The sequence below is a fragment of the Capsicum annuum genome, chromosome 3 (assembly GCF_002878395.1).
Source record: "Capsicum annuum cultivar UCD-10X-F1 chromosome 3, UCD10Xv1.1, whole genome shotgun sequence".
Lineage (NCBI taxonomy): Eukaryota > Viridiplantae > Streptophyta > Magnoliopsida > Solanales > Solanaceae > Capsicum > Capsicum annuum.
Window position 1 is genome coordinate 187,498,949 of NC_061113.1, and position 72,089 is coordinate 187,571,037.

The following is a 72,089-nucleotide window of genomic DNA, read 5'->3' on the forward strand; positions in this document are numbered from 1 at the left end:
TGTCCTTATGGAGTTCCACCGGTTCCCTCTAGTCCATCTCAGACTACTCAGGATAAAGTGACAAACCCTAAGTTTCGTTAGTCCATTTAGATATTGGCATAGTTGGTAGCTACACAGTCTGGGTATGGTATTCTTGCTACTCCATTTTCTAAGGCTGCAAGGGTTGGCCAGTTTATGAGTTTGAGTCCTTTGACCTTTATTGGTATTAAGATGGATGAGAATTCTCAAGGTTTTTTATGTGAGATGGAAAAGATATTCAGAATTATGCATGCCACTAATATTGAAGGCATAGTGTTTGCAGCCTATCAATTAAAGAATGTGGCATACCAATGGTACGAAGAATGGGATAAGTTGAGGGGCAACGGCGATAAGTCAGCTCTTTGGGAAGATTTCTCTAATGCTTTCCTAGACTGTTTCTTTCCTCAAGAGTTTAGGGAAGCAAGGGCGAAAGAGTTTTTAAATTTAAAGCAAGGTAAGATGTCTGTCAAGAAGCATACCTTGAAGTTTCACCAGTTTAAATTCAAAGAAAGTTAAGATGTCTGTCAAGGAGTATGCTCCAAAGATGGTTTATAATATGTGGGATAAAATGAAGATGTTTACTTTGGGTTGTCTATAGATTTGATGTAGGAGAGTAAAACTTCCTTGTTGATCAAGGACATGGATATTTACAAGTTGGGTGCTTACATGCAGTAGGTAGATAAAAAGAAGAAAAAGCAGGCTAAAATAGGGTAGAGAAAGGGAAAGAAATTTAGGTTCTCTGAGTAGGGTGGTGGCCAATAGCATACTGTCAAGGATGGGGGAAAGTTTCCTAAGAAGAAGTGGGGTAATTCTGGGTATTACTCGATGGCTAGTGCTTCCTACCCCAAGTCATCAAATGATAGGCATTTCCAAAGTGGTAAAAACTTCAGGGAATAGGGTGCCCAATCTCAAGCTAGTGGGTCATAGTCAACTCTATTATATTCTCCCTGCAGGTTCTATGGTATATTTCATTGGGGTTATTATGAGGAGGGAAGGGATAAGTGTTTTAGCTATGGTCAGCCAGGGTACATGATTAGAAACTATCTAGTGGCCAAGGTTGCTTTGGGGAAGAACAAGGTTCCATTTGCTTCATTATTTGCTCTAACATTGAAGGGTGCACCATCTGGTTTCGACACTGGTCAGAACTATCTTTTTTCCCTACTACCCAATAGGAGTCTGAGACATCGCCTTATATTGTGACTTGTACGTTGAAACCTTTTTTCCATGATGTGTATTGTTTACTTGATTTGGGGTCCACTCTCTCTTATGTGACCTTATTTGTGGCTGTACATTTTGATTTTGGTCCTGAGCTTATTTCAAACCTTTTCTCTATTTCTACCTAGATAGGGGACTCTGTAATTATTAGAAGAGTCTATAGGGGGGTATCTATTTATAGTAAAGAAACTATGCTAGATCTATTTGAATTAGATATGGTAGATTTTGATGTTATAATGGGGATGGATTGGTTACACTTAGGCTATGCATCTCTAGACTGTCGGACCTACATAGTCGTCTTTAAATTCCCTAATGAGCCAGGTATTGAGTTGGAGGGTGGTTCCCTAGCTCCTAAGGAGAAGTTCATATCTTATATTAGAGCTCAGAGGCTAATCTCCAAGGGGTGTCTCTACTATCTAGTTCGGGTTAAAGAATCTAACTCAGAGGGTCCTTCTTTGCATTTTGTCCCAATGGTAAATGAATTTCCTGAGGTTTTCCCTGATGACCTTCCTAGTGGTCCTCCAGATAGGGAGATTAAGTTTGGGATTGATCTTGTCATGGACACTCATCCAATTTTGATTCCCCCATATAGAATAGCTCCTAGTGAGTTGAAGGAGATTAAGAAGTAACTCAAGGATCTCTTATACAAGGGTTTTATCCATCCTAGTGTGTCCCCTTGGGATGCATCGGTGTTATTCGTGCGTAAGAAGGATGGTTCCCTTCAAATGTGCATTGATTAGCGACAGTTGAATAAGTTGATGATTAAGAATAAGTATCCTCTTCTAAGGATAGATGACTTGTTTGATCAATTGCAGGGTGCTAAGTTCTTCTCCAAAATTGACCTTCGGTCCAGGTATCATCAACTTAAGATTAAGGAGGTCGATATCCCTAAGACTGTCTTCCATACCTGGTATGGGCACTTTGAGTTTTTAGTTATGTCTTTTGGGTTGACCAATTCCCCTGTGGCATTTATGGATTTGATGAATAGGTCTTCCATTAGTTTCTAGATTTATTTGTCATTATTTTCATTGATGACATTCTAGTGTATTCTATAAGTAAGGTGGATCATGCCAATCACCTCCATATTATATTGCATACCTTAAAGGAGCTGCAATTGTATGCCAAGTTCTCAAAGTGATAGTTTTGGTCAAACGTTATCATTTTTCTGGGTCATATCATTTTTAGTGAAGGGATCATGGTGGATCCAAAGAAGGTTTCAGTGGTGAAAAAGTGGCCTAGACCCACGACAACTGACATTTGAAGCTTCTTGGGTTTAGTTGGCTACTATAGAAGGTTTGTGGAGAGTTTTTTAACTATTGCTTCCCCATTAACTAAGTTGACTTAGAAGAAACAAAAGATCTTGTGGCCAGATGTATGTGAGGGTAGTTTTGAAAAGTTGAAGTATAAGTTAACTTTGGCTTCGGTTTTGACTTTTCTTGAAGGCACTGATGGGTTTATGGTTTACAATGATGCATCCCGTGTAGGACTTGGCTGTGTCCTAATGCAGTATGGGAATGTAATAGCTTATGCTTCCAGATAGTTGAAGGTTCATAAGAGGAACTATCTAACTCATGATTTGAAGTTATTAGTGGTGGTATTCGCATTGAAAATATGGCATCACTATATATATGGGGTGCATATGGACATCTTTTCTGATTATAAGAGTCTACAGTATGTGTTTACTCAAAAAGAGCTTAACCTCAAGCAAAGGATATGGCTTAAGCTTCTCAAGGATTTTGATATGAGTCTTCACTACCATCCAGGTAAAGCTAATGCAGTTGTTAATGATCTTAGTAGGTTATCCATGGAAAGTCTAGCTATGTTGATAAGGAGAAATGGGAGTTGGTGAAGGACATTCACTATTTGGCTAACCTTGGAGTTCGACTGTTGGACTTCGAGAATGGTGGTGTGTTTGTACAAGAAGTGGTGCGGTCATCTCTTGGTGCTGAGATCAAGGAGAAGTAGATGTTAGATCATATCTTAATAAGTATAAAAAGTGATATAAGTAGGTACAAGGTGATGGATTTAGAGATTAGTGATGATGGTACTTTGCGCTACCAAGGGAGATTATGTGTTCCTGATATAGATAGGTTGTGAGAGAGGATTTTGGCCAAGACGTATGAGTCGCGCTATATGTTCTATCCAAGTTTGATGAAAATGTATCATAACCATAATGAGATGCATTGGTGGAATGATATGAAGAGGCATGTGGCTAATTTTGTGGCCAATTGCATGGTGTGCCAACAAGTGAAGGTTGAGAGAACAGGAGGCCTGGAGGATTATATCAAGAAATTAAACTACCTGAATAGAAGTGGGAATTGATCAAAATGGAATTCTTTACCGGTCTTCCTCGATCTTAGAATCAATTTCATTCGGTTTGGGCCATTGTAGATAGGATGTCAAAGTCGGCTCACTTCTTTCCAGTAAGGACTAACTTCTCAATTAAAGATTACGCAAGGTTGTACATCCAAGATATTGCGAAGTTGCATGCAATACCTATTTCTATCATTTTAGATTGTGGTACGCAGTTTTCATCTTACTTTTGGTGGTTATTTTAGAAAGGGTTGGGGACCAAGGTGAGTCTGAGTACTGTATTTCATTTGAAGATGGATGAGAAAGTAGAGAGAAGAATTCAGACATTGGAGGAAATACTTTGGACTTGCATTATTTATTATGGTGGTAGTTGGGTTGAGCACTTACTTCTTATGGAGTTTGCTTACAATAATAGCTACCACTCTAGCATTAGGATGGCTTTATTTGATGTGTTCTATGGTAGGAGGTATAGGTCTCCAATTGGGTGGTCTGAGGTCGATGAGGCAAATATGCTTGGCCTAAATTGTGTTCACCAAGCTATGGAGAAGGTGAAAGTGATTTGCGGTAGGATTAAGGCTGACTAAAGTTGCCAAAAGTCCTATGCAGATGTGAGGTGAAGGGACCTGAAGTTTAAGGTAGGAGATAGGATGTTCCTGAAGGTGTCTCCCATGAAGGGAGTGATGCGGTTTGGGTAAATGGGGAAGCTCAATCACTGATATGTGGCTCCTTATATGATTTTGAGAAGGGTTGGTAATATTGCCTATGAGTTGGAATTACTTCTAGTTTGAGCTCTATACACCTAATATTCCACGTTTCTATGTTAAGAAAGTGTATTGGTGATCCATCACAAGTTCTACAGATCAAGGATATTGGTATCTCGGATTCCCTATCTTATGAGGCAATCCCAATTGAAATTTTGGATTATCAGGCCCATCGATTGTGTACCAAGGATGGACCTCGGTAAAAATTTTATGGAGGAACCATAAGGTGGAAGAGGCTACTAGGAAAATAGAAGAGGACATAAAATCTAAGTATCTGCATTTGTTCCCTATTCTAGAAATTCATGCTTAAGGTATGTATTCTTCGTAACATCGTTGACTTCTAACTTAGTAAAAGAAAAGATTAATTTCCTTACATCTTTATTGTTTGTCTTAAAAGTAAGAGTAGAGACATCTAGGGGTATAAATCATGCTTATACTGCCTTGTTCCATCATTTGGGGATGAATTATATAAGTGAGGGAGAATTGAAATACCCTGGATTTTGTTCATTGCAAATTTCCTGAGTTTTGAGCCTACTATTGATCATATGACTCATAATACTAGTCGTATGATGGGGGCAAGGGTTAGGTGCCCAACTCATAAGGTGTCCAGTGTTGAAAGGTTGATTTTATAGTATGGATACGACTTTGTGGGTATGGTTTGTATGGTTCGTGATAGCTCATAGGGTTGGCCCTTCACCCTAATAGTTTTCTAGATCATTCTTTCTTCAAGAGCTGAGGGAAACAAAGATGGAGGAGTTTTTGAATCTCAAGCAAGGTAAAATTTTTGTCAAGGAATATGCCTTGAAGTTTCATCAGCTGTCAAGGTATGCTTCTGATTTGGTGGATGACATGTTGGAGAGGATGCGAAAGTTCACTTCTGAGCTATCTTGAGATCTAATCCTTGATAGAAAAACTATTTTGATGATCAGGGGTATGGATATTTTAAGGTTGGTTGGCCACATATAGCAGGTGGAGGATGAAAAGATGAAACAAGCAAAGTTTGGGGAAAGGTAGGGTAAGAGGAGCAGGTTCTCTAAGCAGAGATGCTCAGCATCAGGGTTGTCGAGATAGAGGTAAATGGCTAAAGAAGAAGTGGAGGAGTTCTGATTCCTTCTCTACTATTAGTGCTCTTTAGCTGAGGTAGTTGGGTGACAGGCGTCCGCAAGGTGGTGATATTTTTTGGGTACTAGGTACTAATGTTAGGCAAATGGGGGTCATTCGGTTTCTTCTTGCCCTTCTTATTGGTTCTGTGGTCATCCTCGTCAAGGCTATTATGATGAAGGCAGGGATAAGTTTTTTAAATATGGCCAGCCAAGCCATATGCTCAGAAATTATTTAGTTGGAAAGGGTGCATCGGGAGCAATCAAAGCTCCAATTGCTTCATCTTCTGCTGCTGTACCTAGTGGTGCAGCTTAAGTGTTTGCTCCTACTTCTGGTACCGGCATAGGACAAAATAGGTTGTATTCTCTAGCATCTCGATAGGAATATAAGACATCACCTGATGACATTATTGGTATATTACCACTCTTTTCTCGTGACATCTATTTTCGACTTGATCTGGGGTCCACTCTTTCCTATGTGACCCCATATATGGCTGCGTGTTTTGGTTTTGATCCTGAGGTTACTCGATTATTGCTAAAAGAGTCTATAGGAGAGTGTGGTATTTGTTGATAGCAAGCAAATCTTGGTAGATCTGTTTGAACTGGATATGGTGGAGTTTGAAGTTATTTTAGGGATGGATTGGTTACACTCTTGCTACACGTCCTTAGATTGTTGGACCCATAAGATTGTTTTTTAGTTTCCTGGTGAACCGATTATAGAGTGGGAGGGTGGTTCCTTAGATCCTAGGGGGAGATTTATTTCTAATCTTAGAGCTCGAAGGTTAATCTTTAAATATTGTACATACCACTTGGTCCAGGTTAAAGATTCTAACTTAGAAGGTCCTTATTTATATTAAGTTCCAGTGGTAAATGAGTTTCCTGAGGTCTTTTCGGATGATCTTCTGGGTGTTTCTTCGAATAAGGAAATAGAGTTTGGTATTGATTTGGTTCTGGACACTCATCCAATATCTATTCCTCTTTATAGAATGGCTTTGGCAAAGTTGAAGGAACAAGGAGCAACTTAAGGATCTTCTGGATAAGGGATTTATTCATCCTAGTGTATCCCTATGGAGTGCACCAATGTTGTTTGTATGTAAAAAAAATGGTTCCCCTAGGATGTTTATTGACTATCGGCAGTTAAATAAGGTGACGGTCAAGAACAAGTATCCTCTTCTAAGGATAGATGACTTGTTTGATCAGTTGCAAGTTTCCAAATTCTTCCCTAAGATAGATCTTCGTTCTGGGTCTCATCAGCTTAAGATTAGGGAGGAGGATATCTCTAAAATGGCTTTTCATTCTCAGTATGGGTACTTTGAATTCTTGGTGATGTTATTTAGTTTAACTAATGCCCCAACAACATTTATGGACTTAATGAATAGGGTTTTTAGGAAGTTCTTGGGTCTCTTTGTCATTGTGTTTATTAATGACATTCTGGTTTACTCTAAGAGTGAGGTGGATCATGCTAATCACCTATGTGTGGTATTGCAGACCTTAAAGAAACAAGAGTTGTATGCTAAGTTCTCTAAGTTTGAGTTTTGATTGAACAGTGTTTCTTTTCTTGGTCATATTATTTCTAGAAAAAGAATTATGGTGGACCCTCAAAAGGTGCTTGTGGTCAAAAGGTTTCCTAGACCCACGACTCCAATCGGCATTCGGAGCTTTTTTGGTTTGGCTGGGTATTATCGGTGGTTTATGGAAAGCTTTTTTATGATAGTTGCTCCTTTGACTAAGTTGACTCAAAAAAGGTGAAGTTTTCTTGGTCAGATGCTTGTGAGAGGTGTTTCGAAAAGTTGAAGGATAAGCTAATTTTGGCTCTGATTTTGACATTGCCTGAGGGCAAGGAGGGGTTTATGGTTTATTGTGATACATCTAGGATGGGACTTGGTTGTGTATTGATGCAGCATGGGAAGGTGATTGCCTTGCTTCTAGGAAATTGAAGGTGCATGAGAGGAATTAACCTACTCATGATTTGGAGTTGTTGCCTATGGTTTTTGCTTTGAAAAATGGTGGCATTATTTTTATGGATACACGTAGACATCTTTTCTGATTATAAGAGTCTACAAAATGTATTCACTTAGAAGGAGCTAAATCTCAGGCAAAGGAGATGGTTAGAGCTTCTCAAGGACTATGATATGAGTTTTTATTATCACCCAGGTAAGTCTAATGTGTTTGTTGATGCTCTTAGCAGGTTATCTATGGGGATTTCGGCTCATATGGAGAATGGAAAGTGGAAATTAGTGAAAAAATTCACCTTTTGGCTAATCTTAGAGTTCGTCTTTTGGACTCCGAGGATGGTGATATGATAGAACAGGAAGTGGTTCAGTAGTCTTTCGGTGTAGAGATTATGGAGAATCAAATGCTAGATCCCATCTTAAGTAAAATCAAGAGTAATTTGGGTATACAGACGGTAATGGTGTTAGAGATCTATGTTGATAGTACTTTAAGGTACCAAGGTAGGTTGTGTGTTCCTGATGTCAACGGTTTGCGGCAAAGGATCCTGGCTGAGGTGCATGAATCGCGCTATGTTGTATATTTTGGCTCGATAAAAATGTATCATGATCTCAATGAGATGTATTGGTAGAATGGTATAAAAACAGATGTGGCTAATTTTGTGGCCAAATACATAGTGTGTCAATAAGTTAAAATTGAGCACATGAGACCTGGTGGGTTGTATCAAGAAATTGATTTCCTAGTGTGGAAAAGGGAGGTAATCAAAATGTATTTTGTTATCGGCCTTCCTCGGTCACGAAACCAATTTGATTCAATTTTGGTCATCATGGATAGGATTAGAAAGTCCCCTCAATTCTTGTCGGTGTGGACTAACTTTTTGGCTGAGGACTATGCACGGTTGTATCTTTAGGAGACTATGAAGCTGCATGGGGTACCTTTTTTTATTATCTCTGAATATGGTATGCAATTTTCATCTCATTTCTGGCAGTCTTTTCAGAAGGGATTAGGTACTAAGGTGAGTCTGAGTACTGATTTTCATCCTCAGACGGATGGGCAAGCGAAAATGACCATTCAGACATTGGAGGATATGCTTCAAGAATGTGTGATTGATTATGGTAGCAGTTGGGTTGAGCATCTACCTTTGGTAGAGTGTAAGACCCCGTAAGATCCTAGCCCAATTCAGCTCACTATTGCATGTTAGAGGGGTCCAAGACTTAGAATATTTCACTAAGTGTTAGGACTTTGTCATTTCTAAAGATTCTAAACTTTGATGATTTTATTTTTGACATTCCCGGCCTTAGAACGTCAATTTTAAAGTTCCTTCATGATCAGGGGTGTCAAAGGTACGTCTCGGGTAAGTTTCAAATTTTTAAATGATTGTAAGGTCATGTTTGGATGTCCCAAACAGTAGCAACCCGTGATATAGCATACAATGTACGCTCCATTTTGGTTCTCCACAGCCCATGGCGCACACTCCATTCTGGTGCTCCAGATCCCGCAGCGCACGCTCCATAGCATACTCCCTTATTTTCCAGCTTTTGTTTCCGCTTATTTAAGGATAATTGGGTCATTTTTCCTCACCCTAAACTGTCCAAAACAAAAAATTAAAGTCCCCAAATCAAACCAATTAAGGTATGTGGGGTTATGAACAAGGGTATTTTTTCACCCTTGTTCCCAAATTGTATGATTTTAAGATTCTATTTACTTGTTTTGAAGTAGGGTTCATACCCAAGTTTCTATGTTCTTGAAGCATGTGATTTTCATGAGATTTAAAGCTTTAAGTATATCAAGAAGTGCTTATATTTATGTTTTAGTTTATGAAATTTATATTATGAATGAGATTACACTATCTTGACTTGATATTGTTGAGTATTTTAAGATTTATATTGATCATGAAGTTTTGTTGTGGATTGCCATGAGTTTAAAGCATGGGTTTTAAGGCTTAAGTTTAAGTTTTGAGATTTCAAGAAGATCATGCTCTTAAGTTTTATTTGATAAGTTTATACCAAGAATGAGTTTGAGATTTCAAGAAGACTATGATGTAAAGTTTCTTTGATGGTTTTATACCAAGCTTTAAAGAAAGATTGATCTTTTGATCCTAAGCTAATATATGGATCCACATTTGTTGTTTTGGTTACAGTTTTAAGTAAAGAGAAGCATAACTGGTTTTCATTATAAACCTTTGTGCTATTGTAAGGTGGATTTCCTAAAGAGAGAGCATATAAGTAATACGGGAGTAGTATTAGTACCGAGTTGGAATGCGTCTAAGGAAACATCCCCAAAACTATGAGCCAACATAGGTTCAGATTATTCCTAATATGGATGAAGTTACAGATAGTGATAACTTTATATTAGGTCCTATTCCAATGGTAAGTGTAGGACGGATCTCCCCAACGTGAGCTTTTCCCTACGGGGGACAAGACGTTGGAGACCATGATAGCTCACATGGTGTATGTTGGTTAGAAGAACCACCCAATAAAAAGAGTAAAAGTACAACTTTTAGAACTAAGTGTTATGGCTCACAAAGTTTATCATTATGCTTTACTACTCGTGTTTATGATTTTACATCTTTCCTTTATTCAAGCCCAAGGTGAGTCATTTACACTTAGCATGCATTCTTTAGAAGTTTATGAGTATATTGAGTTATTGTTTTAATTATGAATTCACCCCCACATACTCAGTACATTCCAGAAATACTAATCTGCATATATGTCTACGTGCTACATTGTCTCATAATGTAGGTACAAGTTATAGCGCACACATCATAATCAGACAGTTTGCAGCTTCTAGTCAGCAGGTGATGATTTTTTTAGATTTGAGGGCTCAAGTCAATTATTATTCGAGTAGTATCTTGTTTTGTTTATTCAGTTATATTGATTTGGGATAGTTGGGGGTCATGTCCCGTCTACCTATAGTCAATACATGTAGAGGCTTCATAGACAGTTAGTAGAGTTAATGTATTTGATTTTAGTTTTGTTTGTATAACTATAGTTGTAATCATTTTAATATTTTTGTTTTGAAGATGTTCATCTATAAATTTTTTTCTTTCTCTTATTACTTCAAGTTTTATGTATTTTATTCAATTGCTCACAAATTATGCCAGTACAAGGTTTAGCTTGGGATCACTTGTGGTCCTAGATATCGTGTGACGTCCAGAGGGTAGTCTCGGGGTGTTACATAGAGATTGCTTACAAAAATATTGATCATTCTAGTATTGTTATGGCCCCTTTTGAGGCATTCTATGGTAGGAGGTATAGATCTCCTATTAGTTGGCTCGAGCTTAGTTAAGGCAAATATGTTTGATTCGAATTGGTCTATCAGGACATGGAAAAGGTAAAGGTGATTTAGGATAGGCTTAAGCCTGCCCAAAGTTACCAAAAGTCCTATACGGATATAAGGCGTAGAGACTTAGAGTTTGAGGTTGAAGATAGTGTGTTCCTAAAGGTATCTCCTATGAAAGGAGTAATGTTGTTTGGTAAAAAAAAAAGAAGCTCAGTTCCTAGTATGTTGGTCCTTATATGGTTATGCAAAGGGTTGGTAATGGGGCTTATGAATTAGAGTTGACTTCTTGTTTGAGCTTCGTTCATCCGGTATTTCATGTTTCTATGTTAAGGAAGTGCATTGTTGATCCTTCTTTAATTGTTCCTTTGGAGGGGTTGGATATCTCGAAATTTCTATCTTATGAAGAGGTTCTGGTTGAGATCTTGGGTAGGCAGGTTTGTTGGTTGCGGACCAAGGATGTGGCTTCAGTTAAGGTTCTTTGGCGGAACCATAAGGTGAAAGAAACTACATGGGAAGTGGAGGAAGACATGAATTTCAAGTATCCCTACCGATTTTCTACTCCTGGGATTCGTGCGGAAGGTATGTGTTCTTTAATACATCTTTATATTCTGAGTTTCTTAAAAGAAAGATTAATATCTTTGCATTATTGTTTTCAAACTTTGTTGAAAATTAGGTATATATTTGATAATTTAAATGACTCATGCATATGGTTACCCCTACCTTGTCAATCATTCTAGGATGAATGTTTATAATGGATGAGACTGAAACACCCTTATTTCTGGACGTTAGCAAATTTCCTTGATTTTTGGTTCTGGGTAAGATATGACTTAAGGGAACGAGTCGTATGCTTGGGTATGGGTGGTATGGTTAATTCGTAAGCTGACCAGTATTGGTTGGTGGGATGGATTTAGTTACTGTAATGGGTACAATTTGGGTGGTACGAGTCATACCAGTGCATACCGATTGTTTTGTTACTTCACTTGACCTTACACTTGGTGACTTAAGTTGTATCTGAATACGAGTGGCTCACCATGATCCATAAGCCAGGGTACGAGTCGTACCATGAACTTAAATGGTGGCCAATGTTCAAACCTCCTGAAATTCTATTCTACTAGGGGTACGATTTATGGGTACTAGTCATAAACTTGGATACGACTTGAGTTTGGGTGTGTCGTACCTTGGACAACGTTGGGTCCAAGGGGAAGCCTTAGGTATGAGAGGGGGTACCACTAATACAGGATGGGTACGACTTGGTGTAAGGCATATTCTCTTCTCTTATTGTTAGTTCCAACTAAAGGCATGGATTTTATACAATGTTTTCATGATATGAATGTTGTATGATTTTGGGTTTTCAAATATGATTTGGGGTTTTTGGTAGTAAATGTTTGGTTATGGTTTTCCCATATTTTAATTATGCTTTTATATACATTAATTATAGTTTTGAATAATTGGTTACATGGGAACGGTTGTTTGGTAATTGGCTTTGTCTTTGGAAATACTATGCCCCCAAGGTGTTTGATAAAATTCCTATAATAATGTTTTCACCATAATATTGGGTTTTCAATAGAACTTGTGCAGGGTTTAAACTTGGTAATGGAACCCCAAATAATATGACTAGTTAACTGGTTTTGGAATGATTTGACTTAATAAACATACTTGTGGGGTACAAGGGAATACCCAAGCTAATATGGTAATAGATACTTGTGGGGTACATGGGAGTCCCATAAGTTAATTGGATAATAGAGTCTAAGGATACATGGGAAACTCTTGACCACTAAAAGGTTTGGTTAAAGACAATACTTGTAAGTTATAGTCGGTATGACGATACCACTACTAATAGCTTGGTTAATAATAATGGAATAATGGTTTGGTTGGAAATTGGTTTTAATTGTGCAATAATGGTGGGGTGTGAAAGCTAACAATAAAGGTAGGAGTCCAATGGATGAACACCAGAAACTCCTATTTTTCGACATGAGGGGTAGGTCATGGCGACCTTATATGATACTTATGAGGTACACGAGAATCCCTAGGTATACTGCGCATATGTATCATAAAGAGTGAAGGTTACATGGGAATCTTTGACTCTTATGGTATCTCTGGTTCTTGTAACTATATGTATCGAGGCCCATTTAGGGGGTTACACTGGACCCATATAGCCGTTGGGTTATTTTAGGAAGGTTAAGCTTCACATACCAGATTAAAGGTTTTAAATACATGCTAAACCCAGTTTTCTTTTCCCAACATAGTTATATATATGTATAGGTTGTGTGCATATTGATGGTTTTACTTGGTTTTCTTAAATGGCATTATTTTATCCTTATCCTGAGTTCATGCTAGCATTCACCCGCTAACCCATCTTCAGGTAGATGTATCCCCACGTGATACAGGAATCGACCGTTCTACACCTCTTGCATAGCACTCGGACATTTGGGGGTTGACTTTGGATTGAAGAGGTGAGTTTTTATTTTTCTGAAGGCTCCATTTCATGGATGTTATTTTATACTTTGGATTATTTATGGATATTGGTTTTAGCTATGGTTGGGGTCATGTCCCAACTGGATATTTGCGTTCTTTTGGTTAGAGGTTTTTGTGGAACTACAATGGGTTGAAATAAGCGAGACTGGTATTAGTGTATGCCTTAGCATTAGTATTGGTATGGGGGCTGATACTGGTTGATGATATTGTTGGTTGTTCCATCCTTTTTTATTTTGGGATTATATATTTAATTATTTATGGAACTTATTTGGTTGTAATCGGATTTATGGTTTCTGCTTGGTTTGGTATAGTTGGACGGTTGGTATGAGACGGTTGGACTCGATTGGATCGGTCGTGGTCGTGATCCTATCCCAGAGTCTTCATATGAGATGCTACATTATCTTGTTATATGCTTGAAATTCGGCCAACTCAGGGTAGGCGGCTAGAGGTTGGGTTGGGTAGCAGGGGTAGCCTCTGGTCCCGGTCAGACTTGAGAAGCCCATTACGACAAGGCCCCAAGTCGGGTCATGTATTTAAGCAAAGGCTAGGGTTTTATTCAAGCAGTCAATTAAGTCTCTAAGGGGTGGTTTCTCACCGTCTTCTCCGTTATCTAACTCATGTTACTCCTCCCTCATTGTTAGTTCCAACTAAAAGCATGTTTTATGAATGGTTTTAATGGAATAATTGTTATAATATTTTGGGTTTAGAAATATGTGTTGGGGTTTTTGGTTATAAAGGGTTGGTTAAGGTTTTCCCATGGTTTACTTATGGTTTTTCATGTTATAATTATGGTTTGAACATGTGGTTACATGGGAATTGTCAATTGGTACTTGGTTTTGGTTTTGAAAATTTTATGCCCTCAACATGTTTGTTAAAATGCCTATGAGAATGTTTTTATCACATAGTTAGACTATTGTTGAAATCTTTGCATTGCATAAATGGTAATTCAGACCTAATTTGGTTTAAATTGTTTTAAAAAGATTGGAAAGGCCTTGGTGGCCTTGGTATTGGTTTAATTAAAAACTTTGTAGTCAAATTGGTTTAATGGTTTTGGAATGGCATAAATGGTTAGACTTTCAAGCTCTAGTGTTAGTATGAACATACCGACGATTAATGCCTAATAAATAAGACTCCTTGGAAATTGGTTGGTTATGTGTGAATGGTTTTAATATGGGCTTAAAGAGGGTGTACTAGCAATGTCGTGGAAGGTGGCGGTCCTAGGGGGACCAAAATTGGAAACTCACGTTTACCGATGTGAGGTAGGTTTTGGTGACTGTGTGCATTATGTCACATATATATTTTGGGAGATATACTAGTCATCTCTGGTTTTTCTTCAGTTCATGTGGCTAACACATATTGGGGCCCTTTCTGCAAAGGGAGCTGAACCCATATAGCCCATGGGTGGTTTTAGGATGACCAAGCTACACATCCCAGGTTAACGATTTTAAATACATGCTAAACTTGATTCTCTTTCCCGTCATAATATATATGTGTGTGTGTATGGATGTGATTGCAATCGGTTATTTACTTGGTTTTAAATATTGACATTATTTTATCCTTACTCCTGAGTACATGCTAGCGTTCACCCGCTCACCCATCTTCGGGCGCTGTATCCCCACACGATGCAGAAACTGACCATAATCATCCTACTCAGTGATTGGATTCGGGGAAAGCTTGTGTTGGATTAAAGTGGTGAGCTTCCATACTCCGAAAGGTTCCATTTCATATTGTGGATTTCTCTACATACTTTTGTCATTTCATAGACTTTGGTTTTGTCTATGGTCGGGGGCATTTTCCGATCGGATATTTTTTACTTTTGGATAAAGAGTTTGTATGACTATTATAGGTTGGGATGGCAGTGTCGGTATGGGTATCAACCGTAGTATTGGGGCTGACACCATTGGACTGTATTTGAATTATGATTGTTCTATTTGGTACGTTATATATATTTGGAATTCATCTGGCTTAGGGTATGGGACAGTTATGGTTAGGTCTTGGGGTGGTCTCCGATCTCGGTCGGGCTTGAGACACCCGACACGACTAGGCCCTTATTTGGGTCATGTTATATCTCCTACCGGATACCTGTCCTATATATATTCCTTCTTACAAAATGGCTCTAGCTGAGTTAAAATAACTTAAGGAGTAGTTAAAGGATCTTTTTGATAAGGGTCTCATCCATTCTAATGTTTCTCTATGGGGTGCCCCTGTGCTCTTCGCGCGTAAGAAGGAGGGTTTTCTTCTAATATGTATAAATTATCAGCAACTAAATAAGGTGATAATGAAGAATATGTACCCTCTTCCTAGGATTGATGATTTATTTGACCAGCTTTAGGGTTCTAGGTGTTTTTCTAAGATTGATTTTCAATTGAGTGATCATCAGTTGAAGATTAGTGAGGTGGATATCCCTAAGAGTACCTTTTGAACCCGATATGGTCATTATGAGTTTCTTGTGATGTCATTCGACATAACTAATGCTCTGGTTGCATTTATGGACTTGATGAACTCAGTATTCTGGCAATTATTAGAGTTATTCATGATTATGTTTATTGATGATATCCTGGTATATTCTAAGAGAGACAAGGACCATGCCAATCACCTCTGTATAGTGTTGCAGACTCTTAAGGATCAGCAGTTGTATGCAATGTTCTTAAAGTGTGAGTTTTTGTTGTTGAGTTTTTGTTGTTGTAACCTTTTTGGGTCATGTTGTGTCTAGTCAGGGGATCGTAGTAGGTAATGCCCCAAAAACGAGTCCCGAAACGCCACACTGTGCTCCAAACTACAAATAGCCCCGAGCTAACCCTAAAAGCCTTCTACTCATTCTGATGATGCAATTAAAAGTATATAAGCATGTGGTATGAGAAAAAAATACTGAAATACTGTCTGAACTGAATTGGGTGTATCTGCATATAATGTCTAGAAATACTTAACTAAGAAAATCCAAAGAACTAACACTGAAAATCTTAAATGTATCTAATAGCCGGACAAGCCTCTAATACTACTACTAAAGAGTCACTGGGACAGACCCCCAATTGACTCAAACTGTCTGACATAACTGAATAAAATATTCTAGAAAGATAGAAATATGAATAATTGGGTCCCCAAACTATGAGGACTCACCACTGTCGAGATGTAGATAGAGATGTTCACAGGCAATCACGCTGCTTGGAACTGAGCACCTAAACCTACATTATGAGACAATGTAGCACATGACATATATGTGGATTATTACCTTTGGAATGTACTGAGCATGTGGGGGTGAATGCATAAGTAGAAATAATATCTCAATGCTATCCAAATTCATAAAATAAGTATGCTAAATGTAGATGACTCATATAAGTTGAAATATCTGAAAGCTGAAAATCATGAATCATGAATGACAAAACATATTACATAAATCTAGTGAGTCATAACATTTAGTTCTGAATGTTGTACTTTTACTCTTTCTGCTAGTGAAATAAGTAGGACTGAAGTTAAGCCTGTTTTCAAATCATGCATGCTAAGTGAAAAAGGACTGTATCTGTAAACTAAAACTAAAATCTCATAACTAATGACTTATGTAAAACAATATCTGAATAAAATCGTGAGCCTTTACACTTAGTTTCTAGAAGCTATTCTGTTTTAGGACTTAGGCTTTGGGGGAATTACTTTTAAAAACTATTTTGTAAGGGAGAATCTTCTAACTGACATACACTATGTGAGCTATCATAGTGTCCAATGTCTAATTCCCTTATGGGAAAACCTCACTTAGGGGAGAGGTGTCATACTCTTGCCAAGGAGTATAACCTAATCTAAGTGGTGTCATACTTTTGCCAAGGAGTATAACCTAATCTAAGTGATCACATCTGTACTGTCATTCATATAGAAATAGGAATAATCTGAATCATCTGTACCTACGTTGGCTCGTAGTTCTGGGGCATGTAAACATACTCAACTCGGTGCTAAATACTACTCTCTTTAAATTTGTATGCTCATTCTATAAGAAACCCACTTTAACAGCTAGCATAAGGGTTTATAATGAAAATGAGTTATGCATCTGTCTGGTTTAACTAGTAATCAAAACTACTCTATTTTGTATAAACTGTAATAAAATAGTAAAGTGGACTCCATAACTTAACTGAAGGTCAAAAGATCAAATCATTTCTAAAAATCTGAATGTAAGCTAGTCATAGGATGCTTAAAAATATCATCTTCTTGAAATATCAATACTTATACTTAGGGCTTAAAACCCATGTTTCAAACTCATGTAAAACTATAATAAAGTCATGCTCAATAATCAAAATCTGGAAATTCTTGCATAATTCTGGTCAAGATAATAAATTTAATTATCAATGTATATAAAATCACTTCACATGTATAAACATGCAAAATTAGAGAGGCAATTCAACATCTAATCACTTGAAACATCAACATCTTCAAATAATGATAGTTGGGTATGAACCCTAAACTGTAAATCATATAAATTCATGTAAATTCAACTTTGAAAACTAGTTTTTGGGCACAAGGATGAAAGAGGATCCTTGTTCATAACCCCACATACCTTGCTTGATAAATTAAACGTAAAAGCTTGAACCTTTGACTCTCTAACGGTGTTCTTGATTCTTTGAGCTAGATTTTTGTTCTTGGAGAAGAAAAAGATGAATAATGATACATCTTTTCTATTTAAGGCTAAAATTATGTGTTTTGGGAAAATTTGGGCGAGGGTAAATGACTCTAATAGCCCACATAACCTATCATTTAACACACAAAAACTGGACACCGACATGATCAGCGATGCATCACGTCATTCACTGTGATGCGATTAGTGACGCATCGCATCGTCTTCATCAATGCAGCCACTATGTGGCACGGCGATATCGCATCAAGGTTCGGTTTCGGCCAACCAAACATGCCTTAATCCTTCTTTAAGAATTCTAAAACTCACCTCAAAGGTACTATGGACTACTCTGATCATGAAATAACTTAGAAATTGATATTTTAAGGTCATAAAAGTCAATATTAAAGTCATCAAAGTTTAGAGGCTAAAAATGAGACTAAGTCTTCAACACTTAGTTAAAATTTTAGGTCCTAAGTCTCTAATGAGCCTCTTTTGAGCTGAATTAAACTAGAAAGAATATGGGGTATTATAATCCACAAAAAGTTGAGGTGGCAAAAAAGTGGCCTAGACCCATGACTCAACCTGATATTCAAAGAGTCTAAGGTTTAGCCGGGTATTATAGGAACTTTGTGGAAAGTTTTTCATCTATTGTGGATCCGTTGACTAAGTTGAATCTGAAAAAGGTGATGTTTTTGTGGTCTTATGCTTGTGAGGGTATCTTTGAGAAACTAAAGGATAATTTAACTTCTTCTCCGATCATAATCCTTCCCGTGGGTACTGATGGGTTTTTTGTTTACTATAATGTGTTGTGCGTGGGACTAGGCTGTGTCTTGATATAGCATGGTAAGGTTGTGGGCTATACTTCTAGGTAGCTAAAAGTTCATGAAAGGAACTACTTAGCCAATGCTTTAGAATTGGCAGTTGTTATGTTTGCTTTGAAGATTTGGCATCATTATATATATGTGGTTCATATTGATATCTATTCAGAACATAGGAGCTTGCAGTATGTGTTCTATCAGAAGTAGCTGAATCTCAGACAAAGGATACAGCTTAAGTTTCTCAAAGACTATGACATGAGTCTTTATTACCATTCAGGTAAAGCTAATGTGGTTGTTGATGCTCTAAGTAGGTTGTTCATGGTTAGCTTCTCTTATGTAGATGTAAAGACTCATGGATTGGTAAAGGACATTCACCGTTTGGCTAATCTTAAAGTTTGTTTTTCTGATTCTAAGGACTGAGGTATGATTGAACAAGAGGTAAAGTCATCTTTAGGTGATAAGGTGAATGAGAAATAGGTTTTTGACCCCATCTTGATGTAGATTAAGGCTGATGTGGGTCAGCAGTAGGTCATGGACTTTGAGATTGGTGGAGATTGTATATTGAGGTACTAAGATATATTATATGTTTTTGATACTGATGGGTTGCGGGAAAGAGTTTTGAATGAGGCTCATAAGTCAAGGTACACAGTTCATTTGAGGCTCGACAAAAATGTATCATGACCTGAAAAAGATTTATTAGTAGAACAATATGAAGAGGGATATGGCTAACTTCGTGGCTAAGTGTATCATATGACAACAAGTAAAAGTTGAGCACTTGAGGCCTGATGGCATATGCCAAGAGGTTTAGTTGCCTATGTAGAAGTGGGAGATGATCAACATGGATTTTATTACCGGTCTTCTGCGGTCTCAAAATTATCATGATTCGATTTGGGTCATCGTACATAGAATGACTAAGTCAGTGCACATTTTTCCTGTGAGGACTACTTATACTGGAGAGGATTATGCAAGGTTGTCCATTTAGGAGATCGCAAGTTTCATGGTGATCCCTTTTTTATTACTTTAGATCGAGGTACGTAGTTTTATTTTTGGTTTTGGTCTTCATTTCAACAAGTCTTAGGCACATAGACGAACCTTTGCATTGCATTCCACCCTCAGATGGATAGGCAAGCAGAAATAACTATTGAGACTTTGGAAGATATGCTAAGGGCCTGCATGATTAATTTTAGTGGTAGTTGAGTAGATCATTTACCTCTCATCGAGGTTGCTTATAACAATAGTTATCATTTAGGTATTCAGATGGCTTATTTTGAGGCTCTTTATGATTGGAGGTGTAGATCTCTTATTGGATGGCTTGAGGTTGGTGAGACTAGTTTTTATGATCTAGACTTGGTTTACAGAGCCATGGAGAAGGTGAAGTTGATTCGACATAGACTTAAGACCGCTCAGAGTTTTCAAAAGTCCTTTGTAGATGTGGGGTGAAGAGAGTTGGAGCTTGAAGTTTATGATTTGGTGTTTTTGAAGGTATCTCCTACAAAAGGAGTGATGAGATTTGGGAAAAAAGTGAAAGCTCAGTCCTCGGTATGTGGGTCCATACTTGATTTTGAGGAGAGTGGGTAATGTATCTTATGAGTTGGATTTGTCTTCGAGTTTGGGTTTCGTTCATTTGGTTTTTCATGTTTCAATGTTGAAAAAGTGTGTCGGTGATCTTTCTTTGGTTTTGCCTATTGAGAGTGTTGGTATTTCGCATTCCCTATCTTATAAGGAAGTCTTGGTGGAGATTTTGGATAGACAAGTCCTTCATTTGAGGACTAAGGATGTGTCTTTGATAAAGGTTCTACGGAGGAACCAAAAGGTTGAAGAAGCTACTTGGGAAGCTGAAGAGCACATAAAGTCCAGATATCTATTCTTGTTTTTTGGATTAGACAATCACACTTAAGGTATGTGTTTTCCTTATCATCTTTGATTTTTGACTTTGTTAAAAAAATTGTGGTTGTATTTTGGTCTTAGAATTGTGCTAAGGGGTGCTTCACTTATCATTCAGGGATAAATAATCCTAGGGGAGAGGGGTAATGTAACACCCCAAATATTTGCATGTGAAAATTTCTTGAGTTTAGAGCTCACTGCTCAGTCTATGGCTTACCTAACAATTTCTAAGATCTCCTTATGGGTTATAGTGCTCGAGTCATAGGGTGAACAGTGAGGGTTGTCTGTGTTTCTGTTGTGACTGTGGCTGGGGTGTCACGAGTCATAGGGTACTTTCGATAGTCAAACCAGTATGGGTGTGCAATTGCACTGTTGTGGTTATGACTAGGATCCTACGAGTCGTAAGGTCCATGTACGAGTCATATAGTACAACCAATAGGGTCAACAGTGGGATACCTTGGGACACTACCTAGATTATGAGCCTAAGGGACGACTAGTAGTCAGTTGTTACGAGTCATAGGTGACTCATAATGGCTGGACGGTAGATTTTTAGTATTTCATTATGGGTACTTTGGATATTTGTTTATTTCCCCAATTGTGACCCACGGCCTTAAAACCCTATTGGGACCTTATTATCAATCCAAAACATAAATAAATACACTCTTAAACTCTCTCAAATACCTAAGTCAAGAATAAGCTACGGTTTCTCAAGGTTGATCATTTAGAGCTTCCAAGTGGAGATTTCTCCCTATAATTGTAATACTTTCAGGTATGTACCTCTCCCCTTAAACTTGTTTTATTTAAAGCATGCATTTAAATAGTTGTTTATGTGGATTTGAATATGGGTTTTGAAATGGGTTAAAGGTTTTGGAATGAATATTACGTGAATTGATTATGCTTTATCAATGGTTTTTGAACTAATTAGGTGCATGGGTAAGGGAATTGGAAAAAGAGGGTCAAGGCATTCCCATAATTTGATAATTTTGGTTTGGAATTTGGTTTTGTAAATTGTGTTCCCTCAAGCCACTTGTGTAATTGGCTTCGAATATGGTTTGTCAGATGGTTTCACTTATCACCCATATTATTGCATTGCATAAAAGGTTAAATGGATAAAAAGGGTTTTGAAGGCCTTGTTGTCCATGTTTTGATTTTAAACTAGATTTAATCAACAAAAGGGGTTGTGGCAACCCCATGTGATTTAATAAACAAAGGGGGTTGTGGTATTCCTCCTGGTTGATGGAGTTGGTGTGGCATAATTATAAGCTTGCAAGCATAGTGGTATGATGATAACTATGGTTGATGTATTAAAGCATAATTCCTTGTTAAATGGATGAGTTATGTGAAACTTGTTTTAATTGGGCTTAAAGGTGGTTATGTAGCTTATCGTGGAAGATGGAAGTCCCGGGGGGAGGATACTGGAAACCATATTTGTTGGCATGGGGGTCTTTATGACTGTGTGCACTCTTCACAATTATATCTATATATATATTTTGGATTGTCTAGGGTCGAGGTATTCCCTGGCTCATCCTTCGATTTTCCTGGTCCGTGCTTCTAACACGCACTGGGACCCTTTCAATAGGGGGAGCTAAACCCATATAGCCCATGGGTGCCCTTAGGACGGTTAGAGCTACACAGTCCAGGTTAATAATTTTAAATCTCATGTTAAACCTTATATGCATGTATGGGAATATGTACATTGAGTTTGGACGGGATTTTGAGTTTGCATTATTTTATCCCTAACCTAAGTTACATTCTAGCGTTCACCCCACTAACCATCTTCAAATACTGTATACCCACGCGATGTAGGGAACAGAGACACTTTTGATTTTTTATCCAGTAAGTAGGTGATTTTTGGATCAATCGCTAGTCAGCTTGAAGTGGTGAAATACCATACTTTGGAATACCCTCATTTCATGTTCTTGCTCCATTTTGTTTTGGACTATTCCATTTGGGCTTTTTTTGGCTATGGTCGGGGTTATATCCTAACTTAGGTTGTTCTTAGATTTTTGAGGCTTTGTGGATTACTATGGATTGGGATAGATGTTAAAGTTCATAGATTTCTTAGTGAGTTAGTTGAGCTACCTATGTTGTTATATGTTCGGAACTCAGCTTTATCTTGCTATATATTCTAGATATCCACTACTATTTATATTGTGTTCTATTTGGCTAGGTAAAAGGGGGTCTCGGTTCCTCGGTAGACTTGTGATATCCGTCATAGCCTGGCCCTAGCTTGGGTCATGACAAGGGTGCAAATTAGAAAAAAGTGGGAGAGATGGTAGGCAGTAGACTAAGAAGAAGAATTGGGGAAATTCTTATTCCACAGCTAGTACTCCTTATCCTAGGCCTTCGAGTGATCATCGTTTTCAGGCTAGCAGTGGTCTTAAGGCACAGGGTGCCTCATCTTATATTAGTGGTGCTCAGGGAGCCCCACCTTATCCTCCTTGCGAATTTTTAGGCAACTTGACCATGGATATATGAGGTGGGAATAAATTGGAGCTATAATTATGGTCAACTTAGTCATATGCAGCGATATTAACCTTCGACCAGGGTTGCCAATAGAGCTAATAAGGTTTTGGTTGTCACTTCATCAGCTCCTACACCTAAGGGCACCACTTCAAGTACTGGCACTGGCCGAAATCATCTCAATGCTCTTACTACTCGTCGGGAATTTGAGGCATTCCCCGATGTTGTCACTAGTATGTTATAACTCTTCTGTCACGATGTTCATTATTTGTTTGATATGGTTCTACCCTATCTTATGTGACCGGTTATTTAGTTGTACACTTTGGTTTTGGTCTTGAAAATATTTTCAACCCCTTTTCTGTGTCTACTCTGATAGGTGATTCTATTATTCCTAGAAAAATCTATACGGGTCTATTTTCCTAATTAACCAATGATTGAATAGGAGGGGAGGTCCTTAGTACCCAAAGGGAGGTTTATTTTCTATCTTAGAGCTCATAAGTTGATTTCCAAGGGGGTTCTATGTCATCTGGTTCGGGGTAAGGCTTCTAACTTTGAGTGTGCCTCTTTGCAATCCATCCATGTGGTTAATGAATTTCCCAAAGTATTTCCCGATGATCTTCCTATAATTCCTCCCAATAGGGAAATAGATTTTGGGATTGATCTTATATCGGATACCCATCCCATTTTCATTCCTCCGTATAGGATGGCTCTGGTTGAACTAAAGGAATGAATGAAGTAGTTGAAGGATCTTCTTGGTAAGGGTTTCATCTGTCCTAGTATTTATCTGTGGGGTGCTCCTATGCTTTTTGTGCAAAAAAAAAAAAATGGGCCTCTTTATATGTGTATAGACTATTGTTAGTTGAATAAGGTTATAGTTAAAAATAAGTATCCTCTCCCTCAGATTGATGAACTTTTTGATCAGGTTCAGGGTGCTAGATGTTTCTATAAGATTGATCTATATTCGGGATATTCCCAACCCTACTTTTCAGACCCAGTTTGGCCATTATGAGTTTTTGGTTATGTTATTTGGATTCACTAATGCTCCAACTGCTTTCATGGATCTTATGAATTAAATGTTCTGGCAGTTTTTAGACTTCTTTGTTGTAGTCTTCATTGATGACATCATGGTGTACTCTATGAGTGAGGAGGATCATGCCAATCACCTTTCAATTGTATTGTAGACTCTTAAAGACCAGAAATAGTATGCAAAATTTTTGAACTGTGAGTTTTGGCTAAGTTATGTGATCTTTCTTGGGCATGTTGTTTCTAGTTCGGGGATGAAGGTGGATCCACATAAAGTTGAGGCGGTTAAGAATTGGCCTAGACCCACAACTCCAATCAATATTAGGAGCTTTTTGGACTTGGCTGGGTATTATAGGAGGTTTGTTGAGAGTTTCTCATCTATTGTTGCTCCACTGACAAGGTTGATGCAGAAAAATGTTATGTTTTTGTAGTCTAATGCTTGTGAGTGTATTTTTGAGAAGTTGAAGGATAAATTGTCTTCTACACCTGTTTTGACCCTCCCCGAGGGTACTGACACATTTGTTGTGTATTGTGATGAATATCGTGTGGGACTAGATTGTGTTTTGATGCATTATTGTAAAGTTGTAGCCTATGCTTCCCGATAGCGTAAGGTTCATGAGAGGAATTATTCAATTCATGATCTAGAGTGGGCGATTGTGGTCTTTGCATTGAAAATCTGGCTTCATTATTTGTATGGCATGCATGTGTATATTTATTCGGACCATAAGAGTTTGTAGTATGTATTTATGCATAAGGAATTGAATCTCGGGAAGAGGTGGTGACTTGAATTGCTTAGGGATTACGACATAAGATTGCACTAGAATCCAAGTAAAGCTAATATTGTTGTTGATGCTCTTAGCAGGTTTTCTTTGAGGAGCATATCTCATGTTGAAGAGGAGAAAAGGGGGTTGGTGAAGGATATTCACAGGTTTACTAAGTTGGTAGTTTATCTTTTGGACACTGAGGATGGAGGAGTGATTGTTCAAGAAGTGGTTAAGTCATCTCTTGGGGTAGAGGTAAATAAGAAGAAAGCTTTGGATCCTATACTTATGCAGATTAAGGATAATGTGGGTCAGCAAAAGCTTATGGCTCTCGAGATTGAGGGAGATAGTATCCTAAGGTACAAGGAAGGTCATGTGTTACTGATATTGATGGGATACAGGAAAGAATCTTGATTAAGGCTTATTAGACTAGATATATAGTTCATTCGGGTTCAATAAAGATGTACCATAACTTGAAAAAAAATTATTAGTGGGATAATATAAAGAGCATTTGTAACAACCCGATTTTCTAGAACCAGAACATCACACAGTGCTCATGATCCTAAAGGACCACAAGACAACCCTTTACAGATATCTGTACCTGAACACTGCATAATATAGATAATAAATGCAGAAATTGGCCATAAGGTTCAAAACATCTAAAAATACTCAAAAATTGAAAACTGAATACTGATATATCTGTCCAAAAAGCCTCTAAACTGTCTGAGCTGTGGATTTGATGGGACATTCCCCCAACGAACTCCATCTACTAAAAATAAACAAAATCTGATACAAAAATGATAAAAGGATCATCCTCAAATGAAGAGGACTCACTGCTACGTCTACTGCTGCTGACTGGGACTGAACTGCTAAGGATACTCTAGATCTTGTGCCTCTGAACCTATGGTGTCAAATAAAACACCATAGCACAAATGAATCAGTACGGGAATGTATCGAATATGAAAATGAGGTAAGGCTAGATGCAAGGGTTCATGCATGAACAATTACTTAACTGAATAATCATGAGAGTACTGAACAAAAACACATATATGAATGCACAAATCATAATCACAATCATCACAATTCTAAATAATAAAACTCGGGTACCATTTTGCTATCATCTAAACTCACTACTAATGCTGAGATACTAAATCACTGAATTATCTAATATTGATAACTGCATACTGAAGTTGAAATCAGACTTATCTGGTGAGTGGTCTCAAAATTTAAGAATACTGGAACTGATTAACTGAATATACCCACATCAATGACTGAATTCTGAGCTCACTGCTCTCGATTGACTCAATCAGAGATCAACCTCTCTAACGGATGATTCTGAATCTATTATTAATGATAAAAAAAAATGATCATGTCCGAACCTGAACACAAGAATACTCAACCGAATCTTAGACTGAGATCACGCATATCTATCGAGTGATCTCTGGATCTGATAATGAGATTACTCCACTGATTCTGAAACTGAGATCAAGCCTATATATCGGGTGATCTCTAGATATAATACTGAATAACTGTAAATGAGACCCAGCCTATCTAACGGGTGGTCCATGAATTAATGGAACTATCTGAGTTCGTCACTGAGATAGATGAATGTATCTGACAGTCCTGATTTCTGAAGATTAATACTAAAACTGCAACTGTAGGAAGTAGTTACTTAAGAGACATGCCCCGACCTCCCACTGGTGGGGTCCAACCTGTAACCCCAGCTGGAAGGGTGACAATGCTATGCCACGGGTAAAAACCTCTTTGGTCAAGCCTCTCTGGTGGTTGAACCTCACAGGAAGTCAGCCTAAGGCAATATAACAGTCAGACCTCTCTCTATGGGTGACAGCCTCTACTGATGGTGACTCCAGCATCCTGCACTGACTATGCAGTTCTGGAGTTCAGGGATTGCTCCTAACGGCTCGACCTTTCTCTCTAATGGGGAGCTACTATCTCTTTCCTTACTCGGTGCTAGCTCCTACTCCTAACTGAAAGACTCTGAACTTAATTCTCAGCTGAATACAAACTGAACTAAATTTGATATTGTTCACGTTTCTCAAATGATCTGACTGTGTTAAGTTGAATTCACTTGGTTTCGTATCTGATGGAATACTATTGAATCACGGTATATGACTGACGATATAGAGTTTTAATAGAGTACTCATTTACTACAAGGATTAGAACCGAAGAATTGACTGCTACAAAATCTGAGTTGTGTACAGAACTGAGGCTATATTACTAGCGATACTGAGATCACAGAGATTACTGAGATTACTGAGATTTCTTAAGTCCTGTATCTGTCTGAGGATATAGAGTTCTATAATTCACTGAGTTCTGAGAATCATGACCTGACTGGGATTATCATAAAAACTGACACAGGCTCTAGACAGCAGCTAAATTGTCAGGTACAAATACCCCCAGGACTCTACATAATAAAAGTAAAACATAACATTCTTAACTAGTCATAACCACGGTCACTCATTCAACATCACAATCACTAAACCATCTCTTCAAGCATTTAGGAATCATAAACATATAATAGCATAGGGGGAACATGCTATTAGATCATACTCCATTCAACAAGGTCTTGCATCAAGTACTTCGCACTTAGGTTAGTCTTGGTATGTATCGGATAACACATGATTGGGGAAACTTCATACTATCATGTCACAATTTACTTATCAAGCACTTGGCATATATTAGAGGCTTAGCATATATCAAAGATCACGAAATTGGGGAATTTCCTACTATCATGTCTCAACTCGTTTACTAAGGCTTCTCAACAAACACTAAGCATGCATGGACTTGCACACAATTGGGGGTTTCCTAATCAACATGCTATAATGTCCCTAATTTCTTCACATAAGAATTTTATCAAACATATGGGGAGCATGCTTAGCTTATTCAACTATTTCTACACTTAATTGACATGAACACATCATCTAACAAGCAACTTGAAGAGGATTTATCATGAACATCACATAAGTATCACATACTAAGGTCAAAGCTTGATAACCTTGTAAACAACATAAATCACAACTCAATCATAGCAGAAACATCAATCTCAACTCACATGAATCATTAAGACCCATAAAACACAAGATCTTTGAATTTTAGTAAAAGGGTTCTTGAGCTTCTTGGATGAAAGGAACCTAAGAATCAACATCTACATACCTTAGGGAAACTCTTTTCTTAAAAGCCCTTGGAGAGATTCTTGATTTCTTGATTTCTCTTGATCTATATTTATTTTGGTTGAAGAATAAATAAGGGTTTTGATTTTTGTAAAACCCTAGTTTTGATGTTGAAGATGAGAAATGAGGCGGAGAGCTTTTTATCGGGTATTTATAGGGGCTGAAAAAGAATTAGAAAAGACCAAAAAACCCTTGGAATTAAAATCTGAAACTGGAAGAATATCGATTTTTCATGCTAACACGACACACCATAATCGCGCCTGCTCGCTGGAAATTGGACAATCGGGAAACTGCTTGATGGCGTGATGTGGTGGAAATCGCATTGCCACCTTGTTTGCAAATTGGAAAGGCACTGCGACGCAGTGGAATCGCGTTGGTGCACTGGAAATTGATAATTCTGAAATTAAGCTTTAGCGTAACGTGCCATAATTGCGGAGGCTCATGGGATTTTGATGATTGCCATTTTGGCTGGCTCCGCGACGCGCTAAAGTGCCAAGTGGCACACTGTCTCACTAAAATGGCTCTAACTCTTTACCCAAGTGTCGGATTTGGGCAAATTTGGTATCAGCGAAAAGATTATTCAATTATCTACATGACAAAAAGTCGATATTAGTGAAATTCTACATGGTTCAAAGTACTTCTCACTTGGGAAGATGTTTCTCAACGTTTTAGGGCTGGATTAACACCTTACTGAGCACGCTCTAAGGCTCAGACTATGAGAGAATTTTGTGGGGTCTTACAATATCTTTCCTTTAGAAACATTCATCCTTGAATGTTGCTTGATAGGCTAAGAATACTGATCAACTGAACTTACTCAAGGAACGGGAGTATCTAAAACATGACTATGCAACTGGAACTACTGATAATCTGAGTTCTCATACTGGACATGCATACCTTACGCATGGAATACTCGACTGAAGCTAGTCATAAGCTGAATTATCATAATGGACATGCATATGTGATGCATGGATGCATAACTGGGCTGATCTCATGAATGCATGACTAAACACACTAAAAAACTAAACTCTTTCTAATGAACATGCATATCTAATGCATGAATATCTGACTGAATTGACTTTCAAAAGCATGACTGGCTATACAATGACAACTGATGTTAACTTCATATGGAGAGTCTGGACATGCAAATGAATGAGTCTAAGGTCATGAATGCATCACAATATCATGGGGCATCTCTTCCTTGGGACTCTATGTCCCTTTAAACACACCTTGCTGAAAGATTAGGGTGGTGCACGGGGTACCTACGAACGGTCATGAATGATCGACTTAGATCTAAAACTCATGCATGAATCATGCTGACATATAAGCTCAAAATAGAAGCAAAGGATCTAGCAATGCATATCACAAAGATGAAGGACCCATAAGATATTCGAATTTATATCAGGGAACCTTCCCTGATCATGGTGGGTTTGAAGAACATGAAGTCTTCTCTGACACCGACCACTACTAACACCAGAAGGGGAACCCAGCTGAAGAAACTCTCTACCCCTCTGAGCTAAACTCTACATTCTCATATTTTGTGGCCTGAATCACCATACCCAAAGCACACATCACTGTCGGCTCTACACACGCCTAGGTGGCTCTTACCACACTCTCCACAAAGTGGATAGGTATGAACACCACTAGCACTACTTTGGGCTTTGGATCCTGGCACTCCATCATAACTGACACCCTCGAGCTCAGGTGCGGGTACACTAGCTGAGGATAGATCTGGGACTAAAAATCTCTGACTATGCTGGGAACGGCTACCACCCTGGGACCCTACCTTAGATATACCACAACTACCTATTCTGGCCCTCTTGCTCACTCTCTCCTTTTCCTTTATCTTATCTGCCTCAATCTGCTGTGCATGCATCATCAGTCTTACAAGGTCGATGTCTCTATTGAGCACCACAATTCTATACTCTTTCAACACTAACCCATACACTCCATTCACAAACTTACTCATACTCACTCTAGGGTTAGCTATCAAGTCGGGAGCATACTTAGCTAACTGGTTAAACTTAAGACAATACTCTTTCACTATTATGGAGCCTTGCCTTAGGTTCATGAACTCTTCTACCTTAACCTCTCTTATCTCTAGTAGGAAAAACCTATCTAGAAAGGCACCCTAAAACTCTTGCCAAGTCACGAGAGTTGTATCCTCCCCTCTACCCGTCTTCCATACTACAACCCAGTCATGAGCAATATCTTTCAGCCTATAAGATGCTAACTCTATACCCTCCTCCTCAGAAATATACATAATCTGGGTAATCTTCCCCACCTCCTCTAGATAAAGTTGTGGTTCCTCACCTACTGCTGACCTAAAGAATTCTGGCAGTTTCATCTTCATGAAGTCTCTAATCCAGGCTACGACAGAACCCCTTTATTGTTGAGGTGGGGCTTCAGCCTAACGTTGCGCTAAACATTAGTCACAACTTGGGCTAGCACCTGAAAAGCTTCCCGAAACTCCGCATGTAACATATTCTCATTCTCAGGATCTACTAGCTAAGGGGACTGGTCATCAACCCCAGAGGCATAATCTCTGCAATGAGACATACTCTATAAATGGAAAAAAAAAAGTGGGTTAGACTGAGGATCAACTTGAGCTCATGCTCACTCGCATGACATGAACGCTGAAAGAAGGGAAACTACTACTAAAACCATCTTATAGCCTCTTGTACATAAATGTGGCGTGCAACACACCCATGCACAAGACTCTACTAGATGAGGATTTTTAGACTCCCTAGGACACTATTGAACCTTAGGCTCTGATACCAAGTTTATAATGACCCAATTTTCTGGAATCAGAACATCACACGGTGCTCATGATCCTGAAGGACTAGAAGCCAACCCTCTACTGATATGTGTACTTGAACACTGGATAATATAGATAATAAATGTGAAAACTGGCCATAAAGTTCAAAACATCTAAAAATACTTAAAAATTGAAAACTGAATACTGATACATCTGTCCGAAAAGCCTCTAAACTGTCTGAGCTATGGAGTTGATGGGATATGTCCCCAACTAACTCCGTCTACTGAAAATAAATAAAATCTGATACAAAAATAATAAAAAGATCATCCTCGAATGAAGAGGACTCACTACTATGTCTACTGTTGTTGATTGGGACTGAACTACTAAGGCTAATCTAGATCTCATGCCTCTGAACCTATGGTGTCAAACAAAACACCATAGCACAAATGCGTTAGTATGGGAATGTACCAAGTATGTAGATGAGGTAAGGCTAAATGCAAGGGTTCATGAATAAACAATTACTTAACTGAATAATCATGAGAGTACTGAACCAGAACACATACATGAATTCACAAACCATAATCACAATCATCATAACTCTAAATACTAAAACTCGGGTACCGCTTTATGATCATCTAAACTCACTACTGACGCTGAGATACTGAATCACTGCATCATATAATACTAATAACTGAGTATTAAAGTTGAGATCAGTCTTATCTAGCGAGTGATCTCAAAATTTAAGAATACTAGAACTGATTAACTGAATATACTCATATCAATGACTGAATTCTAAGTTCACTGCTCTCGACTGACTCAATCAGAGATCAACCTCTCTAACGGATGATTTTGGAATCTATTATTAATGATAAGAAAATAATCATGTCCGAACCTGACCACAAGAATACTTAACCAAATCTAAGATTGAGACCAAGCCTATCTATCGGGTGATCTCTGGATCTGATAATAAGATTATTCAACTGATTCTAAAACTAAGATCAAGCCTATCTATTGGGTGATCTCTATCTATGATACTAAATTACTGTACATGAGACCCAGCCTATCTGACGGGTGGTCCATGAATTAATAGAACTATCTGAGTTCTTCTCTAAAATAGATGATTGTATCTGACAGTCCTGATTTCTAAAGATTAATACTGAAATTGCAACTGTGAGAAGTAATTACCTAACCGACATGACCCGACCTCCCACTCGTGTGGTCCAACTTGTAACCCCAGCTGGAAGGGAGTAAATACCATGCCACGGGTAAAGACCTCTCTGGTCAAGCCTCTCTGGTGGTTGATCCTCACAGGAAGTTAGCCTAAGGCAATATAATAGTAAAACCTCTCTCTATAAGTGACAGCCTCTACTAATGGTGACGCTTGCATCCTATATTAGCTACGTGGTTCTGGAGTTTAGGGATTGCTCCTACTGACTCAACCTCTCTCTCTGATAGGAAACATCTATCCCTTCCCTCACTCGGCGCTAGCTTCTACTCCTAAATGAAATACTCTGAAATAAATTCTCAACTAAACACAAACTAAACTAAATATGATACTGTTCATGTTTCTTAAATGATCTGATTGAGTTAAGCCGAATTCACTTAATTCTGTATCTGACAGAATACTACTGAATCATGGTACTTGAATGACGATACAAAGTTTTAATAGAGTACTTATTTACTATAGGAATTAGAACTAAACAACTGACTACAACTAGATCTGAGTTGTGTACAGAACTGAGGCTAGATTACTAGCGATACTGATATCACATAGATTACTGAGATTAATGAGATTTTTTAAGTCCTGTATTTGTTTAAGGATACAGAGTTCTATAATTCACTGGGTTCTGAGAATCATGGCCCAATTGGAATTATCGTGAAAACTGACACAGGCTCTAGACAGCAGCTAAATTGTTGGGTACAAATACCTCCAGGACTCGATAACATAAAGTAAAACATAACCATTCTTGACTAGTCATAACCACGGTCATTTATTCATCATCATGGTCTCTTCAAGTATTTAGGAATCATAAATATGTAAAAGCATAGGGGGAACATGCTATTGGATCATACTCAATTCAACAAGGTCTTGCATCAAATACTTCGCATGTAGGTTAGTCTTGGCATGTATCAGATAAAATATGATTGGGCAAACTTCTTACTATCATGTCACAATTTAGTCATCAAGCACTTGGCATATATTAGAGGCTTAGAATATATCAAAGAGCATGAAATTAGGGAATTTCATACTATCATTTCTCAACTCGTTCACTAAGGCTTTTCAACAAACACTAGGCATGCATGGACTTCCTAATCAATTGCTATAATGGACCTAATTTCTTCACATAAGCATTTTATCAAACATATGGGGAGCATGCTTTGCTTATTCAACTATTTCTACACTTAATTGACATGAACACATCATCTAACAAGCAACTTGAAGAGGATTTATCATGAACATCACATGAGTATCACATACTAAGGTCAAAGCTTGATAACCTTGTAAACAACATGAATCACAACTCAATCATAGCAGGAACACCAATTTCAACTCACATAAATCATTAAGACCCATAAAACACAAGATCTTTAAATTTTAGAAAAAGGGTTCTTGAGCTTCTTGGATGAAAGGGACCCAAGAATCAATATCTACATACCTTGAGCAAACTCTTTTCTTGAAAGCCCTTGGAGAGATTCTTGATTTCTTGATTTCTCTTGATTTTTCTTGAATAAGAAATAAGGGTTTTAATTTTTGTAAAACCCTAGTTTTGATGTTGAAGATGGGAAATAAGGCTGAAAGCCTTTTATCAGGTATATATAGGGGCTGAAAAAGAATGGAAAAAGACCAAAAAGCCCTTGGAATTAAAATTAGAATAATCCTAATTTTTCATGCTGGCGTGACATGCCAATTGCACCTAATCACTGGAAATTAGACAATCGAGAAACTGCTTGATGGCACGACGCGGTGGAAATTGCGTTACCATCTTGGTTGCAAACTGGAAAGGCACTGCGACGCAGTGGAATCATGTTGATGCACTGGAAATTGACAATTCTAAAATTAAGCCTTGGCACGATGCACCATAATTACGGAGACTCACTGCATTTTAACTGACTTTGCGACACGCTAAAGTGTCAGGTAGCACACTATCTTATTAAAATAGCTCTAACTCTTCGCCCAAGTGTCGGATTTGGAAAGTTGATATTATGGAAATTATACATGGTTCAAAATACTTCTCACTAGGGAAGACACTTCTCAACCTTTTTGGGCTGGATTAACACTTTACTGAACATGCTCTAAGGCTTTGACTATAAGAGAATTTTACGGGTTCTTACAGTATTGTGGAAAACTTTGTGGCAAAGTGTATGGTTTGTCAACAAGTTAAGATGGAATATTTTAGGCCTGGTGTCATTTCCCAAGAGATAGAATTACCCATGTGGAAGTAGAAGATGATTAATATGGATTTCATTATGGGTCTTCTGCAGTCTCGCAATCAGTATGATTCTATTTAGGTCATTATGGATAGGATGACTAAGTCTGGTCTCTTTTTTCCTGCGAAGATTAAATACTCAGGAAAGGATTATGCTAAGTTGTTCATACAGGAGATATTTAAGTTGTATGGAGCATTATTGTCAATCATTTCAGACCAATGTATACAATTTTCATCTCATTGTTGGTGTGCATTATAAAAAGTTTTGTACTAAGGTGAACCCTATCACAGTTTTCCACCCTCAAATAGATGGACATGCATCGTGTACTAATCAGACTTTGAAGACATGATAAGGGACTATGTTATTTACATTAATAGAAGTTGGGTTGACCATTTGCCTCTTATTTAGTTTTCTTATAATAGTAGTTATCATTCTAGCATCCAAATGGCTATTTATGATAAGAGGTGTAGGTCTCCTGTTGGGTGGTTTGAGGTAGGTGAGACTAGATTATTTGTCCCTGACTTGGTTCACCAAGTCATGGAGAAGGTAAAGGTGATTAGAGAAAGACTTAAGACTGCTCAGATTTTTGAAAAGTCTTATGCATATGTAAGGCAAAGAGAGGTAAAGTTAGTGATTGGGTGTTCTTAAAGGTTTCTCCTATAAAAAGAGTCATGAAATTTGGGGGAAAAGGAGAAGCTCAGTCCCCGTTATATTGGTATGTATCATGTTGTAAGAAGAATAGGGAATGTCATTTATGAGTTATACTTACCAATAAGTTTGGGCTCTATTCGTCCTGTTTTCTATGTGTCTAAGCTGAAAAAGTGTGTGGGTGATCCTTCCTTAATAGTGCCTATTAAGGATGTTGGTGTGACGAATTTATTGTTTTATGAGAAAGTCCCGATTGAAATATTAGATAGATAAATTAATCGATTAAGGACAAAGGATGAAGCTTCGGTGAAGGTTTTTTAGAAGAATCAAAAGGTGGAAGAAGCTGCATGGGAAGCTGAAGAAGATATAAAATCCAAGCACCAGTTCTTATTCCCAACATTAGATGAAAGTTCTTAAGGTATGAGTTTCATTTTCCACTTGTCACATATTAAATTTGTCATTTGGTTATGATGTATTATTGTTATTATTGTGCTAAAAATATCCTAACTTATCATTCAGCGACGAATGATCCGAAGGGGGGATAATGTAAGACCTCGTAAAACTTTGACAATTTTATTTCTGACCCTCCTGCATGCATAATTTTAATCTTTGACTTGAATTATGTTAAGGGATGTTGAAGGGATTTTTTGAGAAAATTTTGGAATTTTTAGAAAGGGTTCGGGGTTATTTTGGGACCCCGAGGCAGTGAGCCTCTGCGATAGTAGTGTGCCACAGAGGTTAACCTTTGCGATAAGGGCGTGGCACAGAGGCTAACTTTTGTGATAGCGGCGTGCCACGCCGCTATGTAAAAATCTTCCATTTTTTGTTTTTTCACTTAGGATGATGGGTTTTTTGTCCTTTTACCCCTTGCACAACTTTTAATCATAAAATTGAACCTTTTTCTACAGTTTTCAAAAATCAAAGTCCATTCTTTTCTTCTCAAACTCTCCAACCAAGAAACTTTAAGGGTTTCACAGAGAATTCACTATCTAAGCTCCAAACTTCAATTTCTCTTCGAGCTCCATTATATTTCAGGCATGTTTCTCTGTCCTTAACTTTAATTTTACATTGTGGTATTAAAATTATTTAACATGCATATGATTTGATTTGATGGGTTTGAAATTGAGTTAAGGGTTTTTGATTGCTAATACTTGAATTTCTTTTCCGATGATTTAAATGGATTATTCATGCTTTAAGTTATGAATTTTGGGACTAAATTGGTATTTTGTTTTAATGGTTGGAATGGTGCACATGGGTTTCCCCAAAATGATGAATTCTTGGCTTGGAATGGCATTAACCTCAACCCACTTTGTAAACTTGATTTTGAATATGGATATTTGCATGGTTTAACTTGTATTTTAAAAACATTGCATTGAATTAAAGGATAAATGAATAAAAATAGATTTGGATGGCCTTGGAGGCCATGGCTTGAATTTAAAATAGAACTTGGGAGTCAGTTTGGATATATAGATTGGTTTGGCATAATTGAATTAGCTTGCAAGCATGTTGGTATAATGATACCATTTTGGTTAATGCCTTAATAAATGACTCTTGGGTTAATGATTGGTTTAGGTGCAACTATTTTAATTTGGGATTAAATGGAATTGTATAGCTCACCGTAAAGGTGTAGGTCTTAGGGGATCAACACAGAAAATCACGTTTGTCGACATTGTGAATCCATGTGACTATGTTCATGGCACACACATAATATTTTGGGAGGGCTATAGCCTTGGTATCTTTAGCCTTTCTTTGATTTTTCCTCGATTCATGCGGCTAACACGCACTACGGCCCTTCCAGCAGGGGGAGTTGGACCTATATAGCCCATGGGTTCCTATAGGATGGAGAGATCTATATAGTTTAGGTTAATACTTTAAACTTTCATGTTCATATCCCTTCTCCCTATCCCAACATCTTATATATATGTATATGAATGGGGTGCATATGGTTTATGACTAAATTTTGGGTAATTGTATTATGTTCTCTTTATCCCTGAATGCTACATCATTCATGATGCAAGGTCTGAGGGATTTTTTAATGCTCCTGTGCAGCATTAGGTAGTTCGGTATGTTTGTTGGTCTGCTGTGAAGTGGTAAGCCTCCATCCTTCGAAAGGCTTGGTCATTTCATTATTTTTCTATATTATCTTAGTATTTAATTTTGGATTCTTTTTGGTCATAGTCGGGGACATGTCCCGACTTAGCTGGTATTTCTGGTTTAGAGGTTTTTGTGGACAAGTATTAAGTTGACTAGTTGTTTTGATTCTTAGTATCTTTGTATTAGGTTGACCGTTTTTTTTTATTCTTAGAATTTTCATTTGACTTATTTATCTTCTCATTGCTATTTTGGTTAACTTTTTTGCTGGTTAGATTTATGTGCTCTTGAGGTAAGGCTAAGGGGGTGGTCTCTATCCCATGGTGGTCTTGAGATACCCGCATGGCCAGGCCCCGGTTTGAGTCTTGACATATATACTCTTGTACCCTTCTCCTTTCATTCTTAAACTTTTTTGCCACTTCATTTCAAAAAACAAGGCCCCACTAGCTTACTTCGAGTAATATGACATCTCTATATAATATACAAGTGCTATAATTCTACTTAAAATATATACGCCATGGAATTTTTTATAGATTAAAAGTTACACTCATTTAAAATGTTATTATAAATTTGAAATCTTTTTTTAGAGTGTTTCTAAATATCTCTCTGAATTACGAGAAAATATTTTCTCACTAGAGGCAATCTTTACCCCTTAATTACAAAGTTTTGTCAAAATCTCTATTCAAATACAGTCAAACCTCTCTATAGTGGCAACATTTGTCTAAGAATTTCATGGCTACTATAGTGAGGTGTTGTTAGACATATATACTGGCACTGACGTTCAGATCTCATTTAGCTATTTATAAATAAAAGAATGAAAAATTAAAAAGAGCATGACTGTAAAAAAAATTAGTAGATTTTTCCTTGTGAAGTTATGAAATAACTGAAGTACATAATTTAAATATAATATTTTTCTTCAAATTAGATATCCGTACTAGAAATTTACTGTGTGCATTATAGTAATGATTGATACAATCCAAATGGCCTTTGGATCTTTAGAGAGGATGCTTACGGGTCAAGAAGCACTTGGAGCATGTTACTATCTAAAGGGAGGGTGCTAATTAGATAATTATGATGAATGAGGATAGACAAGGGGTGTTAAAGAAGCCATGGGAAGGCAAGACGGGGCTAGAAGGCCCCCAGAAGAGGAAATGCACCCATCCACTTTGGAGGTGCGCCCAACCCACTCTAGATCTACTTGAGCAGGTCAAAACAGCCCAGTATACCATTGGTATGCACCCCATATTCCATACAAATGCTCAAGCATATGCTTAATGGGCTTCTATGTTTAGTGTTTCTTAAATGGGTCAATTTTGGTCCCATATGATATAATAACTTAACCTAGACTATAAATAGGACTTATCTTTCATTTAGTAAGTTAGTTTTTGATTAATTATGAATGTAAATACTTATTAAAGTGTGAGGAAATCTTAGATTAGCTTGTGCAAGCATGAAATCACTTGTGTTGATTTATCATTTAGAAATATGGGTTGCTCGGGAATACAATTTCTTGAGGTCTACGTAGGAGATTGGTGATTTTTTTACATTGAATAGAGGGTTAGGGGTTTGATACACCCTTAGTTTTCTATTCATTTATTCATTGTGTCTTTCTATTACTTGTTCTATCCCTTTATCTTTTGTACTCGTATTTTAGTCTAGTTTTCAATTTCATACTTTTTTGTATATCATTTGATATCAGAGTCGAGCTTGATTTCGTTCCTACAAAGTCAATCTTGGGTTGGTTATCTCAAAAATCAACAAAAAAGAAGTATCAAAACCAAAAAACTCAAAAAAAAAACTTACTATTCACATTTTTGGTCTTTGGTCAATTATTGATTTTGTGTTTTTATTATGTTTTTAGTGTTACATTTGTGTTCTCTAACACTATAGGAGTTTCGGTTTCAAATTTGAGCTTAATCGGAGTCATTTTTAGTGAGCTACCATTGTTGAAAACTTGGACTTGAAGAGAAGAGAAGAGGGTCAAAAATCTAGAAAAATTGGCTGAGAATTGGTCAAAATGATGTTGGGAATGAGTTTGGAATGTTGAAAAGTGCTACGTTCAAAATTTCAACTCATTTCGAGCTCCGGGGAAAATGTCATAAAGATTGATGTTCTTGGTGTTCTTGGAGGAATTCAAATCTTCAAGCTGAAAATTTCATCAAAAGAGAGTGTTTGATCCAAAAAAAAAAGAAGAAAAGTGTGGGAAAAGTGTTTTTTGTAAAGCAGCAAAGAAGATTCCAAAGGATATTCCACAAAATAATACAAGGGGGGACCAATTAAGGGCAAATTCAGCCATTCACTAAGAGAGAGGAGGCCAACCTGTCTTGTACCTGTGTCCAAGGTGTACCTGGTCTACCCTTGACCTATGACTACAACTTAAAATAGTAAGGAAAGGCTCTCCTATGACCAAGATGTGTTGCACCTGTACCCCACATGCTGTAGCAGCTCCCCAATGCAACCATCAAATATATATCACCCAATTGAACTCCAAAACAACCCCAAATACATATCAATACTTCTCCAACACCAATTCAAGTCTAAAATACATTTCAACACTTTTAAAACTCCATTTATCATGGATTGATTTCAATTTCATGATTCATAATCTCTTCTTTGATTCTTAAACCACTCATCAACAATTAATTCATCTACTAAGTTGATTGATTAGTTCTTGACTCCTATTTCTTTCATTGTCCTACTTCTTTTAAGCTTTTCTCTTTTTAATTCGTTGTTACTTGTTGGCTCAAGTCCGTACATAATTTTATTTATTTAAGTCATTTTAAACAGGAATCTATTCCGACCTCAAGCCACAATAGGCACCAAGTATTCTCATTGGAGTATAAAAGATCTATCAATGCTTGCGACGCCAATTGAGTGAACAACCAAAGGTGTGAACTTTGAGAGCTTTTGAGGCTAATTACATAACCTTAACTTGTTTGTTGTTATTATTTTTGTCAGTATTTAGTTTATTAGGTACTATGCATCAGGAAATATAACCATGGAAGATTTATTGGTGGCCATATTGAGTATAAAACAAGGTCTAAATCAAGGAATGAAAGGCATGGAAAACTCTCTCTCAAGGAGGATAGACAACATGAAATATCATCCAAGCCTCCTAACTCCACCCTTCCAAAGTCTACCCTTTCCAATCCACCAAGCTTTCAAGCTTCCTTGGGTGCACATACTCAAAATACCTTCCCTAAACTACCCCAAACCCCACTAAACCTAGGTCAACCTAATCAAGTTAAGGATGAAGGGAAAGAGGAATCTAAGAATAAGGAGAAGAAAGGAAAGAGAGTTGTGTAAGAATGTTGAGCCATGGGTTGAATTAAATGAGTGAGACAAGGAACACTTAGTTGTGGAACTTGTCAAACCTAAACCTTTATTACATACTAACAATGGAACTAGTATTTTGCCTAGTACCAATACTTCTCTCTTGCAGGTTCATGAGCTAATGCTTCCGATGGATGACTGAAAGAAGACCACTCATCAACATATGTTTGAAGGCCTAGATGGGTTCTTATTCAAGGACTCCAAGGTTGATGAAAACTTGACTCAAAGGAGGAACCTAATAAAATGCCTATTGGTCGATGAATACCTTATGAAAAGGAGTGAAACCTCTAACTCCATCAATTGAAATAAAGAGTTACCTACCTAGGGAATTCCTACAAAGAGTCAAAAGGATCAAGCCTATTTGTCCAATTCTATCCATGGAAGGGAAGGTCCTTGTAAATTACCTATGAAAGACAAGAGAACAAATTCAAGGCATTGCTTCCAAGGTATGTACCTACCCCCTCCTATTCCAAGTGACTTGGAGACATAATGATAGTTTCCTTAAATTGAATAGACCCTTGAAATTGATTCAAATCATGTCACACCATGAGAGTATTAGTGTCTTCACAATTTCTTTATGGTGTTTGTCTTTGGTGCTTGAACTGTGTGGGCCTTGCAATATTAATTCCCAATCTATTTGCTGCTTAGTGAATAGCCCTTTGTGTGTACTTGATGTACAACTTTATTTTCCTAATCCTTTTCACACTTATTTGGTTGGACAAGTTAAACTAATAGGAAAGACTCTTAGAAACATGCTATGTGCCATGAAAAGAATTCACCCAACTCCTTGGAGTGAATTGGTTTCTCATAGATTCCCTAATTTCTCTAAAAGTATGATTCCATTGGTGAATGCACTTATTGTGGGAAGTTTCTTGAAGATAAAAGATGTTATATGCTTTAAATGTCTTGTCTCATCTTATTATAAACTCATTCTTGAGGGTAATTTAGATGATAATGATTTTCTTAACTCTTTTCTTTTCTATCTTTTTACCTATGATAATGACCATGTTTGTGTTAAAAATGTGTTTTGTGTGAACATGGGTTTTTTTGAAAGAAAGTGTGATGTGCATCCTAATGCCTAGACTCCATCCTTGGTTATTCCAACTTCTAGTGACTTGGTTACTATATTTCTTGAGTACCTTTCTACTCTTAAGTATGGAGATACCTTGGACGGGATCATCTTCTCATACCTTTATTTACTAACTCTTTGCATTTGATGACATCAATGTTGATGTTTTTGGATTTATTTTTGATAGAGGTGGGAGTTCTTGGATATTGTCTTATGGTGAAATAATAAAAAACTTGTGTCTTACAACCTTGGTAGTTTACTAATTTCATAAGGCTTCTTATAGCCAACACCTTTGTAGTGTATGATGAATTCATTTTATTGATAACAAAGGATCGTTGGTTGTATGTCAAATGTATTCCTCCTTGGCATAGATATTTTGATTTTATCCCTTTTGCTAACACTCGTGCTTTGGGGAAATATTGGTTATGTGTTCTTTTCTTGCGTTTAAAGGTTATAGATTCGAGGATGAATCTTCTTAAAGAAGGAGAGGATGATACAATCCAAACAGACTCCGAATCATTAGAGGGGATGCTTACGGGTCAATAAGCACTTAGAGACTCCTTGCTATGTCCAAAGGGTGCCAATTTGATGATCATGATGATTGAATAGGTATGAGGGATGTTGAAGAAGCCATGAAAAGGCAAAACGTGGCTAGAAGGCCCCCAAAAGAGGACATGCTCTGAAATACCCTGGTTTCTGGACCTTAGAAAATTACCTGGAAATCTGGTCTCTGGACCCAATACATCTGAAAGGTACGAGCTATATGTTAGGATACGGATGGTATGGTCCAGTCGTATGCTGACCAGTGTTGGTTGGTGGGATGGATTTTGGTTACTAGAATGGATACGACTTAGAGGTACGATTCATATTGGTGGTTATGGATCGTTTGGTTGCTTAACTTAATCTTAGACTTTGTTACTCAGATTGGATTTGAGTACGAGTAGCTCACCATGATCCTTAATCCAGGGTACAAGTCATACTGAGGACTCGTATAATGGACAGTCTCTAAATCTTCCTTGGGTTTAAATCTGCCAGGGGTACGAATCGTGTGCTTTGGATATGACTTGGTTGGATGAGTCGTATGTTGGATAGTGTTGGATCCAAAGGTTGAGGCTAGGATAAAAGTGGAGGGTACCACTCGTATTAGAGGGTACAACTCATGAGGATCAGTCGTACCCCTGAGATGTGATTTTGGTGCAACTTAAGTGGGGAAATATCCAGAATATCCCTACTTAAGTGGGGGTATTCTGGATATTTTCCCACTTATCCAAATAAGGTCCCATGACTTCTAACCTACTTGGGAGGTTATTTACCCTATTATTCCATTCATTAATATTTAGAAACACTTCTAAACACTCTATAATTCTCTCAAAAGCTTTTGGGCAAGGAAAGCTAGGTTTTCAATTAGAGGATTGATTTGGAGCTTGTATTGGTTATTGTAGCGCCTCGAAAATGGGTCCCAAAGCATCACACGATGCTTAAGGATACAAGTAGACCCAAGCTAACCCTTTGAGCCTTCTAATTCACATAATAACTTGCTTAGAGATGAAATAGACAAATCACGGTCACTGTTATATCAAATCATAAGAAATACTGTGAAAACACTTTGTCCGAACAACCATAATACTGAAAATCTCGACATACTAACAATCTGACAACTAGTCTGACAAAGCCCCTACTACTCAAGAACTAGAGATCCATTAGGATAGGTCCCCAACTAACTCATACTCAACTGAAAAGAAATGAACAACTACTAGATAAACTGAATATCTGAAGATAACCGGTCCTCAAACCATGAGGACTCACCACTGTAGAGATGTAGATAAAGGCACTCGAGGATCACTGACGAGGCTGGGACGGAGCACCTGAACCTATATTATGAGACAATGTAGCACACAGACATATATGTGAATCATTACTTTGGGAATGTACTAAGCATATGGACGTGTATGTAATTAAATAATCAGTATCACAAGTCTTAATAGAAAACATGCATCTATAATAGATGAATCACATAGCTTGAATAAAATTCTCATAAGTTGTGGTTAGGAAATAGATAATAGAAAACACGTGAGTCATTTCACTTTATTCTGGATTTGTATTCTTTCTTTGTTCTTAACTTGCAAATTAGATGAAATCATAAAATATCAACTTTCAGGACATAAGCTAAAATCTCATGAAAGCAAGAAACTTCTTGGGAACTTAATAATCATGACACTTGAAAAATTTAGGAATCATAGGGTCATAGCCTTTAAAATCAATATATCTTCAAACTAACACTTCTAGCTTAAGGATAGTAAAACTTCTTTAAAACTTAAGAACTTGATACTTTAGGAACTTTAAGACTTGAGACTCTAGAAAACTTAAGAGACTTTGGGACACTTGGGACTCGGGATTAAATAACTTTGGGAGTTTCCTCTAACCGACATAAACCATGTGAGCTACATGGAGTCCAATGTCTTGCCCACGTTGGGGAGAGCTATTCAATCCTTGCCATCAGAGTAGAACCTTTAAATTTTAGTGATCACTAGCTTATCCCACTTGGTGTAAATCAAAAACCTATGGGGGCACGTAGTTCTGTGGAATGAGACCTCGAAATCAAACCCAAATCGGTGCTAAATACTACTCCCTTACTTAGCTCAGAAATGTAAGAAAATCCACCTTAAACAATTCAACAATATGTAATAAGAGCCAATATACTTCCCCTTTATCTCAAATCAAACAAATAATGTGGATTTTTTTTTTTAGCTTAGGATCAAAACTCAATTCTTTTCTTGAAATCTTGATAGACTTTTCATCAAAGTTTTAAAATCTCAACAACATGGAAATATAAGTACACTTCTTGGAGTATCAATAATCCATCCTCAAAGAGACACAATTTCACTATAAAGTTCAACTCATGACAACAACTCTTGGAAATTCTTGGAAACATGATATCAATATAGGAATGTGCAATTTATATCATGAACTCTTAATTTAGATCATAATTGAACAAAATAATCATGCAATTCAAGACTTGAACAATTCCATAATCTCATAAACTTGAAATATAGCAAAATAATATGAATTCATCTTGGAAATACGAAATTCTTTAAGAAAATCTAAAACTTTTGGGCACAAGAATGAAAGCGTGTTCTTGTTCAAACCTCACAAACCTTGAAATTAAAACTGAGTGAGTTCTTGACTTTGGGTTGATATTCTTGAAATTAATGGGTGCTTCTTGTAGCCCTCGGAATGAGGATTCCAATTCTCAAAAAATTATTAAAAACTGATGGTTAACTTTTGAGTTCTCTTGAAGTTTGTGTAGAAACCCTAAGTTATGTTCTTGGTGGTTTTTTATGATAGTATGAATAATATGGTATTTTTGGGGTGTAATCTCGTGTTAAGGATGGTAAAGGAGTGGGCAAATACCAACTTTACCCTTAATGAGATGTAGAAAAAAGCTGAAACCTGGGCACAAAGACCATGACCTGGGCGGCGCCTTGCCCAGAGCCTTTGCTAAGGTGGGCGGCGCCTTGCCCAGAGCCTTAGCTAAGCTGGGCGGCACCCCTTAATAGCCTTTAGCTACTAGTTTGGCACCCCAAACAGGCCCTAAATGGATTCAAAAAATTCCAAAACTCACTTGAGATACCTTACTACCTTGCGCCATCGCAACGCAACAACAAAATCAAGAAACAAAAATCAGGAAGGTCGCAAAATAATTCATCGAAGTTCGAGGGATCAAAAATAAACTAAGTGTTGGAACACTTAGCTAAAATTCTAATTGTTAAGCTTCTTTTAACTTGCTTCAAAGATTTGATGACGAGGAAACTTTATGGGGTCTTACAATATCTCCCCTTGGGAACATTCATCCTCGAATATAGATAGATATGTTCAGAAAGTAGAGAAAAAGAAGGATACACAGCTGAAATATTTGGCTAAACTGACTTTAATTCATTCTAAACCTTCGGATACTTCATAGAATATATAAGCTTATGATAAGAATGGTTATACAGCTACAACTTTGATTAGAAGGGGACTAAATTAAGAAAGAATAGTACCTTCGACTTGATCTGAACTTGTGGAGAAGAGGTGTGGGTACTTGGATCGCATAACTACTTCTATTTCCCAAGTAGCACCCTCAACTAACTGGTTCCACCAAAAAACTTTAACTAAGGGAACTTCTTTGTCCCTTAGTCTCCGGACTTGGTAGTCTAGGATTTCAACTGGAACCTCATCAAAAGAAAGACTATCCCAAACATCAGGGCTTTTCGAAGGATCTGTAACAACAGAATCACCAATACAATTCTTAAGCATAGAGACATGGAAGATACGATGAACAGCTGACAGTTTTGCAGGAAACTCTACTTCATAAGCTATTTCCCAACACGTTAAGAACTCTATAAGGGCCAACATATCGGGGACCAATCTTCCCCTTTTTCCTAAACCTTTTCACCCTTTTTATGGGTAAAATTTTCAGATACACCAAATCATTAACTTCAAACTCAAGGTCTCTTCTCCTCATATCTGCATATGACTTTTGATGACTCTGAGCTGTCTGCAACCTTTCTCTAATCAACTTTACCTTCTCCATAGCCTAAAATACTGTATCAGGTCTAATCACAGCAGCTTCGCCCACTTCAAACCAACCTATGGGTGACCTACACCTTCTATCATACAAAGCCTCAAATAGTGCCATCCGGATGCTAGAGTGATAACTATTGTTATAAGCAAACTCAGTCAATGGTAGATGCGCATCCCAACTACCTTTAAAATCAAGAGAACATGCTCTCAACATATTTTCTAAGGATTGGATAGTTCTCTCAGCCTGACCATCTGTAGGCGGATGAAAATTGTAACTCAAATGCACTTAGGTACCAAGACCCCTCTGAAAAGCTCTCTAAAACTGCAAAGTAAACTGAGTACCCCTATCCGAAATAATAGATAAGGGAACTCCATACAACCTGACTAACTCCCGAATATACAATCTAGCATAGTCCTCAGCTGCATAAGATGTATGCACAGGCAAGAAATGCGCTGACTTAGTCAGCCTATCCACAATCACCCAAATAGAATCATGATGATGACGCGAAAGAGGTAAACCAGTCACAAATTCCACATTTAAATCTTCCCACTTCCAAGTGGGGATACTAAACTTTTGCATCAACCACTAGGTCTTTGATGTTCTATCTTAACTTGTTGGCAAGTTTCACACTTCGACACAAACTCCACTATATCCTTCTTCATACCACCCCACTAATAGATTTCCCACAAGTCACGGTACATCTTAGTAGCACCAGGATGAATAAAATATCACGCATCATACGCCTCTGCCATGATCCTCTATCTCGGATCATCAACACCAGGAACACACAATCTACCCTGTAATCTCAACACACTATCTCCCCCTTGGGAGAAAACCTCTACTCTTTGGTCCTTAACTGACTCATTCAATCTGACCAAACTAGCATCTAAGTTTTCTTCTCCTTCACTTCTACAACTAAAGAGGATTCAAAACTACTCTGTACCAAGACATTCCCCTTAGCAGAATCAAGCAGTCTAACCCCCAATCTTGCTAAATGATGCACATCTTGAGCTAACTCTTCTTTACCCTTCTTTACATAAGCAACACTACCCATAGACAACCTGTTAAGGGCGTCTGCCACTACATTGGCCTTGACCGGATGATATAACACACTCATATCATAATTTTTTAGCAACTCTAACCATCGCCTCTGCCTAACATTCAACTCTCTTTGAGAAAACACATACTGCAGGCTATTGTGATTAATAAACACATCAACATGAATACCATACAAATAGTATTTCTAGATTTTCTATGTGAAGACCACAGCAGCTAATTCAAGATCATGGGTTGGGTAATTCTTTTCATGCAGTTTCAACTGTCTAGAGGCATAGGCTATAACCTTACCTCTCTGCATCAACACATAACCCAAGCCAACTCTAGAAGAATCAAAATACACCACAAAACCATCAACACCATCAGGCAAAGTTAACATAGGGGCTGAGGTGAGTCAAGTCTTCAACTCCTAAAAACTTATCTCATAGGAATCTAACAAAAGGAACTTAACTTTATTTTAGGTCTACCGGGTCATAGGAGATGCAATAGAAGAGAAACCCTTAACAAAACGACGGTAATCTCCAGCTAGACCCAAGAAACTCCTAATGTCAGATGGAGAGATAGGTCTAGGCTAATTTCTTACAGCTTCCATCCTTTGGGGATCAACTCTAATGCCTTCGGTTGAAATAATATTACCCAGAAAAGCTATGAACCTTAGCTAGAACTCAAACTTGCTGAATTTGGCGAACAACTCATAATCTATAAGAGTTTGCAAGATAATTCTAAGATGATCTGCATGGTCAACCTCACTTTGGGAATACACAAGACTATCATCTATGAAAATAATGACAAATATATCAAGATGCTACTTGAACACTCGATTCATGAGGTCCATGAAGGCTGCAGGAGCAATGGTTAGTTTGAAAGACATGAGAAAAAACTTAAAGTGACCATAACGGGTTCTAAAAGATATCTTCAGGATGTCACACTCCCTTACTTTGAGTTGGTGATAGCCGGATCTAAGGTCTATCTTAGAGAAATAGCTTGCACACTGGAGGTGGTCAAATAAGTCATCAATTCTAGGAAGAGAGTACTTGTTCTTGACTGTGAATAGAACGGGTGCATCCCTAGGAGATATACTGGGCCTTATGAAACCTTTGTCTAAAAGAGTTTTGACAAAAGAGTTTTGAGTTGTTCTTTCAACTCCTTAAGCTCTGCAGGTGCCATATGGTAGGGAGAAATAGAAATAGGCTGATTGTCGGAAAAAAGATCAATGCCAAATTCTATATCTCTATCAGGAGATACCCCTGGGATATCTTCCAGAAAAATCTCAGGAAACTCATTAACAATGTTGACTGACTGAATAGTGGAAATCTTGGACTTAGTGTCTTTAAATCTGACTAAATGATAAATGCAACCTTTGGATATAAGTTTTCTAGCTTTGAGATAAGAAATAAAATGACTTTTTGGGAGATATTGAGCTTTCAGACCACTCAAAGACTGGCTCATCAGGAAACAAAAACTTAACCACATGGCTACGACAATCTATAGATGTATAACAAAAGTGAAGCCAGTCCATACCCAGAATGAGATCAAAATCAATCATATCCAACTCTATCAGATCAGTAAATATAACTCTATGAAGGATAACAATAGGACACTTTTTATACACTTGCCTAGAAACAACAGACTCCCCTACTAGAGTAGAAACTAGAATAGGCTCAGAGATATTTTCAAAACTCACTTCAAAATTCATAGAAACCAATGTTGCCACATAAGAAAAACTTGACTCGGGGTCCAATAGCATATAAACATCAAAGTGAAATACGCGGAGCATACCAGTAACAACGTCAGGAGAATCCTCCTGCTTATGATGGGAAGGTAAGGCATAGAATTTATTTTGGCACTGACCACCAGTAGTTCTAGAAGAAGCGCCCTATGGAGGAGCTGGATGGGTTGCGGGAGCTGGTGCGCTGGTGGCCTGCGCTTGTAGTTGGGTATCTCTTCTCCCCTATCTAGTATGTGGGCACTCTCTAAGTCTGTGGACCATCTTTCCACAACTGAAACATCCTCTTTACTCATCCAAATACTCACCAGGATGGGTCATACCACACTTAGTACAAGGAGGAAAATTAGGCCTATTACTCACACTATTTTAGGATCTAGACACAGCAGGCCTGTTCCCTTGTTCCTACCTGTCTCTGGGTGTGAGAGAACTAGTGGATGAAGGTGATGGCATGGACGAATGGCTCTGGAACTGAGGACGGTTCCCTCCATAAGACCTAGCCTGACCATCCTCATACTGCTCAGATGTAGCTCTCTTGTTTCTCTTACCCTATCTCTTTTCGTTATTTTATCTGCCTCTATCTACTGTGCATGTATTATCAATCTAGATAGATCCATATCCCTATTTAACATAGTAGTCCTACACTCTTTCAACACAAAACCAGAAACACCTATCACGGACTTGCTTATGCTAGAGTGGGCGTCAGCAATCAAATCAGGAGCATATTTTGCTAACTGGTTGAACTTCAGGTAGTACTCCTTAATAGTCATGGATCCCTGCCTTAAGTTCATAAACTCCTCTACTTTTGTCTCCCTCATCTCTAACAGAAAGAACTTATCCAAGAACGCATCTTGGAATGTCTACCAAGTAATAGGAGCATCATCTTCTCCTCTACTCTTCTTCCATGTAACAACCCAGTCAAAAGCAATGTCCTTCAACCTATAAGACGCCAACTCTACACTTTATTCCTCAGACACATGCATCACCTGCGTGATCTTTCTCTCCGCTTCAAGATATAATTGTAGGTCCTTACCTACGTTAGACCTATAGAACTTTAGCGGATTCATTCGCATAAAATCATAAATTTTAGCAGCAGCTAAATCACCTCCCTGATGCTGCAGAACTATGGCCTGGTTATTAGCTTAAAAATTCATAGTGACTACTTAGGCTAGCACCTGAAAAGCTGCCCAGATCTCGGCAGAAGAAACATTTTTGTTTAAGGGATCAGCAGGATGAGGTTGCTGATCATTGTTGTTTCTGTAGGCTCGACGAAGAGGTATTTTCTAAAATAAGAGAGCAAGAATTAATACCTGAGAGAGACATCTTTAAGCATGAGACTCTGAAAGATAAAAACAACTTTTTTCTAAACGTTTCATAGCCCTTTGCTCATAGATGTGGCGCGCTATACACCGATGATCAAGAATCTGCTTAACGTGGCTTGTCAGACTCCCTAGGACTCCTTAAACCTTAGGCTTTGATACCAAGTTTGTAACACCCCGAAAATGGGTCCCAAAGCTTCACACGGTGCTAAAGGATATAAGTAGCCCCAAGCTAACCCTTTGAGCCTGCTACTTCATATAATAACTTGCTTAGAGATGAAATAGATAAATCACAGGCACTGTTATATCAAATCATAAGAAATACTATGAAAATACTTTTTTCGAACAACCATAATACTGGAAATCTCGACATACTATCAATCTGACAACTAGTCTGACAAAGCCTCTACTACTCAAGAACTAGAGAGCCATTGGGACAGGTCCCAAACTGAATCATACTTAACTAGAAAGAAATGAACAACTACTAGATAAACTAAATATCTGAAGATATCCCGTCCTCGAACCATGAGGACTCACCACTGTAGAGATTAGATAAAGGCACTCGAGGATCACTAACGAGGCTGGGACGGAGCACCTGAACCTATATTATGAGACAATGTAGCACACAGACGTATATGTGAATCAGTACTTTGGGAATGTACTGAGCATGTGGGGGTGTATGTAATTAAATAATCAGTATCACAAGTCTTAATAGAAAACATGCATGCTATAATAGATGACTCACATAGCTTTAATAAAATTCTCATAAGTCGTGGTTAGGAAATAGATAATAGAAATCACGTGAGTCATTTCACTTTATTCTGGATCTATATTCTTTCTTTATTCTCAACTTGTAAATTAGATGAAATCTTAAAATATCAACTTTCAGGACATAAGCTATAATCTCATGAAATTAAGAAACTTCTTGGGAACTTAATAATCATGACACTTGAAAACTTTAGGAATCATAGGGTCATAGCCTTCAAAAGCAATATACCTTCAAACTTACACTTTTAGCTTAAGGATAGTAAAACTTCTTTAAAACTCAAGAACTTGATACTTTAGGAACTTTAAGACTTGAGACTCTAGATACTTAAGAGACTTTGGTATGGTTGGATTTTTGATATGGGATGGTTGGACCCAGTTGGGTCGGTCACGATTGTGATCTTATCCCAGAGTCCTCATGTGAGCTATTACATATTCTTGTTACATGCTCGAGATGCAGCCAACTTGAGGAAGGCGGATGGAGGCTGTGTTAGGTAACGAGGGTGGTCTTCGATTTTGGTCTGACTTGGGATGCCCATTATGATAAGGCCCTCGGGAGGGTCACATCATGCGCCTTATCCACTTTAGAGGTGTGCCCAACCTACTCTAGATCCACTAGAGCAAATCAATAGATCCCACTATACCCTTGGTATATGCTCCATGTGCACCCGATATGCTCTACACATGCTCAAGCTTGTGCTTAATGGGCTTCTATGTTTAGTCTTTCCTAAATGGGTCACTTTTGGGCCAATATGATGTAATAACTTAGCCTAGACTATAAAGAAGATTTCTTTTTCATTTAGTAAGTTAGTTTTTGATGAATTATGAATGTAAACACTTGTGAAAATGTGAGGAAATCTTGGATTAGATTGTGGCAAGTGTGGAATCGCTTGTGTTGATTTATCATTTAGAAACATTGGTTGCTCGGGAATCCAATTCCCTTAAGGTCTACGTAGGAGATTTGTGCTTTGTTTGACACTGAATATAGTGTTAGGACTTTGACTCACCCTTAGTTTTCTATTAATACCTTCATTGTGTCTTTCTATTACTTGATTTCTATCTATCCCTTTATCTTTTGTATTCATATCTTAGTCTAGTTTTTGATTGGAAAATAGGTGAAAATTTTTGTAGCCCTTCCCAAAAATGAGTTTAGAAATAATACACTATTTTTGAAGAAATTTTTTCATAAAACAATGATTTATCCTGCTATAGCGACCTGATTCAGATAAGGTGGCATCGCTATAGAAGAATCTTCCCATTGTAGTAGGAATGACCGACTTTGACTCCAACTATAGTAGAAATTTATGTGCATAGTGGTAGCTACATAGCAGTCTGCCACCCGCTATAGTGGGTGTGGTAGGGAAGAAACTCAGGATTTCTCCTAGTTTTGAATTTTTCACGATACAGCCTCAAACCAAGACATCTTATACTAACCTCTTATGTTAAGTTTGATATCAAGAGTTCTACTTACCCCAAATTCACTTTCAAAAAATCCTACAAGTTTCTTATCATCTTAGATAACATAAAATCATGCTAAACTTTATTACATTTACCAAATCCATTCCCCAATTTTCCTAGACCATACCTTGCTTGGTTTTCATCCAAGACTAGCCCTAGCCTAAAATTTTTAACTTTCAAACTAGGGAGAAACATAACCAAAATTTTTGCACAATTGATTTTTCCCTAACAATGAAAAGGGGCGTTACAACATATATCAATTTACCCATAGTTCATCTCTGAATGATTAAACAAGGAAAATGTGTCAATTCAAAAAAAAAATACATGTTTCCTCAAACAAGTGAGGGTACTTGTCTTCCATGTCCTTTTCTATTTTCCAAGTAGCTTCTTCAATTGGATGATGCTTCCATTGGATCTTTACCAATCAAATCTCCTTTGTCCTTAACTTCCAAACATCCAATATAGAATGTCAACCGAGTCCTCCTTATAATAAGATCCTTATCTAGCAAAACCAAATCTCACTCGATAATGTAATCTCCATCCCCATGGTATCTTAAGTGTGGATACATGGCCCCCCGACAAGCTTGTTAATAATGCCAACCTATACACTACTCGACTCACATCATTAATAACCTCGAATAGACCAATATACCAAGGGCTAAGATTTCCCTTTTTGCCAAACCTCATGACTCCTTTCTTAAGGGACACCCACAGGAAAACTTGTTCATGAAACTTGAATAGCATATCCTTCACCTTATGGTCTCCATTCTTTTTTGCCTACTTTGGGATACCAACAATGTGGTTTAGATGAATCTCACCTTTTCTTGAGCTTCCTTCACCAAATAAATGCCCAAAGGCTTCATATCACTATCCGTAAAACATCCTATGGGCCATCTATACCTCCTACCATAGAGTGCCTCTAATGGATCTATATAAATGCTAGAGTGGTAATTATTGTTATATGAAAACTCACACAATAGTAAGAACTTGTCCTGATGTCCACTGAAATTGATCACACATGCCCTCAATAGGTTATCGAGCACCCACATCATCCTCTTTAACTGTCCCTTAGTCTACAGATGAATGGTTGTACTAAAAGTGAGTTAGGTGGCCCATTTGGCATGTAACCTACCTCAAAATTTAGAAGAGAATAGCGTTCCTCTATCTGAAATAACAAAAAGAGGAACCCCATGTAGCCTTACATCTCCTTAATATATATTTTTAGCCAACTTTTTAGAGCTATAGTCCACTTTTAACTAGAATAAAATGGGCAAATTTAGTAAGTTATCCCACTATGACCAAAATTGAGTCATGTTTTCCAAGGTCTTAGAAGAAATACCACAAAATCTATAGTTATCCTCTCCCACTTACAAATAGGAATTTGGAGCAAACCCTTAGGCCTTAATGCTTGTACTTTGCCTGCTGACAATTGTGGAATTTGGATACATACTCCACTATGTCATTCTTTATATAGGCCACCAATAAATTTGCCTCCGGTATGAATTGCTTGCACCTGGATGAATGGAATATCGTGAACCATAAGCTTTAGCAAGCACATTCTGAACCAACTCACCAACTTAAGGGACACATAATCGCTCTCTAACCACAACTCCACACATATCAAGTATGGCGTATGAAGCCTCACCAGACACCACCTTATTTTGGAGTTTATTCAATTTCACGTCCTCAAACTTTTTGGTCTTGATTTCATCAAGGAATGTTGATTTTACCACAACACTCCACACCTTTTCTGAATCACCAAATTGCATGAACTGAGATACTAGATCTTAAACTTCCCTATCTGAGGGTTGCCTTGACACAATCAAATAGGCCAAACTACCTATACTTGCCATTTTCTGGGGCAATGCGTATACCACCACATTGGCCTTACCTGGATGGTCACATCATAGTCCTTAAACTATTCCATCCATATCCCCTATCTCAAGTTCAATTCCCTTTGTGCGAATATATGTTGCGAGTTATGGTGATCTGTGAATACCTCACACTTTACACCATAAGGGTAGTATCTCTAAATCTTAAATGCAAAAACGACCACTACTAGCTCCAAGTCATGAGTTGGTAATTCTTCTAATAAAGCTTCAATTACTTTGAAGTATAAGCAATAATGTTCCTATTCTACATCAACACAACATCAAAACCCAAACGTAAAGCAACACAAAATACAACAAAATCCTTACCTTCAACCGGCAATGAAAGAATAGGAGATGTAGTTAAAAGTGTCTTAAGTTTTTGAAAGCTTTCTTTACACTTTTCTGGTCAAACAAATGACACCTCCTTCTAATTTAACCTTGTCAAGTGAGTGCAATAGAAGCAAAAATCTTGAAAAACCTACGATAATAACTAGTAAGGCCTATGAAGCTCCTAACTTTAGTCATAGAGTTCGGTCAATCCCTACTCTTAACCTCCTCAATCTTTTGGGGATCTACTACCACCCTTTTTCAGAGACCACATACCCAAAGAATGAAACTAAAGACAGCCAAAACTCATATTTGGAGTAGGGCTGTTCAAAATCGAACCAAAACTGATAAGCCAACTGCAAATGTGACTTATTGGCTTAATAGTATTGGCTTATCGGATTAACGATTGAAAAATGGATTAACATTTTATAGCTAATGGTTTATCGATGTGGGTGTGGATTACTCAACTTTCGTATTGGGTAAACCGTTAACCTGTTAAGAACTATTATAATTAATTTTTACCATTTGCTATATACTTTAAAGTAGATATTATTAACCCTAAAACTCCATTTAATATTCTACCTCCCCTTAAAATAGATCAAACCAAAACGTTACTCCTTAAAGATCAAACAAAAATAAAATGTTTTACTCTTTACTTAGGACTTCCGATTATGACAACAGAGCTACATGTTTTATTACCTAAATCACATGCATCATAGTTATATGACTTGATACGACTTGCGAGTTAAATTTCTTACCATTCTACTAGCTTCTTAGTATGGAGTTTAGACCATATTAGACTAGTCTTTACTTTTAATATATATGAGTACTTCTAGTATATTTTGGTTAATATTTGTTAAATAATTACTTATGTGTGTGCACCCTCAAAATTTAAGATTTTATGTATTTTTCACAATAATTTGAATTACAGAATTATAAGCTTAAGTAGAGTAGAAAAAATGGTTATGTGGGAGATTAATATATTGATTAGTGTAATTGTGAAAGTGAAACAAGGGAGCATGAAATGGTTGAGAAATACACCATCCGTTAATCGTCTGATAATTAAAAATCCAAACCGAACCAATCGATATATTGTTAGTTGGCTAGTGCATTAGTAAATTTAAAAGTCGATATCCAATAAGTCGAATCATTAAGCATATTTATCCATCCAATCCATCGGATAAGCACCTCTAATTTTGAGAACTTTGCATACAACTACTTATCCTTCAAAATTTTTAAGACAATGCAAAGATGGATTATATATTCCTCCTAGCACTTAGAGTAAACCAAAATGTCATCAAAAAACTATCACAAAAAAATCAAAGAATGACTCAAAAATACCATTCATAAAGCTCATAAAGGTTTTTGGTGCATTGCTCTACCCAAAAGACATCACTAACAACTTGTAATGCCCATACCGAATCCTGAAAGTTGTTTTATGTATATCATCAGGCCAAATTTTTAGTTGATCGTAACCCAACCTCAAGTCAATCTTGGACAGTACCAAAGCACCCTGCAACTAGTCAAAGAGATCATCTATGTAGGGCAAGGCATACTTATTTCTAATGGTAACCTTATTCAATTGCTTGTAATCAATGCAGCTCCTCAGGATACAATCTTTATTTTTAACGATAAAACTTAGAACCCCAAGGTGAAGCACTGGGTTGAATAAATCCCTTGTCAACTCTGTTGGAGCCATATGATAAGGAGTAATATAAAATAGGCACGTACCCAGCTCCAAATCAATACAAAAAACAAGATCTTTGTTCGGAGGCGTACTAGAAAAATTAAAGGGAAATACCTCCTGAAATTTAGAAACTAACTCAACAGAAAGAGATCTATGATAACATCTCAAAAATGATCCAGAAAGGCTGAACACCCTTTCCTAGAAGGAGATCTATGATAACATCTCAAAAATGATCCAAAAAGGTTGAACACCTCTTCCCAAAAGCTTTCTAGACCAAATAAAAGATATGATTTCCACTGGTCTAGAATTATACAGACCCTCTCACTCTAATTCATTCATGCTAGGCACTTATAGAGTTAAAATCTTATCATTACAGTTTAAGAAAACATGATAACCAGGTTATACTCAAGACAATGTCTAAATTTAGCATATCTAAAATGATCAAATCTACTTAATTCTAAGAACCCAAGAACAAAATTAAACATACATGATATACAAGGGTTACTACAATAAAATCTACAATTAAAGTAGAAATATATACAAGAGAATCGAGTACATATCAGACCAAGTCAAGAACCAAACAAATTTAACAAACACATAAGAATAAGTGGAATCCAAATCAAACAAAATAATAGCCATCTGGTCACAGATGAGAATAATACTTGTAATGACGGAATCAGATGCCTCATTCTTGGTCTTGCCTAGGTAGGCATAACAGTGAGCTCTATCATCAAACTGAGCAACCTTTCTAGAAGTTTGTGCTTCATCCTTACGTGTACCATCATTAATTTATTTCCACCACGACCTTTCTAATTATTACCCCGTCTACCCTGTGGACGACCCTTACCATTACCACATGAACTTTTACCTACTGGAACCATAGCACAAGTCTATTTGAATGCCTTATTACATGTATGACCTCAGAGGATACTCTCTCTTAAAGTTCCCCAAAACACCACAAGTATAGAAACCTCGCTCAAATGAAGACTTGTTAGCCAAAGAATAAGAAGCCTCTTGGCCTCTAGCAACTAAAGACTACTAAATAGCCCCTGAGTGACCACCCGTAGAGGCTGGTAAAGCTGACTGAATGAGGAAATTCATATGAGCCTGTTGGCTATGACCCTTGGAATAAGAACCATTAAAGTTTCCTGCATTTTGAGACTTTTCAGCTAAAGACTTAGCCCGACCAACCTACTCAAATCCCTTAAGCTTTTTAACATAATCAACCACGTCATTAAAACTATTTCCTATAGATGTCATAATAATATACAATACCTAAAGATAAGTGTTTAAACCTTTAACAAATAACTAAATCCTCTCATTCTCAGCGCCTAACAGTTAGATAGCATAGCAAGATGGACCATGAAACTTAGCTACATAGGCTATAAATGACATACTAGACTATTTAAGGGACTAAAAATCATCCTTCTTTCACTCACCAAGAGTATGGGGTACGTACGTCTCCAAAAAATAGAGGGTGAAACTGAGCCAGGTCAATGAAAGAAAAATTGGTGACTGACACTCTACATAGGATCTCCACCACTTCTTGGCATCCTTTTGCAGTTGGAAAGTCATAAACTCAATACCATGTTGTTGCATAATTACCACTTTGTGTATCCTCTCATAGCAATCAATGATGAACTCAAACACATCCTCAATCCTAGTACTATAAAATAAAGAAGGTTTCATTATTAGAAACTCATAGTCAACAACTCATGTTCGGTCCCAGATATAATGGGGCCTAGCACCAGACAGTTGAATATATTAGTCCTTTAAGCCTTGTACACTCAGGGAGCTAAAGTGGCAATGGAATTAGTACCCAAAACCTGAAAAGTCAGCATAATGGGAGAGGCTCTAGCATTATCTAACCCACTCAAAAAAGCCAGAACTTATTGAATAACCTCAAAATACATTAGAGAAAGGTTTGCACCTCCATTCGATGCCACTACCTCCTATTCTAAATCATCCTAGTCTACTGCCTCAACTTCTTTGTGATGATCCTAGATAAGGGAGGTAATGTTGACCTCTGATGAGCCTAGTCAGTTATTACTTAAGCTCCACCCCTAGCAGGTATCGCTCTCCCTCTTTCTCTTTCCCTACCACTTCTTTATCCTTGTCCCTAAATAGTCAGTTCTGCAACTAGAGCTATTGATATGGTGGTTGTCGCTATTGTTCTATTTGCTCTTCTGTTCACCATATATTAATAAAAGAATAATGAAGGTAAGATGCCAATTTGAATTGACAGATACCAATTGAAATCAAGTGACAACATGACAGAAGAAAGAAAAAATAGTTTCCTAAAGTCCTATATCTTACAGATGTCTTCATACCATTTTGCAAGACTCTACTGGATCAATTTTGGTACAAAAAAATCAATGAACCTAGGGCTCTCATACCAATTTTGTCATGACCTAAACCCATCGAGAGTGGAACCAATGCTAAATTTCCATTGGGAGAATCAACTAACCCCAAACATCAATCCAACACCTATCCAAGAAAATAAGGCAACTAATTATTTTTCATCGATGAGCAATCATCCTAAACAAAAATAAATGCAAAAATAGAGAAACTTAATTAATCTCCTAGAACCTAAAATTCATTGTACGAAAACTAATACATAGTCAATAACAGGATCAACCCAAAACTAAGGAAATGTCTAAGTCAAAAATAATAGATCATAAACTGAAGAAGAACTCATGGAAGCCTGAGAGATGCAGGTCACCCTTGAGTTGATCACGATCAGAATCATAGTTGAGGTCTCAAAACATTCGCCAGAATATGTTCTACACTCAACAAAAAAAGACCACTTGTAGTATCAGCACACAAGAAATAATAGTGTACCGGTAGGGTCATCGACCTACCCAAAATGAAATGTATGAACACATAACTGAACATAGTACAGAAGACATCCATGAACCCTATCATACAACCCTACTTTAAATTCATACACTTAACTTTATAAATAAGTACAATATGAAGTTTAGTCAATATGACACAGTAAGGATAACAATTCAAGTCAAACTATGGACATCAACAAGACTCCAAGTTAACAACCATATAATTATGTCCTAATTACACAAGTAATAGACAACAGAGTCATTCCATATCTTGCAATAAGACTGGACCACTCAAGGATCCATAGGAAGATCAATAAGGTAAATATCATGCATCCCAGTTTACAGAAAGAAACCACCCTTATAAATTAACCATATAAATCGGTTCACTCAAGGAAACAACATAATAATGAAAATACTTAATCTCAATTCACTCAAGGAACCAATATAATCAAGAAAACACATAATTCTCAATTTAGTCAAGAAACTATCACACTTACATATACCTTGTACATACATGCTAAAGCTTTTATGGTTGTCCACTAGTCACGATCAGAAAGGAACGAGCTCATGTCTATGTACCACATTCCAGACATCAAGTGTCTGTCAACCATATATCAATTAATCCTATGAAAATATCCAAATACCATACATCCCATAATAATGACAGATATCACAAAGTCATAACCACAATGAATATAGAAACAACACTTGTAATAACTAATAATTTTTACATATAGGTTTATTACATGCGATTAACACTTATAATATCAGACAATCATTCACTTTCCTTGTAAATACACTATACAAGCAATACTAAAAAATAATTATCACGCACACATAAAACAAGTTGAGTTTCAACTATATTAATATCATTACCTACCTCAATTCAAGTATAAAATGATCTAATGAACTTAAACTTTCTCTTTTCTTGCAACCTCAACTTATTTGGGGTCTAAGACTAGCACACGGATCTATTATGCCTGTTCTTGATCGATTCCAGCATCTATTTGAATTTTCATAGACCCAATCTGTCAAAACCCGATAAAGGCTGGTACCATTATAATCGGGCAATGATACAAGTGTAGATAGGGTACTTTTGATCGGAATTCTGGTTCGATTCCAGACCATTTAGCCCAGTAAATAGTAACAATTTTTAAAAACTAATTAATTAGCGGCTAGCCATTACTACTTGTCATTGGGAGCATTAGTGCCCCTCAACAGCTAGTTACCCAACCCCTCCAGTCATCCTCCCTCCAACCCTTATATTTTTTCAATAAATACTAACTCTATCCCTTTATTTTTTCACAAATTCTTAAAACTATCAACAATCTCTATTATTAATTACTCACAAATACTATTTAATACATTATTTATTTGGTTGAGTGGAGGGATTGTTTTTAAGCAAGCTTCAATTGTCATCCCTCAATTCTACCTTTTGATTATATATGTCTGCTTTTACGCAGACGTTCAATACATTCATTTTGACTTTCATCTTTATATTTGTTACTTACTAATTATTATTAGTTTTTTATGATATTTATATGATTTATTTTTATTTCTTTTTGTTCATGTTAAATATGAATTCTGATAAAAAAATAATGATAAAAAATCAATTTTTAGTCAGGTTAAAAATAAAATAGTAGAAAAAAATAAGGGTGTTGTAATGGTAGAAGTGGGGTGGAGGTAGTTCTAAATCATTGCCACCTAGACTAAGAACTAATACTGATAATTTTATTCATGTTTATGATACTTCTTTTGAACGTTCTTATGCTATTGGTTGGTTCTTGTAATGTAGTAGACCATGAGGCTTTAGATAGATGTCATGGTATTTTTGATGAAGACTTACCAAAAAATATAGATGTAGAAAAAACAAGAGTTAGAAAACACCCACATCCCTACTAGTACGGCTACAAAATTATCGAAAAAAGATGAAGTAAAAAATTGATCCATGTGTACTAGAATAGCAAAGACCAACGTGCTAAGAGATTATTAGTTTTAAAATTTATGACCCAAAATAAGGAGAAAATTATCGTTGCTTGCAATAAATGTAAGCAAGTGATAAAAAATTTGACTAGGGGATCACATGGTGGGATAGAATAGTTAACTAGACATTTGAGAGGTTGTGTTCCTGAATTTATTCATCAAAAGCTATTCCTAAGGCTAAAATAATAATACACCCTTGCCCGGCACTAACCAATTTGTAGGAGGTTCTATCATGGTCAAGATATTTTAGATTTTAATAACCCAACTGGCCCGAGCACATCACTCGTATATAGTCAAGATAGAGATCGTGAGGAATTAGCTAAAATAATTGCAGTTTGTGGCTTGCCTTTTAGTTTTGGTGGACATCTCAATTTTATTCAATATATTCAAAAAGTGTATAATCCTGATTTTTGAGGTTTTACATGAAATAAAATTAAAGCAAATATTTATAAATATCAATGTAAATATTATTATTTTCTTTGTTGCTATTTTGCTTATTTTGATGGTAAGATAAATATGACTTCTGATATGGATTGTAGTCCTGGTGGTAATGATTATTTTACTATTACGTCTCATTAAATTGATCATGATTGGAATATGCAAAAAAGAATTACAGGCTCTATATATGTTGAAGAGTGTAAAAATGGTAGTTATATTGCATGTTCGACAAGAGAGATTTTAAAATATTTTAAACTTTGTGATATGATAATGGGTGTCACATTGAATAATGGTTCTTCTAATTTAAAAGTTATTGATTTTTAAAACCTAGACTTTGTCCAATTGATGATGATATTTTTCATGTTAAGTGTAATGCGCATATTTATAATTTAATAGTGATGGATGGTATTGATGTATTTGATGATTCTTGTATTAGAATTTGAACTGCTTGTGCATGAGTTTTTAATGCTAAAATAAAGTCAAGAATTAGGTAATTTGAAAAAACTTATGCTTTATTTTAAATGTCATTTTAATAAATTTCAAAAGAAGTGATTACAAGATGGAATTCTTTATATGAAATGCTTGTTGTTACTATTATTTATCATGCGCCTTTATAAATGAGGCATAATAAACATAATTCATTTCGGAGAATCAGAATCACCAATGAGGATTGGAAAGAATGCGAAGAACTTACTAGTTTCTTAAAAAAAGAATTATACTGCTACAAATACTATATCTGGTCAATATCATCCTACTATTTCTTCAGTATTAATAAATATTTGTATTATTTTAGCTAAATTTATTAAATATAAAGATCATGAACATTTTCAAGTAGTTGTTACATATTTGATTGAAAATTAAGAAAAATCCTATTCCTCAAATATTTTTGACTTTTACTTTGTTTAACCCAACTTACAAAGAAAAAGGTGTAAAAAAATGATTGAAAATATTTATAAAAATTTAGAAATTACAAGTGATGAATTTTCATCTGTTGAAACGTGCAAGGATAGTACATTAACTAAAGCAAGACATTCGTATGACCTTCATAAAGCCAACCTACTAAATGATGAACCGTCTGAACCTCCATATCGTCAGGCTAGATTTAATGATTATGATAAAATTATGGATGTAAAACTTGATCTTGATTCTACTAACAATAATGATTTGATCAATATATTAATCAGGTACAAAAAATTGTAAGGGAGAAAAATGGAGATCCTCAACTTTCAACTTGGTGGAAGGATTGAATAGAACAATTTTCATTTCTTTTAAGTGTGGTTCGATATGTGCTAGTTGTTCAAGCATCTTCATTAGATTTGGAGCAAGCTTTCATCGTGGAAAGATATATTATTGGGAACCATAGATTTTTGTTAGCAAAAGATAATTTGAAAATATCAGTGTTGTTCAAAGATTGGATCAACGTCGAACGAAGAAATATTAGACTGCCATAATTATTGTATCAAGATAAAATCAAAATAGATGAAGCACTTAGAGACAATAGCAATGGTGGCATAGAAGCAATGGATGAAAAAAATCAAATACAAGTTCCGAATCATATTCCCAAGAAATTGATAGATAATTTACAAAAAATATATTTTTAAAATTATAAATATTTTTATGATAATCAACAACTAGTTGAAATGAAATTCTTCCTAGAAGGTGGTTGCACCTACGTAGATTAGGTGTTCTTCTAATATATTTAATATATGTACTTCTTTATTTATTTGAATAAATGATAGACTATTTGCTTTCATTTTATTTTCAAATTTGTCTTTTACTACTTTATGTAATAAATTTAAACTTTAAATTTCCAAGTTCATAAAAATATTATAATTTTAAAAGTAAAAAAAACTAAAAAATTTTAAATGTTCAAGTATCAAAAGAATTAAAAAAATTGAACTTTAAATTTGATAGATTTATATTTAAACTTTAAATTTTTCATTTAAATTAAATTTTAAAATTTTTAAGTTCAAGATTCAAATTTCAAGAAAAAATCTTCAAAGTTGAAGATTTAAAATTAAAACTTCAAAATTCAACGTAGAAAATTAAAATTTCAACGTTATAAGAAATCAAAGATACAAGTACAAAATTTAAAGAAATTGAAAAATTGACGTAAGTAAAAATATAAGTATAAAAGTTTTATACTTATATTTTATATTTATAAAAAATATAAGCATTAAAGATATTTTAAAACTTTAAAAAATTGAAAATTTAACTCAAATAAAATATAAGTATAAAAGTTATATACTTTTTTTTATACTATCTTATTAATATACTATTTATAAAATTAAAATCACTTAATAATATAAATTATATATAATATACTCATATTATAGTATAAAATTATACGTATATTATTTAATATTTTTATTTAAAATTAAAAAAATAATCGGGTGGCCCAATCCATATGGTTGCCGAACCATTACAAAGTGGATCGGTGCAAGGCAACCCCCTTTTATCGAACAACCCAATGTGGTAAGGCCTATTTTGGATTGCTCACTGACCATCGACCATAGGTACTAGGACGGAACCTTGAGCAACCCATTCCGGCAGACCCGATTCAGTCCCTTTATTAGGCTTGTTATGGTCTAAAACATGAATATAACATATAATCAATCAAATAACCTAGTACATCGAGTATTACAACCTAATTTCGAACTACATGGCCAACTTCATGATTCTTTCCCTCATTCTAGGGGGTTTCTACTATAAATTCACCTTAAAACTACTAATTTCATGGTTACATTAGTGAATTATAGTCATGCAAGAATAAATAATCAACTTTTAACTAAACCCCAAATGATTTAAAATCAATTTACCCTCTAGCACCAAAAACTTTAGCTAGTTCAAGTTAAGCCCTCCCCAAGACCCATAAACTAGTGATTCTACGATTCGTAAATTAAAAAATGAGTTAATGAAAATAAATAACTTACCGTTACAAAAAAATCTGGTGGAGAATAGGTGAAAATAGCCCTAGCCCTTTCTAAAATGAGTTCAAAAATAATAAATTATTTTTGAAGAAATTTATGCATAAAATAGTGATTTATCCTGTTATAGCGGCCCGATTCTGCTACAGAGACATCGCTATAATGGAATCCACCCACTATAGTGGGATTGACCAGCTTTGATTCTCCTATTGCCACTATAGCAGGTGCGATACAGAAACTCAAAATTATTTCCAGATTTATCTTTTCTTGTATACACCCTAAATCATGGCATTATAGACTAACTCTTTTACGTCAAGTTCCATATTTGGAATTCTACTTACCTGAATTCAATTTTTAAAAAAATCCTACGGGTTCCTAATTGTCTTAGCTAACATAAAATATGTTAAAATTTATTATAATTGTCCAATTCATTCTCAGATTTTCCTAGATCATACCTTACTAGGATTTTGTCTAATACTAGCATAGCCTAAAAATTTTTAACTTTCAATTTGAAAATAAACTTAATCTAAATTTTTACACGATTGAATTTTTCATAACAATGAAAAGGGTCGTTACAATATATCACAAATCAAAGGGATTTAGATGAATTTTTTGTTTGTTTGTTTTTTATATAAAAGTGGGATGAACTTTAAGGAAAGTAGTTGATTCCAGTTTTGCGTAGTCCCTCTCTATAAAATACTATTTCATTGAAAAATGAGCATACATTGATTCATTGATTATACTTTTTTGCTTTCATTTCTAAAAATTTTTTGTCTTATTGACTCTCACAAAAAGCTTATTTCACTCAAGTTTTTCTTTAATCTTATCTGAGTTCACTCTCTCAATGTTCTGCTACTTTGTATGTAACTTTTTTGCTTTGTTGGAGTATCTCATATTGATTGTAGTCAATATACTAAAGTGGATCCTATGTGAAGGCACATTCTTTTATTTTGTTATTATATTTATTTATATTAGCCTAATTTGTATTTTCGGGTATAAAGGCCTACAGATATATAAGGACCAATGAGTCCATCTAGAATATAATAGTTGTAACTCATCTTTAGATTTTTTTTCTCTTCTCTCAATATTCTCTCTCAATCTTCATGTGTTCTTCAATGGACCCTAATCAAACTGCATTAATTTTCTAGTTGGTTTCATAAATTTGACATAGTATTAAAGCAGAGATTTTGGTTCTCTATTTACTGATCTACACAGCGATGTTACCCCCTGTCATTTTCTATACATTTTTATTTATGCAAGTAATTTTGTGGCTTAATGCTTCCAGTGATTGTCATTACTCTCAATTGTCAGACTTCATGAGTTTTTTTAAAAAAATTTGCCTTCTAGTGAGAGTCTTCACTCTCATACCTGTCAAACCTATTTATTTTTTCCTTGGTTAAGGCATAGTTGTTTGTTTTTTAGAAGTTTCTCTTTCATTTCCAATTAAGAAGGTGGTAGATATCCTCTTTCATATTATTTTGCTTATTAGTATTGGACTTCTCTTGTTGTACTTGGGTTAATAAAGTGATCACTAATACTCAATCGAGTAGCTTGACCACTGCTACTCTAGATTACTCAAACCTTATATGTTTGTCTAATTCTGATATCCTTAGCATTTCTCTTATCACTGTGCCTTTTTGGGGACTGGATGTGGGGGATGGAAGAAAAACATGATGGTTTCCTTATCTATTTGGGATAAGATAGGCTTCATAGATGGTTCTTGTTTGAAACCAACAAATGTATCTTAGTCCAGGCAATGGGATAGGTGTAACAATTTAGTTATTTCCTCGTTGAGTAGTTCCCTATTTTTTGAAATTGTTAGAAGTTTTCAATACTCTGAGATTGCTGAGAGAATCTGGTCTCAGTTGTGCAAAAGAAACAAATCCATGGGCAGAACCAAAATTTTTTAAATAAAGAAGGAATTAGCAAACACTAGTCAGCGTTCCTTGGATATTGCTTCCTATATTAACAAATTAAAGAAACTTTGGTATGAACTCAGACTCATGTGCAAAAATTACACCAATATCTGTACTTATGTCACTAATTCTTATTTAGAGAAGGAAGCGAAATAAAACAAGGTGTCTTAATTCCTCATGGGGCTTAATGACACCTATGTTGGAGCAGGGAGTAATTTACTCATGGTGCATCCTTTTTCCAGTCTTGATTTTGCTTACGATACCTTTCTCCAAGATGAAAGATAAAGAAAAATTATAGTTCCTACTTAATTTTATAGTGGTGACACTGCTTTTTTCTACCACTTTACAGAAGAAATTTCCACCTCCAAAGTCTTATTCTCCTAGATCCCTACAATCTTATAATCAAACGTCCACCTTTAGTCGGGATAAGTCATCATTGTTCTACTACTATTGCAAGAGGTCTGGGCACTTGATGGAAAAGTGTCATAGCTTGCATGGGTATACAACTCATTTTAAATTTACTAATACTAAGGGAAATAAGGTAGCAATTGGTGCTGAGGTTCACGCCTCTATTTTTTCTCCTGATGAACCTTAAGGCACTTATCCTAACAACCTTGTTCCATACTTGCTAGTCTATCGTGGAATGGCGCAATCAGACACAACTTTTTATCCACAATTATCTTATACAGAACCTCATTCCAGCCTGATGGCATTAGTCAATTTTACTGGCACTCTTCCTCCCTCAACTTGTACAGGTAGTGTGTCTTATAGTGCATCCATGATTAGTAAAGCATATAACCATACTTGGATCATAGAATTTGGTGCCACCGACCACATGACCTCTAACAAGGACTTATTATTTAATATTAAGCCATGTACCATACCTTTCTTATTTACTCATCCTAATGGTTACAAGGTCAAGGTGACATGTACTGGTTCCTTTTATTTTCTATCTTTTATATTGCATCATGTTCTTTACATTTCTAACATAGTCTCATCTTTGTCTCTAAACTCATCACCTAACTGGATTGCATTGCTCTCTTTACTAAAGTTTCATATATTTTGCAGTATCCTTTAATGAAAGGCTAGTGGAACTGGGTAAGCTGAAAGATGGACTCTACAAGCTTATACAAGTAGTTTCTGCATGCTTTATCTAGTCCTACCAATAGTTGTAAATCTAATGTCTTGTCTATTATTCCAACTAGTTTTTCAATTTCTATTCCAACTATTTATGAATTACATTGTATAAACCAATTTGATTTGAATAAAGCTGATATTTTATGGCATCACAGATTAGGCGACATTCCCTTTGTGAGAACGAAAAATATTTCTATTTTGCCTTGTATATTTTCTTCTAAACAATCTTTCATTGGCACTGTTTGTCCAAATACAAGGAGTCTAGGCTTCCCTTGATAGTTCTATTAAGACCACACATCCCATTAGATACTAAGGGTCCATATAACACTTCCACTTACAATGGGTGCAAGTTTTTTTACCATAGTAAATGGCTACACTAGAGCTACTTGGACTCACCTCATAGGCTCCAAGAGTAATTATTTTCCCTTGATAAAATCCTTTGTTTCCATGTTTAAGACTCAATTCAATACTTTCATAAAATATATTAGAAATGAAAATGCACTAAAGTTAAGATCTAGTACTTCTGCTTCTCAGTTTTTCCTTGACGATGGAATTTTACATTAAACCTCTCACCCTCACACACCTCAAAAGAATGGTGTGGTTGAGAAAATACATAGGTACCTCTTAGAAAATTCTAGGGATCTCGTATTTTAACGATCCAAATCACGGATCATGCGATCACCTACCTAACTCCATCCTAGATAGGAGAACTCTTACTACCCAGTTATTCATTTTATGCAGAAGTTAAATAATTCTTATCTCAAACTCTTTTTAATTCATTTGACTCATAACAGAATCTAATCAAAACATTTGATAAGTAAAGGTAACACAAAGATAACCAAAAGTGATTCCCCAGAAACTAGCCTAAATCGGTATAGGAGCACTAGACAAGGAACAAGAGACTCTAAGACACAACTCCATGTAGGATTGAGAGGACAGGAGTAGCAGTAGAGTGTTCACCTTTGCTTCTATAGAAACTCCAACTGACCTGCACTATGGCTATATCTCCAGTTGGATATATAGTAAGTGTGTCATCAGTATAACCACATGTACTAGTAAGCATCATCAACCGACCAGAGTTAGAAACAAATAAAATCAATAGTAAATAGGAAGAAATCATAGCCTGAAGTAGAGTTCTAGATTCTAATTCCTGAATTATGAAATTATTAACACAACACTTTTAACATATCTATGACCTACTTACCATTTAATATTTTTGTATATCTTTGGCCTTTGACAGTCTACTCTAACTTACATACTTAAACCTTTCCTAACTCATTATTTTGGTTTCTATAATTCCTAATCCGCTCTAGAAAAACATACAAACTTTACTAATATAGGACATGCGGGCACCCCAAGACTGGATCAAATTTCCTCTATGCTCAACTACTGTGATGCTTTATTGGATTTACAACTGCCAAGACGTTTACAACATTGGCTACCCTGTGAATGAGGACGCTATGATATACCTTGCCTATATGACTATATATTTAAGGAAATAAGTATTATACATATGTCACGATGTACCTTACATTCACGCTTCGCTACCATGCACAATCATCCCAATCAATATAGTCGGTCCACTCAAGAAAACCACAAAAATATATAAACATAATAAGATATTAAATGCATGTGAATGAATTTATGTATGCAAGATATATGCATCATCTCTTTTTATTTCTCTTCTTAATCTCATCAACATCATTTTCAGTATCATGATCAGTATTAATATCACCATCATTGTCATCAACTCATCAATGATAACATCATGATTAATATCATCACCATCATCATCATCAATAATATCTCATCAATAAAAAAATCATTAACATCATGATTTCAACAAGAATATCACAATTGCCAACCCATCATCATCAATATGTATGAATATACATATGCAATCAATAATCACACAAAGTGTCTGGGGGGATTATAATTCTTTGGTTTACATACAAGTACGGAGATATCAATCTTATTTTCGTACATATATATAGATACATACATCTATAGAATTTCATACACGCACACACCCCTCCTATGAGGCTACGATGGTTCTATCGGGATGACAATGCTAACTCTCTATCTATGGCCCACACTAATGATTCCAACATCATTTTCAATTCTTTTCTAACACCACAATCGGGATACTCACCCTAGGGTTTACTAACCTTACCTTTATTATTATACCACCCTTACCAAATTACCTTCTCTACCAAGTACCTTGCCACTAGGTCATCCTCCAAACTATCTTATCCATTTATTTACACTCACAGGTCACTTAGAGCTTGATTAGTTTAACTATTAACCCTTACTCCATGCTTATGATTCATTAACATTTCTTAATGCAAGACACAATTATCTAGATTACTAAAAGCACTTTCCATCAAATCCTAACTTACTTCTTGCTCTCTTATTTTACCATGCTTAACCCCCACCGTACTTATAAGCCATGGTGTTCATTTAATTAGTCATAATTCTCACAAAATTCAACTTATTTAATGGAACAAATGTCACACCAACAGAGTACAACTACAACTCACAATATATTAAAGCCTAATCAAATTTTTATCATTTTCATCTATTAGAACACTGTGTTCAAAGGCCTAATGCATGAAAATTCCCAACATTACTATTAATAATATATGCATATATCCAAAGTCTATTATAATTTATTCATAACCTACCTCATAAATGAATTATGTTGTTATTGATAGAAGAGAGTTGTCCCACACATGCTAAGCGTCTTTGCATGTTGATTTCTCCCTGGGTGTGTCTTGAAATCGTCCTTATAAAGCTTGGCCTTTGAAATCTTGTGAATATGGAGTGGAGTTGTTTATGGGGTTTTAGAGAAGAAGAAAGGCGTAATAGAGTTAAAATAAAAAGGATTTTAAGGGAGGGTTGGGTTAGCCACTACCGAGCACTGTTGTAGTGGTTAATTTTTCCACTACAATGGTTAGTTTACCATTGTAGTATGCCAGCCAAATCATTTTAAATTTTTGGTCCAAATTACGTTGGACATCATTTCTCCCAATGAATTAAATTCCATCAGGTCCAATAGGAGGATTTTAACTATAGTAAAAAAAAATTGAAATATTTTTCAGCATAACGACATTTTTTATCATTACATTTATTCCATTTCAAGGTTCCACATAAATTTTGGGAGACTATGTATTAAATTTTGGGGGGACTGTGTACTTATAGTTACTTAACTTATAAATAGACTCCCCTCCATACTTCTCTAAGAACAAGACTTTCTTTGAAATTTTACATGACTTTTCCCCTTCCTACTCTCACCTTAAAACTTCGGGTTTCTTATACTTCTCCACTGTTCCTAAATACCAAAAAGACAAGTTTGAAACAAGGATTGATCCTTGCACTTTCATTGGTTATAAATTATATAACTTGACTACTAAAATAACTTTTATTCCAAGGGGAGTAATCTTTCATAAAACTTATTTTACTTTTGCTACTCCTTCTTTGTTTACTTCCTTGTCCACCTCACCTCCTCTCACTGTTTCCACCTCTTCTGATATTTTATCAACCTGTTCATTTTTTACCTCCTTATTCTTCTTTGCCATCCATTACTATTTCTCCTGATCTGCCTTACTCTACCTCTACCAATTCTCCCCCTCTTAGAAGGTCTACCAGGAGTCATGTTATTTCTTCTAACTTAAAACCTTTCATTTGTGACCTTTTTCCTTTAAATTATAGCTTAAATTTTGTGTCTATTTGTATTAATCACTTATCTAATATTGTTTTATTAGATCCCCACTCCTATCAATAAGAAGTCTTTATCCAACTTGGAAAGAGGCCATGAAGACTGAATTAGGCCAATGATAATTGGTATGTTATTTCATTACCTGCTAGAAAGAGGCCCATTGGTTCCAACCAGGTTTTTAAGGTTAAATACAAGGTTAATGTCTCTCTTGAGAGGTACAAATCGAAGTTGGTGTTAAGGGGTGACACTCAGGTGGAGGGGTAGATTTTATAAAACTTTTTCTCTGGTTATTAAATTTTACACTATCAAATGCCTTGTTGTTGTGGCTGTTAAAAAAGGTTGGGCACTCTTCTAACTAGATGTCAATAATGTACTTTTGCATAGTGACTTAGAGGAAGAGGTTTATATAAAACTAACACCACATCTCTCAATTGATCACTCTCTTGATTCATCTCATTTGGTTTGTCGACTTCAAAAGTCCTTGTATGGGTTACGTTGGGCTTCTAGGTAGTGGTATGCAAAGTTATCCCAAGCCTTGTCATCTAGGGTTATACTCATTCCCTTAATGATCATTCTTTATTCATCAAATGGTCTTCCTTATTTATTATGCTTTTTGTTGTGTATTGGATGACATTATTCTCTCTAGTGATGACTTGGTCGAGATATCTAATCTTAAGTCCTTTTTAGATTTATAATTTAAGATCAAGGACCGTGATATCTTTAATTATTTTTTTGGGAATTGAGGTCTTATATTCTTCTACTGTCTTATCACAATACCAAAGCAAATTCATTAAGAATATTCTTATTAGTATAGCTGTGATGATGTGACCCCGGTGACCTGTTGATACGACTACGATCGCGTAGATGGACTTATGAGGGAGTATATTAGACCCGAGACATGGTGTGTGCAAATTAAGTGCAAAGGAGCACCTAAATGGACACCAAAACCATCCATACATAGCACTCCAAGGGTGCCTATTGAAGCATTTGACTAAGGAGTCATTTTGGACATTTCACACTTTATTTTGTAACCTACTATAAATAGAATAATGTAGGGTTTTAGTCATTAGTTTTTCTTGAATATTGAAGTTGTAACAGTTGAAACTCTCTCTCTTGTAAGAAAGGCCCCCATGGCCAAAACTTGTAACTAGGGAAATCAACATTGAGTATGGATTCACTCGTGTTGG